This window comes from Ambystoma mexicanum, chromosome 9, assembly GCF_040938575.1.
Source record: "Ambystoma mexicanum isolate Mex_15411 chromosome 9, UKY_AmexF1_1, whole genome shotgun sequence".
NCBI lineage: Eukaryota > Metazoa > Chordata > Amphibia > Caudata > Ambystomatidae > Ambystoma > Ambystoma mexicanum.
Window position 1 is genome coordinate 1,366,262,920 of NC_090931.1, and position 72,089 is coordinate 1,366,335,008.

Sequence of the window (72,089 nt, forward strand, 5' to 3'; positions counted from 1 at the left end):
CACCGTAGACTTGTCCTACGAGGGCTTTGCAGCAGAGGGTCCAATCGTCGTTTCTTAAAAGTTTGGTTGCGTGGAACATAGTGTAATGTGCTATGTATCGACAGGCAAAGTCTCCTGCAGTCCTGTGTCACACTACACTGTGGCCTTGTCCTGCGAGGGCTTTGTCACAGAGTGTCCGATCTCGGTTCTTTGGATGCGTGGAACGTAGCACAATGTGCTATGTATTGATGGGCAGCTTGTGGTCCTGCGTCACATAACACTCAAGCCATGTTCTCTGACTACTTTGCCGCATAGGGTATGATGCTCGATTGTTAATAGTTTGGATGCGTCCTACGTAGTGCAGTGTGCTTCAGCGTCTCCTGCGTTCCTGTGTCTAACAAAACTGCGCCCTTGTCCTGTGATGGCTCTTAGAACAAGGTAGGAGATGTGTGCCTGGGTCAAAAATGAATATGTAAAGGTGTGTTACTGCTAGAACTGATATAACTTTAATATAGGATAGCTCAGTTGGACAACGTGCCTGCTGCAGGATCAGTGTCTCCCGCTGCACGTTCACTCAGTTTTAGGTTCAGAGATCTCAGGTTCACTAAACCTGGTTTCATCTAGAGGTCATTTTGCTGTGTCTTGAGGCAAAACGGAGGGTTTCTGCAGTAGTGAAATGTCAATTGCCTCCCAAGAATCGTAAAGATAGCTGAACATCATGGGCCTGTTAATATTGTAATTGCTTCTTTGGTAGTTACTTTGGTTCTACTTTTTTTAAAACATTTTTTAAGGGGTTTGTTTATGTGGGCTCCACACATTGATAAAACTGCTTTTGCTTATCTACAGTATGACTCTGGATTTGTTTGCCGAGAAGTATAAACAGCCCATCCAGTTGTTTTCCTTGGTTTTGCATTCTGGCACGAGTAGTTTTATTTATCCTCTATAAATACAGGACTACAATTCCCAGAAATCACAGCATAAGGCAATACTGCATAATCAACTCATCATGACACGTGTCAACTCTGTAGATGGGTCTGCAGCCTAAATGTGACTGCCCATGTGGACTAGAAGGGAGTCCCATCGAATTCACCAGTATAACCAGCACAACGTACAAGTTACTGCCCAAAGAGGATGCAGCAGGTAGGGTCCAGCCGGCAGGTGGCCCCAAGGGCCCTGAGCATTGCCTTTGTGAGACATGGCCCTTTCTGTATCATGCTAATTATAATTTTATTTAACATACAAATGCAGTATTTAGTAGGTCCTGGGCCGCATGCCCGGGGTCTGACAATCCACTTGGTTTCTTTCTACCCTTTAAGAGCAAATGTGCGCGTTTCTCAAGTGTGCTGCTTTTGTTTAATTTTGCAGAATGTGATGCATTTCACGTTGTGTAATGGTGAAATGTGTGTGGGGTCGAGTGCTTTGGTTTGTTGGCAGGGACTGTCGAGAAATTGGGCGTGTATGCATTGGGGGCCGGGGCAGTTTATTACGTAGATATGCCTTACCGGTTGAAAACATTTTATGCAAGAAGCTGCAGTCATCATTCTTTCCTATTCTTCACAATACAAAAAATAAATTGCTTGGCCAATGCTTGTTTCAACAGTCTTGCCATTCTGCCCAGTGATTGTCTGGTCTCGAGAAGTAGTTAGAAAATACTCAGAACATTGAAAGGTAATGGACTGCATGACCCTGTTGAAGAAGAAAGAATATGCCAAGGAAACGTCTTCAGTATCCCCCTGGGACACTATACTGTACACAAAGGTTTAATTCAGTGTTGAGCTACACCTACAATTCCTCATATTCTTGGAAGAGTCATTAACTTAAGTTCTTTGTTAAAATAAATGTAAAGGACAGTACCATTGTTTGCCGGGAGATTGCCTTGTTGTCAGTTCATAGAGCTTCTTAACCAGAGTTTAGTGGGAGCCATACGTCCTCCTGCATTCATATCTCTTGGCAGGAAGGGCCCAGAAACAATATGACTGAGTTGGTGCACTGCTAGCAGTGTCACAGCAGTCGGCTAGTGCCCCTCCATACGCCCAGATAAGCCTGTACCATGGCCATGACGGCTTGTACACTTCCACCTCTGTGGTTCAGTCGAGAGAATGAATGTTTCCTTGGCAGGGCTATCGACATACACGTTGACCCACGCATTACCAAACTGTAATGATGCAAAGGTAGAGCAGGGAACGTTTACATCTATGCTTATTTATAAAAACAACCCTCCCTGCAGATGCTGGCGGCCATCATCAACCCAACCGTCATCCTCCATAATCCACCATCTCCCAAACCACCATCCTCCATACTCCACCTCGTACACCATTCCTTAGTTACCACGGATCCCCAAGAGGCCATGGGGTTCCATGGTCACAGTAAATATTAAGCAAAGGCAGGAGCAAGCATGGTGTTACACGTGCCCTAATAATCACTCATATGGCTTGTTTAGTCACTGTATTTATGAGGAACTTCAACTGATACAATGCCATCACTACAGACACTTAGGGCCCGATTCACAGAAGCGTTTTATAATGGCACAATCCCATAGGAAAATGCTCTGTGAATCAGCAATTTAGCAATTTAAAAGATGTACACAAAACCTGCATGGCAGCAAAATCATTCAGTTGATACTTTTCAAAGGGATTCCAATGTTTCTATTAGTGGACATATTGCCTTTTATTTAAAAATAACTAGCATATACAAATGCCAGAACATAAAGCGTCATGCTTTTTATACACTGTCACTTGCATGTTTTGATGTTCCTACTCATAAAATAAATAAGTGCCCTTTCCATGCAAAATTGATTTTTGTAAAGGAATAACGCATGTTTATAAATAAATATAAACAACAATGTATGAAGCTGAAGGAGCAACTACTTTAAAAAAAATTTTTTTTTCAGGTGGCGCCCACATAACATTGTTAAAAACATTGCAATCTGAATATCGAAGATAGAGCACAGTAATCAATACCCAGACTGTACAAATACCCCACAACACTACAATAACGATGCATAAAACAACATTACTTACAGATCACAATAAATTGTCCAAAAAGTGTCATTGCAGAAGTCCAAACGTAGAGCTTTTTCAAACTGTATCAATGCTAAAACTGTTCATAAAAGGAGGATCCAACAACGTGAAGTCAAAAACTGGAAATATTGGGTTCAGTTGCTGAATTCCCAAAATGGCCACAATGATGAATCAAGCATGGGTTAATCCACTCGATCTCACACAACAAACATGAAAATACCATTTACATGCAACTGGTAATCTATCAATTGAAAATACATAGATGATTGTTAAACAAAACACAAACAGGAACCCTTTTGAAGCAAGGTCAATATTGTTCGTTGGCATGTTTAGTGTACATTAAACACTGTTGTTAGAATCCTTGAAACCACCAGAAATGCTAATAAAGTTAATTTAATTTATTTATTAATGTGTTATAGCTTAACATAAGCTTTGCACATTTCATAAATCAATACAGATTACAAAAAAATAGGTACTATTGCAGCTTAATTAAACATATGAAAACATTAAAATGAGAATAAGAATTGAGAAAACAAAAAAGAAATAAAAAGGAACATTTATAGGATGTGCTAAAGATAAAAAGATACAAATATACCTAATATATAAACGATGCACAGGCATTAATCTTTATTCACCTATGTTCAATTTCTTTCCATAGCAATTTCGCATTCTAAAGGTTCTAAAAGAAGGATTGCTGATGTAGGCACTTATCAATTCATAGATAAATATTACTTTATCGCTCCGACACTCATTCTCACACATGAGATTTTTTTCACCGGGGCACTGCTGCACCTATATAGCTATTCCTAGCAGGCTCTCTACAATCACACATACGTCGTACATTGCAATATGAAGTTTCATACCAATTGCGTAAGCCGCCCTTAGCCAGAAATCAAATAAATAGTCTAATAAAGTTAAGCATATACTGACAAACAATAAAAAGGCAGAAGAAATAATTATCAGATTCTATAGACCTCATCAAAATAAATGTACTCCTCATTTGCAGTCCAATATCTAGACGTAATTGAATTTAATGTAACAGGGGTTCCGTGTTCTTTGGCTGACAGTAATTACTTTGTGGTACTTTTTAATTACTTTAAATGTTGTCATCAGTTCATTTTGTTTCTTCCATTTGGGGGGTCCAGGCTATGTTCTCCCTTCGGCTTTGTTACTGACCCTACTCCAAATACCTCCCACCCCCTTTTAATCCTCTACCCCACAATTCCCTAAAACATTTGATGAAAATTCGAAGTAATTATTTTGTGGAAAACTAGCACAAAGTAATTACTGTTGGCAAACGAATAGTAAAAGGTACATCTCTGCAACAATGACAAGTTCAAGATATTGCAGTTGAAACATCTAAATGACAGCATCAAAGAACCAATGGCAGATGGTGCCAATGTCATGTTGCGATGTGGACCTGCAAAGTGTGGAAAAGGTGTGGGCATGGCCAAATCACTGCCATATAGGTATGTACCTGAGCATGCCACCTTCCCCTCTGCATAATCACATCATTAGCTTTTGGCTACACTATGTATCTCAGCCAGAAAGTCTGCCCAAACAGACAGATCAAGTCTGACAGTAAATTCAGTAATTTAAGTTTAATTTACACACTTTCATTTCCTTCCTCTTGCCTTATGTATTCCTTACTAATGCCCTATGCCATCTTTAACCTTCCACAGGTACTCTCCTGCCTACATTAACCAGAGACTTTGGTTCCTTTAAAAAAAGAGACAGCTTGCCAATGTATTGTGTTCAATAAGTGATGCATGTAAAATCGCCTTTAGTAGATGCAATTTTCTATACTTATGAAGTCATGTGTAGCAGATATAAACAATACAAACCACAGAAGGAATATTAGAGGAAGAGGATTCTGCATGGGGTATACCTGCATTGATGGAGAAACCCCCACAAATGTACCCATAGACTTGACATGAATGTACTGTATGGTTGATATAATCTAGACTTAAAAGCATGTTTTTCAAAGAAACAAGCTGGGGGGAGATATCTGTCTTCGGCTGGGGCCTCCCTCTGGAATAGCCTCCGCGCCACTCTAAAACTTGAGGAGAACCATCTGCGGTTCCGGAAGCACCTCAAGACCTTCCTCTTTGCATCTGCCTTTGCTCCCCCTCTGCCCTGCTGATCTGCTCTCTTGGCACTGTGCACCTGGCCACCCTCTGTCCCCCGGGCCCAGGTACCGGCTCACCCTGCCACCCTTCTGCACTGCCTCCCGGCCACCCCTCACACTGGGGACTAACCCCCACAGTCCCCCACACCCAATTTTTTTCTTTCATGCACTTATCAGACTTACCCAGTTCTGCTGCCGTAAACACAGCTCGCCCTACTTGCTGACCACACTACCCCTGTTGTTGCTTCATTATGTATTTATTTGTATTTATTATTATTTATCTGTTCTCCTCTGCTCTGCACTTTCCACTCTCCCCCTTCCATGCACTATTCCCCTTTCCCTTTCCCATGCTCTTGCACGTTCTCAATGTCACTGGGCCTAGTAAGATCGTTGTTTTGTTCTCCCCTATTTCCCCTCCCTTGGCTTGTCGTGCTCTGAATCACTTGTGTACGAGCGTTATACAAATAAAATATCATATCATATCATGTAATGGTTGAATTAAAGGGGACCAGCCAGATAGTTCAAACATTTATCACAGGATCCAAGCAGTACCACATCGACATTATATTGACTTCCATTAATAACTGGGATCTACTAAAATGGTTTTAAGCCTTTGACCACCCGAAAAGCGATCGCAAAACTTTGGGCTTGGAGATCAGATATAATGTATTGCCCTGGAAAATAGTGAGAAGCAGCCAATGAATGTAAATATTGCCATTAATGCCAACGCATGGGAAACAATACAATTAACTGCCCTAAAGGCTAAAAGAAATTATCCCTAATAGATATCCACATGTTATGAGCAATCTGGAGGCTCTTTTAAGTGTGGAAAATATAACGAATGGTGCAATCATGTGATAATGTAATGGCACAATCATTAATATCTTCCCCCATGTCACAAAACCACGAGGTATGGTTAAAACTACTGCTATTCACCAGCCCGGGAGGGGTTTGACCTGGAATGCAAAATGGCTTAAAAGGGCTAATATATAGCATTAAGAACAGAGAGATCATCAGCAATTGAGCAATCCTTGCTGCCAGAAAAACATATGAAACCACAATTGTCAATAAAAAGAAGTTGTTTACAACAGAGAAGGGGCCTACTTTATTAGAAGCCATGCATAGTAAAGATTCTGAAAAATTCTGGAAATTGGCCATTGATGGTGACACGAATAGCAGAAATCCTGCATAACTGCATTGCAGCGAGTAAATGGCCTAGGAATGTTCAAGATGTATACAGATAACTTGTTTCTAATTCGAATGTGAAGAGCCTGGAATACAATATAACCAAATCCAAATAAAAGAATGAACTGTGGAGCTAATTAGGAACGCAATTTTTGACAGAAGAGTAGTAAGGCCACAGGTGCTGATAAAATGCTGGTGGGTCGCTTCAAAACAGGACCAGAAATGTGGACGCACATCTTTTTTCGTGAATCTAATGCCATCATAGTTGAGGCAGTATTGCCTGAATTCTGTATTAAGGCTTAAAAACTGACGCTTTATAAAAAACATAAAATGGCTCGCCCAACTATCACCCAATTTCACTACTTGACGCCCAAGTATTCACAAGGATCATTGCCGATAGGCTATGTGCATGGTCTGACGAAAATAATATATTAACCATTTACAAGCTGGTTTTCGAAAGGGCCTAGGCACAATAAACCAGGCATTTTTTTAACTTTTTATTGCAATACAAAAATATGCGTTTCTTAGGAGGGTCAATTTGTATGCAGTCTTTATAGATCTAAAAACTGTGTTTGATGGGGTACAAAGGGGTAAACTATGGGAAACCCTAAAAGATTCAGCAATACTCGATTATTTACATGGGGCTATCAAACATCTGTATATTAACTATGAAGCAGTTATACGCTGGGGGTTTAGGGGAGAATTTAGGCAACCTATTAAGAACGAAAAGGGACAGTGGCAAGGTTGTATGTTGGCCCTCACACTTTTTTGTATTTTTTTAAAAAACTTTATTTATACATTTAATTTATACATTGACAACAAAATGTAATACAATAACATAATGTTCAAAGAATACTTATGCAATCCCATCATATTAACTTTATCCATAAAGAACAATCAAGAATTGAAATTAAAATGAGAGAGAAAGGAAGAAAAGAAGAAAAAAATAAAATAAAAAAATAAAAATAAAATAAAAATAAATATATTAAAAACATTTTTTATTGTTAAACCTCTCCTAGACTACAATAGATAACTAAGCATAGAGATCATTAAATGCTCCCCAAATCCTCTCATATTTGTCAAGTTGCTCCTTTGCTTTAAAGGACACAAGCACAAACCTTGCAACCAATCCTCAGTATTCGGAGAAGCATCACTTTTCCAAAATGTTTTAATTTGCTTTTTAGCCAGGAGAAGGGCTCTATATAACCAGAACATTTTGCTGTTAGACAATCCAATACCCAATGGAATCAAACCTAGCACAACAAGAAGAGGCTCTCTAGGTATAGGAAAGCCCAAGACTAATTCCATCCTCTGGAAAACACTTCCCAAAATGTCTGTATTTTTCGACATAACCACAACATATGGAGCATGCTACCCACCTCTCTATTACAGTTCCAACAGGTGTTTACAGCACTCAACTTGCAAGATTTCTCATCGGTGACCAGTATAGGTAGTGAATAATTCTTTGTTGTGTATACCTCAAATCCAAATCCACCTTATACTTAACAGGACCCACACACACACGATTCCATTCAAAATCTGATAATGAATTATTCAAATCAGAGTCCCAATTTGCCCTACCGCATTGTGGAACCACCTGGGACGCAGAAGGTGTAATAAGCTTATACAAGGTAGACGCAGTACAGACTTAGAAAGAAGGAAAATCGCCGGTGGTGCATGTATAGCAGCATTCAACGGCGAAAACAATAAACCAAAAACCTCCTTCAAAGCATTATAGCGACAAATCTCAGTTGCTTTGAGCTTATATTTAAAGCGTAGAAACTCAAAGTCAACCATATTCTGACCATTAAAGACCTGCCCAATTCTCCAAATACCTGCATTTTGCCACATGACCCATGATATAACCTTATTATTCTGCTTAACAGCCTGATTTTTCCATAGACACAAATCTTCACACAATAAAAACTTTTCACCCCGGATCTCATTACCTTTATGCCATTCCTTCACAACATGTTTTATCAAAGGTGGAGTGGTATCAATTGGTAATCTTTTATCCATGAACAAAAGCATGTCTAGTTGCATGGGAGAGATAGATTCCTTTTCAATTTTAATCCAACCCATGCCATTAATCTCTGCATCTGCCAACCAATGATGCAGTGCATGCAAAGTGAAAGCCGAATGATAACGCCTTATATCAGGAAAACTAAACCCACCCAGATGTACTGGTTTATGTAAAATATCTTTCGGAATTTGCGCCCTATTTCCTTCACCCCATAGAAACCTGCTCATAGACTTATTAATACCCATTAACACACTATTTGAAGGAGGCAGGGGAAGCATGCTAAAAACATACAATAATTTCGGAAGACGTGACATTTTAACTACACTAACTTTACCCCATAGAGTCAGTTTCAACTTCTCTAATTTGCAACAAAGCTTACCTATTTCTGTAATCTTCAAGTGAATATTGTACGCAAGTAAAGTCTCAATATTCCTATTTACATTAATTCCCAAATATTTAAGACCCAAATCAGCCCACATCTCCCGAGCAATATCAAACAACCCCCTATGACATGCCACAGAAATTGGATAAATCAAAGTTTTGGCAACATTAACTTTGTAATTAGAAAATCTACCAAATTCCTGCAATGTCAGTAGGAGCTCAGGGTAAGACGGTTCAAGGTTTGAGACCAGAACTAGGAAATCATCTGCATATAAAAGGACTTTTGATACATATTCTCCAAAAGGAATAACCATTATATTAGGGTTATTTCTAAGCATAATGGCGAGGGGCTCAATAAACAAATAAAAAAATAGTGGGGACAAAGGGCATCCCTGCCTAGTACCTTTCTGAATTCGGAAACAATCAGATCGACTGCTATTAACAGTTACAAACACTTTAGCACCTCCATATAGGGTTCTGAACAGCCTAATGAAAAGTGGTCCACAATTAATTTCAAGCAGAACCTGGCGTGAAAAAAAAAACTACTCACCCTATCAAACGCTTTCTCTGCATCTAAACTAATTGCTGCATATGCATCAGCTGAATGTCTCTTGAGATAAATAACATCAAAGAGCTCGCGCAAGTTATCACTACTATTCCTTCCACACACAAAACCTGTTTGGTTTCTATGAACAAGCTTTGGTAGTAAACCATTCAATCTTCTTGCAAACATTTTAGCCAAAATTTTAACATCCACATTTAAGAGTGATATAGGCCGATAGTTCCCACATAATGATGGATTTTTCCCTGGTTTTGGTATGACCGTTATTAATGCCATCTGCATTGATTCAGCAATTGCTTCATTTTCTAGCATTTCTGTATATAACTTTACAAAAAAAGGCAATAATATATGACTAAAGGTCTTATAAAATTCTATGGGAAAACCATCTAGGCCAGGACATTTACCATTTGCCAAAACATTGATGGAATCTTGAACTTCCTCTATAGTTAAAGGCGCATCCAGGCCTAATCTTTCTTGCCCGGTAAGCCCCGGCATATCTACTGTACTCAAGAAATCATTAATTTCCGTTTCAGAGACTGTTATATCATGCATATACAACGAGGCATAACATTGCTTAAATACCTCACAAATTTCCACATTCTTTCTCCTCTTCATTCCTCTTTCATTCATAATAAAAAGCACCTGCTTATTATTCTCTCTCTGCTGTATGCGGCTTGCTAACAAAGCCCCAGATTTTTCACCCCTCTCCCAGAAAGCTTGCCTAGAACAGAAAATGTGCATTTCTGCCTTAAGATGAAGCTCACACTCTAAGGCACGTTTTGCTCGAGTCATGGCCAACATGTTCTCATCACTGGGACAGCCACAATAACGCACCTCACACTCTTTATAATCATCCTCTAGTTCAACCATAAACCGTTCCCGTTGACTTTTAAGATAAGACGCAAAGCTTATAATTATACCTCGCAATGTTGCCTTCAATGCATCCCAGACCGTTCTTAAAGAGTCCACTGATCGCAAATTATCCTGCAAAAACCGCGATATTTCTGTTTCTAGGTGTTTCACAAACTCACAGTTTTATATAATCAACATGATCATACAAGAACAGACAGATGCACTGGGCCTGGACTTCGATAAAATCCCATTACTTATGTTTGCCGATGATGCCATTCAGATTTCAACAACCCTCAGGAGGAAGCTTATGAAAAAACTGACTCGCTGATTCATGGAATTATTTGCGCCAAAAAACAGGGATTTCTGCGCCATTCTGCCTGCAAATCCGTCTGACTAATGGGGATTTGTGGGCAGAATGGTGCACAAATCCCTGATTTTTGGCGCAAATAATTCCATGAATCATCCCTGAATCTTTTCAGTGGTCGCTGTAAATTGATTAACAAAAACAAAATCCATGATCTTCCACCAACAATGTACGAAGGTTTGTATGCTAGCGATCAGCCTGAAGGGTGACTGCTGTAACAAGTTACAAGATGTGACTACCTGGGTCTAAAGTTCACCACTAACTGTAAATGGACTGAACAGGTAGAGAAATCTAGTTTGTTAGAACGCGCTAGTTTGGCAATAGCAAGATTAATGCATTATTGTTAAGATGGATTTCTGAACTCTGACCTGGAGAGGCAGAGGTTCAGAAGGCCAACCTAGTTTCTTGGAACAGGGTAACCTCTGGACAAGCCAGACCAATCAGGGTAGCGATGGTGGCGGTCAAGACTAAGTCTCAAGAGGGGTGAGGGTGACTGAAAGCCCGCAATGAGCACACAAAGCAAGGACACTTACAAATTACTCCAGACAGGTGTTATATTAAAAATATAAACACATTTATTACAAGGCCTTTGTAACATCGACCATAGCAAAGAATCACAATAATACTAAGGTTAACCAACACATCACAATCAATACAATACAAGACCGAGGGGTCTAAGGAGTTAGGAGCACGTTATATGTAGACCACCTAGAAGGGGAGGAAAAACAGGCAGTGCAAGTAATCATTAGACTCTGTTCGACATCCGAAATGCACCTAACTAGGAGGAGGTCTGAGCCCTACGAAGAGAGGAGCCTTATGCTCAAAAGTACCTGCACACACTGGTGCCAATGGACAAAAGAGGGCCTTGAATGATATCAGACATTTCAGGAAGGTGAATGAAGCGATGCAGAACAAGTCCCCACTACTCAAGCAAGGCCTCCACTTGTGGGCAGAGGCAGGGTGAGAGTGGGGGATAGAGTCACTATTTCGCAATAGCGGTAGAAAAGATACGGGCTCCTGCGCGAGGGGCCACCGGTTGGGGTATGGACTACTCACCATTCCCGACGCAGGCAGACCCAGACTTCTCCAGTTCAGTTCACGTTGTTGGCAGGTTTAGCTGCGATGATCAGGAAGACTCGACACCGTGTAGATTCTGTGTTGCAGGATGCAGGGTCGAGGGTGACCCAAATGCAGCAGACGTGCACAGGTTGTTACCACAGCAGGGCAACACGGCAACCGCGTTTACTCTGGTCCGGGAGCACTCGTCTCACTTCAGATCTGGGAATGCCAAGTGTACGAAATTCAGTGTGAGGGTGCTGTGGACGCAGAGCAAGCAGTAAACCAAGTTTTGAGGGCTTCCCCAAAACAGCGGCGGTGACAGAGCAAAGCGTCCTACGTAAGCTGGTCAGCCCACTGGTTGGCCCACGGACACTTCCGAAGAGCCTTACTTGCAGGGTTTGATGAAGGTGCCGGGAATAGTTGATCCCACTATTCCAATGGGTCGAAGCGCCTTCGCAGACCTTTTAGGGCGATCAGATGCAGAGGGGTCTCACAGGACGGTAGTAGTTCAGGGTGCCAAACCTTCAGCGGGTCACCAGCGGTTCCTCGACTCAGCTTCTTGTTGCAGGATACTTGGCTCCTTATCCCTTGTTCAGTGTGAACTCAGGAGATCGACATGCTAGTGGTTTCTTCAGCCTCCTCTTATCCAAAGTTCCCTTCGTGCCAAAACGGAGAGGACCCAATGGGAGATCTGCTCACAAACACTCACACCATACGTGGACCTATCACGGACCAAGGTGGTCCCAGGCATTCAGGACACTCCAGACTCTCTGGCACCCAGGATGTGTATTGGGAACAGACATCCCAGCCCACATCCTGGAGGCACACAAAAGGCATGTAGAAACCCGCAAAAGCTTTGGGGTTTTGCGGGAAAGTGCATGACCAAATAAGGACGACCTCGGTCGGCTCGACCTGGGGGAAGGTGAAGGGGCAAGACGGTCAGAGGACAGGACAAAGACCCTCGTGGTATGGCCATTTTGGGAGCCAGACCACCTATTTGTGCCTAACGCGGTAAGCATGGATAACATGGCAAAAAAGGGTTCAGAACACAAGAGAAACGATAGCTGCCACTGGTCCCGTCCGTGACAAACTTGCACAGTTCATAATAAGTCCAGCAAGAGTTTCTAGGGCCTTTGGAATGACTAGAGACCCAAGAGCGCGGTAATGTAAGTTATGGTGCACTCTTGTTTCATGTTGCACAAATGCTGCAACATGATGAAAGGACTAAGGGAAACAAAGTCTCCCAGTACTGACTTTCTTAAGGGCATGTCAGTTTCCCCATAAGAATTGAGCGAAAGCCCAGAGGAGTGCGGCGGAAGGCTTCGATCCTCTGGCAAAGTCTAGATCAGGGTGTAAAACAACAGCAAAAAGTTTGGGGGTTGCCACATGGAGGGAAAATTACATACAATTATGAAATCTTTCCTAAAACTCGCCCCTCCCAGACTAAGGACAGGGGGAACTAATCCACCCCTGGATGAGTTTCTTGTTCAGGTCGGTTAAACATTCTGGACAACCCCTCAGCATTGCTATGTTGGACACCTGGCCTATGCTCAATAGTGAAGTCAAAGCCTTGTAGACTTATGGACCACCAAAGCAACTTTGGATTCTCTCCCTTCATGTTCATCAGCCACTTTAAGGGCTTATGGTCAGTTTGCACAGTGGAGTGGGTCCCATAGAGGTAGGGCCTCAGCTTCCGTAGGGCCCAAACAACAGAGAAACATTCTTTCTCTACTGTGGACCATCTGAGCTCTCGGTCCTTAAGCTGGCGACTAATGAAACCAATAGGGTGTTCCTTACCCTTCTCATCTACTTGTGATAGTACAGCTCCTACCCCAGTGTCAGAGGCATCTGTCTGCACAATAAAAGGTCTTTAGGTGTTTGGTAATCAGGGGCCCTGAGGACAGGGGCCTGGCACAAGGAGTCTATTAAGCCATTGAAGGCCTTCTCACACTCTTCAGTCCAGGTTACCTTCTTGGGTTTCTCCGGAGTGGTGAGAGCAGTCAGATGGGCAGCTATGGTGCCATAGTCTGCCATGAAATTTCTGTAATACCCTGTGAGTCCGAAGAAGGCTCTCATTTGGGTCTGTGTAGTGGGGGTAGGCCAGTCTTGTACTACTTGCATGTCACTGGGTAGAGGCTGTATCCTCCCTCCACCTACTTCATGTCCAAGGTAAACCACTGAGCCTTGTCCAATCTGGCATTTACTGGCCTTCATGGTCAAGTGGGCTTTCTGAAGAGCCTGTAACACAATCCCAATGTGTTTCACATGGTCTTCCCAGGTGGCACTGAGAACTGCTATATCATCCAGATGTGCAAGACAGAATTCATCCAACCCATTCAACACATGATTCACAAGCCTCTGGAAAGTGGCAGGTGCATTCTTCAACCCAAAAGGCATTACCCTGAACTGGTAAAGACCTTCTGGAGTTGAGAACACTGTCTTCTCCTTGGCATATTCTGTGAGGGCTATTTGCCAATAGCCTGCAGTGAGGTCAAACGTGCTGAGGTACTTGGAGGCACCCAAGGTATCCACCAGCTCATCTGTTCGAGGCAAGGGGTGTGCATCTGTCTTTGTGAAAGCATTCAGAGCCCTGTAATCCATGCAGAACCTCAATTCGGAAGTACCTGCTTTTGGAACCAAAACCACAGGGCTGCACCAAGGACTACTAGAGGGTTCAATTACCCCAAGATCTAACATTTTGTTGACCTCCGTCTTAATGTAAGACTGTACTTTGTCTGACATCCTGTATCCCCTACTTTTGGTAGGTACACTGTCTACTGTATCTATGTTATATTTGCACCAAGGTGTCAAACCAGGGGACTGTGAAAACAGGGGGCAAATTGCCTAAGCAAACTTTTCAACTCAGCCTGCTTATCATAAGTCAGGGGAGGAGCCACTCAGACACCCTCAAAAGAGCTATCTGGAGGACTGCTTTGAAACAGGTCAGGGAGAGTTTCAGACTCCTCTTCCTCAACATCTGAAGCCAATAGCAGTGCTGCGATTTCAACTCTTGGGGTGAAAGCCTTCAGCCTATTTATGTGGAACACTTTTGGAGCCTGTCCAGGCCTTCAAGGTCCACTAGATAGTTGACCTTACCCAGGGGCTCCACCACTGTGTAAGGGCCTTACAATTTATCCTGTAAAGCTCTAGGCCTTTTGGTGTGAAGTTGATGAGGGAAGGTTTCTGGTCATACCAATGTTTCACCAGGGCTTGTCCTGCCTTCAACTTATCACTAGCAAGACCCATCAGGAGTACCATCCTTTTTCTGATCCCTAACACATAGTCTACTACGTTGGTAGTAATAGGGGGAGTGGGCATCTCCCATCCCTCCTTGACTATGGCTAAGGGTCCCTGCACAGGGTGACCAAACAGAAGTTCGAAGGGGCTGAAGCCAACACCCTTCTGTGGTACCTCTCTGTAGGCAAACAGTAAGCATGGTAAAAGAAGATCCCATTTTCTTCTTTGAGGTTCTTCCAGAGCCCCAATCATACTTTTTAACGTTCTGTTAAACCGTTTCACCAGACCATTAGTCTGGGGGTGGTATGCAGAGGAGAACTTGTAGGTGACCCCACATTCTTTCCACATAGCCTGCATATTCTTCGACATAAAGTAGCTGTATCTGTCAGACACAACTTCTTTAGGGAAGCCAACCCTAGTAAAGATGCTGAGTAAAGCTTTTGCGACTGACTTGGCAGTCACAGTTTTCAATGGGATGGCCTCAGGATATCTGGTGGCATGGTCGACCAATACCAGGATAAACCTATTGGCTGAGGATGTTCAGGGGTCAAGGGGACCAACAATGTCGATCCCTACCCTCTCGAATGGTACTCCAACAACTGTGAGTGGTACCAATGGAGCTTGGATTGTTGAACTACTCTTACCAGATAACTGGCAGGAGGCATAACTCCTGCAGTGACTTTGGACTGTAGAAGTGCATGGATAACCTTTGCTTGGTCCTCTTAATACCAAGGTGACCTGCAAGGGGCACTTCATGCGCCAGCTGCAGGAGGAAGGGTCTTACAGCAAGGGGAACCACCAACCTTCTATGGTCTCCTTGTGTAGACTCTGTGACTCACTATACAGGAGTCCACCTTCACAATTCATCCAATGCTTCCCAGGAGATTCACCCTCAAGCTGGGAGCTGGCCTGTCTCCTTAGGCCTTCCAGAGATGGGCACTCACGTTGGCCTTTACTGAATTCTTTCCTGTCAGGAACACCTTCTACTAACAAATTGTTTAGTTCGGGATGGTCATTGGGGTCAAATACTTCAGGCATCACCACCTCCTTGTCAGGTTTGGGTGATTGACCAACTACCTCCACCGCAGTGGTAGGCGAGTTAGGGGGAATATTCTCTTTCCCTCTTCTTGGTTTCTTGACTCCTTTAGCCTTGGGTTTCTCCTTTGGCTGGGGCAGGGCATTGGTCTTGGCCAATGCTGCCCTCGTTTGAAACCTTGTGCAGGGTCTGTCAGCAGTATCTCCCACAAGCCCTAAAGCTCTGAGATCATTGCCCAACAAGACCTTTCCTGGGACACTTCTCTGAATGCTCACTGGAATCCTGACTGCTGTACCATTGATAGTAAGATTTACAGGTATTCCTGGGAACATGAGAGGTGGGCCGTCAGCCAACTTAGTGGGCATCAGAGTAGCTCTGGCAACTTCCTCTGAGTCTACTAAGGTAGAATCCACTACAGTTCGACTGCACCCACTATCCCTAAGAGTTGGAGTATCTACTCCATTGATCAGCACACTGTATTTAAAGTAGTGCTTGGTGTTATTTGGAATCCTAGCATAAGCCTATGTGACTTTAGGTTCCCAGGAACCCGGGGAAACTAAAATTACCTCAGCTTCTATCCCACTGGGGAATGAGTCTGAGGAGAAGGATGCTCCGGTAATCTCTTCTTCCTCGTAGGAGGAGAAGGCCAGATTAGCAGAGTGGACCCCCAAGGTTTTGACCTTACATCTGGGATCCCCCTTCATGTGGTCAGTTGCTCCACAAGCAAAACAAGATCCATTGGGTTTGTTTACATAGGGAGGCTTATTATAACCAGAGTTCTGTTTTGGAGGCTGACCTCCACTACCCTGTGAGTTCTCTTGTGTCTTACCCTTATTTTTCTTTTTGAGGCCCTTTTGGGAAGAAGATTTATCAGTTTGCCCACCCTCCTTATCCTTGGACTTTTTCCCTTCCTCCTGCTTACCAGGATGAGTCTTATCCTTATGGGACACTCAATGTGAAACCCATAAATCTGCTGCAATGGCAAGCTTCTTAGGATCTATCTCCTTTGAATCGGCCAAATGCTGCTTATGCTCAGGGGAAGAAGATGCAAAAATGTGTTCCAGCATGACAAGACTTATCATACCTTCAAAGGTAGAAACTTTATAACCTTCGACCCAGCCAGTCAAGTTTTTTAAGGATTCAGTTACATAAGATAGCCAAGTACCACCTTATTTTTTTCCTATACTCTCTAAATCTTTTTAAGTATTGGGCAGGAGTCTTTCCAAACTTTAAAAGGAGATTCTGCTTCAACATTGCAAAATCTGCTCTCTCAGCCTTCAACATTTCCATAATGGCACTGCAGCCAGAATGGGGTAGTCTGCTAAGTAACCAGGCAATTTATCAGCATTGTCAACTTGTTGAACTTCACATGCATACTCAAATGTATTCAGCCAGTCCATAATGTCATTCTTTTCCTCATACACACTGAGCATATCTTTTGGAAACCTTGGATGAGAGGAGGGCCCAGACCCATGTCCCGGACCCTTGGATCAATTGGCAACTTGAAGCTTGGCCAGTTCCAACTGGTGATCCCTGTCTTTCTGTTTTTCTGCCTGTTCGATATTTAGTTTGGCCATGTTGAATACAAGCTCCTTCTGCCTAAACAGCAGCTCTTGCTTCTTGAATTCAAGTATGGCCTCCCCATCAGCACTGGCAGAGGAAACATTGGACATTTCATCCTCCATGTCCTCATGGTCACTGTGGACCAGTACAGTGGCAGAACTGTCAGTTCTACCAGTGAGAGCAGCCCCACCTCCTTCTGCACTGTAAACCGAGCTTCTAGCCACGCCATGATTCTTTGGATCATTTCCATTTTGGTGCCTTGAGAGCAGACACCTTTCTCAACACATATCTTTTTCAATGTTTCGGATTTAGAAGCATTTAAAGATAACAAGGTACTTGTTTCCATACTGATAGATAGGACTATGGCCTTTAAAAAGTTATACTACAACAATTCACTATGTGTCCTGGTAGGAATAATTTGAAATGCCTTCGCTCGGGCGCAACACTGGATACCTTCAGTTGTATCCCACCGCTGTACACCAATTTGTTAAGAAGGATTTCTGAACTCTGACCTGGAGGGGCAGAGGTTCAGAAGGCTAACCTAGTTTCTTGGAACAGGGTAACCTCTGGACAAGCCAGACCAATCAGGGTAGCAATGGCAGCGGTCAAGACTAAGTCTCAAGAGGGGTGAGGGTGACTGAAAGCCTGCAATGAGCACACAAAGCAAGGACACTTACAAATTACTCCAGACAGGTGTTATATTAAAATTATAAACACATTTATTACAAGGTCTTTGTAACATCGACCATAGCAAAGAATCACAATAATACTAAAGTAAACCAACACATCACAATCAATACAATATATACACAAGACCGAGGGGTCTAAGGAGTTAGGAGCACATAATATGTAGACAACCGAGATGGGGAGGAAAAACAGGCAGTGCAAGTAATCATTAGACCCAGTTCGTCATCTGAAATACACCTAACTAGGAGGAAGTCCGAGCCCTACGAAGAGAGGAGCATTATGCTCAAAAGTACCTGCACACGCTGGTGCCAATGGACAAAAGAGGGCCTCTTCAAGGATATCAGGCAGTTCAGGAAGGTGAATGAAGCGATGCAGAACAAGTCCCCACTACTCAAGCAAGGCCTCCACTTGTGGGCAGAGGCAGGGTGAGAGTGTGGGATAGAGTCGCTATTTCGCAACAGCGGTAAAAAAGAAACGGGCTCCTGCGCGAGGGGCCACTGGTTGGGGTATGGACTACTCACCGGTCCCCGACGCAGGCAGACCCAGATTACTCCAGTTCACTTCACGTTGCTGGCAGGTTCAGCTGAGATGATCACGACGTCTCGACACCGTGTAGATTCTGTGTTGCAGGATGCAGGGTTGAGGGTGTCCCAAATGCAGCAAACATGCACAGGTTGTTACCACAGCAGGGCAACATGGCAACCGCGTTTACTCTGGTCCGGGCGCACTCGTCTCACTTCAGACCTGGGAATGCCAAGTGTACAAAATTCGGTGTGAGGGTGCAGTGGACGTAGAGCAAGCAGTAATCCAAGTTTCGAAGGCTTCCCCAAAACGGCGGCGGTGACAGAGCAAAGAGTCCTGCGTAAGCTGGTCATCCCGCTGGTTGGCCCAGTGACACTTCCGAAGAGCCTTACTTGCAGGGTTTGATGGTGGTGCCGGGGATAGTTGATCCCACCATTCAAATGGGTCGAAGCGCCTTCGCAGACCTTCTAGGACGATCAGATGCAGAGGGGTCTCGCAGGACGACAGCAGTTCAGGGTGGCAAACCTTCAGCGGGTCACCAGCGGTTCCTCGACTCAGCTTCTTGTCGCAGGATACTTGGCTCCTTATCCCTTGTTCGGTGTGAACTCAGGAGATCGACATGCTAGTGGTGTTTTCAGCCTCCTCTTATCCAAAGTTCCCTTTGCGCCAAAACGGAGAGGACCCAATGGGAGATCTGCTCACAAACACTCACACCATATGTGGACCTATCACGGACCACGGTGGTCCCAGGCATTCAGGACACTCCAGACTCTCTGGCACCCAGGATGTGTATTGGGAACAGACATCCCAGCCCACATCCTGGAGGCACACACAAGGCATGTAGAAACCCGCAAAAGCTTTGGGGTTTTGCGGGAAAGTGTATGACCAAATAAGGGAGGCTTAATTGGGGGTTAATTGGAGGGTTAATAATTGCAGGGTTTGATGGTGGTGCTGGGAATAGTTGATCCTACTATTCAAATGGGTTGAAGCGCCTTCGCAGACCTTCTAGGACGATTAGATGCAGAGGGGTCTCGCAGGACGACAGCAGTTCAGGGTGGCAAACCTTCAGCGGGTCACCAGCGGTTCCTCGACTCAGCTTCTTGTTGCAGGATACTGGGCTCCTTATCCCTTGTTCGGTGTGAACTCAGGAGATCGACATGCTAGTGGTGTTTTCAGCCTCCTCTTATCCAAAGTTCCCTTCGTGCCAAAACGGAGAGGACCCAATGGGAGATCTGCTCACAAACACTCACACCATACGTGGACCTATCACGGACCACGGTGGTCCCAGGCATTCAGGACACTCCAGCCTCTCTGGCAGCCAGAATGCGTATTGGGAACAGACATCCCAGCCCACATCCTGGAGGCACACACAAGGCATGCAGAAGCCCGCAAAAGCTTTGGGGTTTCGCAGGAAAGTGTATGACCAAATAAGGACGGCGCCGGGTCGGCTCGACCTGGGGGAAAGTCAAGCGGCAAGACGGTCAGCGGACAGGACTAAGAACCTCGTGGTATGGCCTTTTTGGGAGCCAGGCCACCTATTTGTGCCAAACGCAGTAAGCGCGGATAACGATAGCTGCCACCAGTCCCGTCCGTGACACACTTGCACAGTTCAGAATAAGTCCAGCGAGAGTTTCTAGGGCCTTTGGAATGACTAGAGACCCAAGAGCGCGGTAATGTAAGTTACGGTGCAATCTTGTTTCATGTTGCACAAAAGCTGCAACATGAGGAAAGGACTAAGGGAAACGAAGTCTCCCAGTACAGACTGTCTTAAGGGCATGTCAGTTTCCCCATAAGAATTGAGCCAAAGCCCAGAGGAGTGCAGCAGAAGGCTACGATCCTCTGGCAAAGTCTAGATCAGGGTGTAAAACAACAGCAAAAAGTTTGGGGGTTGCCACATGGAGGGAAAATTACATACAATTATGAAATCTTTCCTAACAATTATCATGGTCATGGAGCTATTGCACTGCCCTGAGTTGTGATCTTCAAATAACACGTAACATTGAACTATTAACGAAAATCATTTTTTGAAAAGAATTCTGAAATTATGCAAAAACACCCAAAATAACCCAGTAAACAAGTAAATCTTAGAACAATTGCTGAAGAGATCGAGATTGAACAAGTGCTGTGCTGGGTATGTGAGTGGGCATATCCGAACCATTACAAGTACAGAGAGGTGTACCAAGATGTATTGATAGATCAGGTTAGTTCATCCTTTGCAGGGCGTATGCGTATACAAAATAAGATGAATTATCTAAATCTCTTGCATTTACGACATAAATCAGAGGGCATCAACTGCAGAACAAAAGGCGAGGTGAAAAGAGCATATAATGATTGATTGATTGATATTTTATTAATATTGCGCGTATACACAGTTGTTTCAGAGCGCGACAAGGCGAGGGAGTGTAACAGGGGAGAACAAAAATCAGCAATCTTACTAGGGCCAGTGACAATGTGAATGTGCAAGTGCATGGAAGAGGGAAAAAGGGGAAAAGTGCATGGAAGGGGCGAGAGGTGGAAAGTGCACATGATATAGGTCAATTGGGAGTCATGGCGACCTCAACCCCCTATGCCGTGACTATGGAGCCTGTAAGAGGGACCATGACTATAAGGGATATTTTGACCTTGTTTAGCCACCTGAGGCCTGCACACTTTATTTAACATTTAGACAACCCTCGTTCTGGCATATTCTAATCACTCTTGGAGTGCTTTCAATAGTAACAGCTGCACTAGTTGTGGTGGTGAAACAGAAATTGTACCTTTTCCTTCATTAGTGCCAGCAAATGTCAAAGCGAGCACAGCGACGGGCATCCATTTCACAAAATGGATGCCCCCATGTGCTATCTTTGAGCTTGAACTGCTCAAAATTGTACATAGGGACTTTGAGAAAACAAAAATGCCAATCGTTTTTTTTTTAATATTGCCTATCCATTTTTTAAATAAATTTTTTTGGGCGAACCATTCCTTGAAAGGATGTGTATCATGAACTCTTCCTGAGGAGCCAGCATATAGGTATGGTCAATGATGTATTATTATACAGTAGGTCAACGGAAGACTTGAAAACTGCTTACGCAGTCACAAAATATATTTATAGAGCATGGTTGTGTAGGGACAAAATGGTGGCTCTGAATATGTGAATGCTTAACACATGTGTAACATGGTGAATTGTAGCAACCGTTTGACGATGCCATGTATGTTGTGTAAATTGCATTTAAATGTTATGTTTTATTGTATGTATATGACAACATGTCGAATAAAGTTGTTGTTAAGAAAATAAAAAATAAAAAGATAACCAATTCATTAATTACACAGATATGAATCAAGCATAAAAACACAATCCAAACACTCCTGCTAAATGTTGGGTACCACTATTTTGAACAGGAGCAATGTTTTCAGAAGAACGTTGTCTGTGTGCGTGTGCGCGCGCGGGCCCGCGCTCCTCCATACACAGCCAAGACTCTCGGTTGAGCTCCAAACATCCGCAATAATAGGAGCCTGCAGGGGCGTCAGGATCTGACAGCTTCAGCGAGTTCCTCACTAAACCCAGCCTCTGTTTCCACGGATAAGGAAATGATGATTCGGTGAGCAGCTTCCTGTCGAGGGAAAATGCTGCCTTTAATCCCGTGGGGCTTGCAACGCAGAAGGCGAATGGGAGGGTGCAGCCGTGAGATATTGCAAATTGAAACACAGTGACGGTTGCCAGCCAGCCACCTAAGCTGTCTGAGAGCGCAGGAGATTCACTGTTCTGCTTCTGCCATTACTGAGGCTCGCTCTGACATTACACCGGGACGGCTGGCACCGCTGGAAATGAAGAGCACACCCTATGATTTGGCAAAAGAAATAAAAAAAATAATAATAGCAAGACATTTATTTCTTGTCTGTATTTTTGAAAGGCACCATTTCTTTTTTAGACAGAGGTTAAATGTCCCAATTGCAGGGTGTCATAATTAATGTCATTTCTGCGAATCCAACTCGTCCTCATCTACTTCCCAAGTGAAGGATGCCTGCATGCATCCCCCAAACACCAATAAGTATCCCCTGACAATTTAGGTTGTGTTATTTTATTTGCATAGTCTCCTGAGACCCCCCCACCCCTTCCTTTCGCTCTGCAAATCCTGCTTTGCCTGTAGCTGTGTAAGCCTCCAAGTCACGCGCCTCGTTCTGAACTCTACGAGGGATAGAGAAGGTGCAGATGAATGTGACGAAGAAAATGTGGACTCAGAGTAATGAAGATTACCTCCTTTACTCGAGCTGTTACCCTGCTAAGTGAAAGTATACTAACACAATTGCAAATGTACAGCTGCTCTTAGACAGCAATGGAACCAAACTCATTGAATTGCTTAATACGTGTACAATTTATTTACACAGAAACAGAGATCTCAGTATCAACGCATAGGTACTACCAACTCATACTGCATGTTACAGAAGCCCTTCATCAAAGGATAAAGCACAGCCTCCTATTCCTACAGAGATGGAGTGAACTTAAAGTGTCTGCAGAAACCTAGGTGACTACCCTGCACTCATCTGGCGAGGGGAAACCTCTGGCCTCTGCCCAAGAGGACGGCACCCACTTAGTGCCTGTACTAGTGGAAGTAAAGGAACATGAGCCCTTGCGTAAGGTTCTGTTATGGTGGCTCTCACCCATTGCCTCAAAGAGGAAGGGGAAATCCACACACCCTGGCCAGCTGCCATGAATGTCACCAATAGTGAATCCAATCTCCCAAAAAATAAATGACTCTTTCTAGCAGAGCCCCATGCACATCCAATGCTTGCACATGTGTACGCTCTTTTGACAAAGGACTGGGGAACAAAGGTTCTAGGCACGTTTCCTGGTTGATATGGAAAACTGACAATATTTAACTTCTAATAGGGCAGTGAGGAAAACAGGGAATGGATATCGCCAAGACAACATGCCATGGGCATGGTGATCAGGAACATGACTTTCCCAGAAAGACATTTCATTTGAGTTTCCCCCAGAGTTTCAAATAACTAGTGGAAGATCCCAGGGCGTAAGCTGTGTTCTTACCAAAGCTGTGTCAGATGGGGAGAATACAGGTGGACAGCTGAGATGTCCCTCACAGTTCCCAAAACACTACAAGGCCACCCATGGTTCCTGTAAAAGGATCAACCCATCAGGGGTGCCAGGATACAGGATTGCTCACCATTCATGCAAAAATACAATGATTTTCACAACACACGTGAAAGATTTTCCAGTGTCTTAAATAAGAAAAATGTTGATGGATGCCATGAACTCTGAATAACTACCAGCAACTCCCTTGGAAAGTCATTCTGCTGTAGCCCTTCTAGATCAACCTCCAGACCAGTAGACACATTTGCATGAGAGACTCTCCGTCTAGTTGAGGAAAGCCCTGAGGGCAGCCTCCAGTGGGAGGATCAATTCTGATGCTTGGTCCGGCTTCCTCACTAAAAGCAACCAGTTCACTTGTTCCCAAAAGTGAACCACTAGGACCAACTGTGCCACCTCCTTCCGTACCCACGTTAACACTCTCTGGAACAGAGAGGCACAGGGCAAGACCATTGGCATGGTATACAGGACTTTTGCATGAGTATCCCAATCGCTTAAGCAACATCATGGTATGTGTTCTGAGGAGGTTCACACAATGCAGGCATTACAAATCAAAGTGTTTAGGATAAAAGGTATGTTTTTGTCCCGTTTTCTGGTGACATAAACTAAACAAAGCGGTGGTAGTTCATACACACATTCTTTGCTGGGTGAAAGAGTTAGTAGGTGACTTAAGTGACTTATTACATTTTCTTAAGAGAAATACATGACGTCTCGTGAAGGTGTACATTAAAAGAACAAATCCGCAAAGCTCGAGTTGCAACATTGCGAGTAGGAGTTGATCGCCATTTTGCAACTCGAGCTCTTCGGTTTTTATTGTTTTGCTCACCGCCTCCCTTTTAATGCATGCGTGGGACACCCATGCAACCCCTGAATAAGAAAATACCAAACTAGGTGTGTGGGGGATACCCCGCAACCTCCACGGACCTAGTGTAGTATTTTCGGATGCAGTAAAAGCAGATTCAGCATTATACATACTCTATTTTGAGGCAATGACATATATATCAATTGAGTCCTATAACTGGCAAGAAAAGAAAAAAAAAATAATGACGTGGTATATTCTCATTGCTGAAGGACGCAAGAACATCTATCGCGTGGTGGCTGTGCCTAAGACAAATGCTGCAGAAAATACGAGGATCAGAATAGGAATAGGGATAGGATCAGAAGAAATAACTGAGGGTGCCTGCTCCCTGGTTGTTGACCTTTGAATGTGCACTGTAATTAGTGACAGGAGATTAGCCTCATCTCAATTGTCTAACTCCATTGCCAACTTGCTCAGAGATGCCAAACACATCATTTTGCCCCAGTTCACACAGTGACCCTGCAGTCTGTCTGAACCATCACACCGTGTCCCTGTAAGGATGACTGGAATCCCTGCAGTGCCAAAAGACTCCAGACAACTTTTTGCAATTCGAACATCTGCAGACCTCTTTGAGCTTCCACTTGCCATGTTACACCTGATTGTTCGAGGTTGCTCGCTGGACCTTTGCAATGGCATCTGTTAATGCCACTTGGGTCTGTGGTGGGGATACCAGGATATACCTGCTAAAATGCTCGCTGTTCAACCACCAAATTAGAGCCTTTTTGACTCGTGATGGGAGGGGTTGCGATGCTTCAAGATAATCCGTTGATGGGTCCAGTACCTGACATGGTGACTGATGACTGGTCTGAGGAGCAGGCAAGCCCATGAGGCCACAACAATGGAAGCTGCAATGTTTCCCTAGGTCCTTCGCCAGGTTTGTATTGTTGTATTTGGGTGTTTGAGCAAGTTGTGGAGTTGGAGATAAAACCTGGACATTTTTTCTCTGGCATACAGATAATTTCCTTGTCTGTCCTGCAACTGAGACCCTGTAAACTGCAAGTCCTGTGATGGGACCAGGGAAGACTTCTTCAGCCATACAGTCCAGCTGGACCTCACATTTCTGCAGAATGCCTACAACCTTCTGAACATTGGCATCCTCTTCTATGGTAGTTTCTGCCTTGATCATCCAGTCATCCAAATACAGATGCCAGAGAACCCCACTTGTTGGAAGAATCTTTGTAAACATTGTGCAGTGCAATTTAGAAAGAAAGGCAGAACTCAGGACTCAAAGACCGTCCCCAGAATTAAAAAGCATTGGAAGGGAGGATGCATCAGCCATCTCACATGTGAAGATGTGCATTCAGTAACAAAAAATAGACACTCCAGTCCCCTGCACTCTATCAATGGCTAAAATTGAAAAAATGTTAAGTCAAGTACACTGTTGTTTTCCTAGTGTTATGATATATACTCTCTCATAGAGTAACATAAAGTAATGTCCAGTCTTAATTGTCTTCATCCAGAAGATGTATTCTTAAAAACAGTAGGATCCAGCTCAATGCATTTTTGGTCTTAGTCGTCCCTTCTTCAGGATCAGATTTCAACATATATCTGTAAGGTTAACAAAAAGATGGAATACTATCAGTGATAAGGTCTCAAGGATGTTTATAAAAAGTGGTAGGGAGTAGGCAGGGGTCATTTACCTTATGGTGTCTATGGGACCCCTACGGTACTCACAATAAAGACTTTACAAGAAAACCTCCCCAAATGATTACTCCAAATTAGAGTCTGAAAGTTCCAAAAAGAATCCAGTGAAACAAAAGAAGAATGTTTAAACTATGTTTCGTTCTTAAACACTAATCAATTAGAAAGGTGTGGGAATCCAGATTTTACGTGATTTCAGCAAACATATGCACAACCACCTCTTTATGGATATAGCAACGTCAAGTTTAGCTTCTCTGCTCTCTTTCCCACAGGATCTAGATGATGCCAAAGAGTAGGTTGAGGAGGAAGATGAACGTGAGGAGGAAGTATATAGGCTGTTAGAATTCCACTCTCTCTTGCCCATTTTAGCCAGGCTATGCAGTATCTCATATGCCTGCATGTAGGTGACCTCATCATCGCTGGATTTATCAGAACTGTGTCTGCCCCCAAGTTCTCTTTTCTCCATGATTAAATGAAGCTGTGAACAGAAAGGCAAATACACACTATCACCCAACAGCTCAACTAGGACATATATAGTAACCCCCTTGCATGCAATGACAGCTCTGTGGGAAGGAGTCCCAGCCCTCCCTTGAGCTTGCTAAGTGGAGTTTTCACAGGTCACACCCAGTACCCTGGCTAGAGAGACCCGGCCTCATTTTCGTAGCAGTCTGCCATGATGGCCATATCCCTCAGCCCTGCTACTTAAGAGCCAGCTTTGCTGCTTTCACTTTCAAGATGTGATCATTCCTCCACACTAGCAGATCAGAGAATGCAGACAAATAAAACCGGTCAAGCGGGGCTCATGGGGATGTTTTGATGATCAGTATCGAGGGGAAATGAAGGTGGCAGGGGCAGGAGGTTTTCCAAACAAATACATTATTCAGGGGATACTCGCCAGAGTGGTGGTGTATGCCTCACCTGGTTCGGAAGGTGACAAGGAAGAGGGATGGGGTAATAAAATATGTTTATTTATTTTATCCATCGTCAGAATCTCTAGTTGAGCAACTAGTTCATGCAAAAAATAGTTGAGCCATCCAACAGGGACAAACATTAACATTTCAGCTTAGTCTTTAATAATTTAAAAAAATAGGGTGAGTTGTCAAGCAGAGGACAGATATAGCTGCATCGCTCCATAGCTCTATGTCCCGTGGCTGTGTCGCTCCGGCAGACCCACTGATGGGGACTCCTGGTGTTGGCACTGAAGCAAAATTGGGGCACAGCAGGACAAATGTGGAAACCCCACAGGCAGCAACGGGGTCTCCAGCAGACGAGATGCAGCAAAGCACTGCCGTGACTGAATTCAAGATGGTGGATCAAGCGGCACAGTAGCTGAGGAGGCCTGGCAGGGGAACCTAGGGGATGACTATAAACCTGGGCTCCAGGGTCCTGATCACCAGTGCGACATTCGAGCGAGAAGGGAGCGGCCCACCACAGTGGGCCCAGAGGGCCGATTAACCGAGCGGTGCCTGTTTGGCCTGGTGCTTACCCCCGCTGGCTGCACATGACTGTTACACCTGAAAGGGAAGAGAGGAGCTGTGCATGGGGACAATCAGATCAACAGGGGGTAATGATGAAGTCTGCGACTGGATGCCAACAGGGGCAAGAGTTCCCTGGCCTCCCTGGGAATGTGCCCGGCTTGAAATTAAGAGAAAAGGTACAAAGAGGGAGTGGAGGCGGCCATAGAGCATAGTGGATGACCAGCTGAGGCCTTTTTTTTTTTTTAATTAAAAGTTGTTTTTAGTTTATACAAGTTATCAAAAAATAAAATGTCAAACTTTTACAACATAGATATCAGAATTGTACCGTTTAACACGATTTATTTTTAAACCATACATATAAAAGAAAATGTTCTCTTCATGTTTTCGTGGTTTGAAATAGGCATATTTACAAAATACCATCATAAATTTAACAGGATTAACAAATATTCTTTAAATCCCATAAACTGCCAGCATATCATACAGTAATCCCCATTTGACTATTGACAAGAATTATAATGTATACCAAGGGAAGTGCATCAATGTTCTCATCACCTTCCCTATCTCTTTTTGAACTTCATCATATTTTTATCATATTTCAATGTACTTCATCTCATATTTCTACATACACAATAAAAATGATGATTTTATACTTTTCTATCCTTTTGACATACTTAAATCCTTTGGTGTTCATTAGAATTTTTTTGTGTTAATTTTTGTTCAATACAGGATAGAAAGCGAGCTAAAGCCACACTACAAGATACAGTATTTCGAGCTAAGCACCTTTCCCAAAAACAAGTCTGGTTATTTCAGATGCCTGTGGATAAAACATTGCAAGTAGCTTTCATCTTTTGTTCTCAAAGCTCGGGCAATAAAGCAATAAGTGTTTTAATGTTTCCTGTTGCGTAATATTTTCACAAAAATGACATTTCCCACTACCGGAAAGCCCAGAACCATGTTGCCAACTATAAATGCGTTCCAGAGTTTTAAACTGGTTTAGTTTAAAACACATATAAATTGCTCTTATGTTATTAGAAGGACATAGAATTTGTCTGGTCGACCAATTTGTTTCGACCAAATGTCTGGTAACCACTGCTACATATATTGGTCCACTGGTATACATTCTATATTTAGTAGAGATATGGGCTATAATGATGACATTTAGTGAAGTCCCCATAGATTTACGAAATCCAGTTTGATATTTTGAGAAGATGTCGTGTTCCTGGATGTAATCTTGTATATGTTTTAATAATAATATCACAAACACCTTTGCAAACATCCATTAATGTTATAGGCTGATAGCTGTCCGGATTATTAGTGTCCCCCTTTTTTTTAAATGGGGATAATTCTAGCATTAAGCCATGATTTTGGTATCTTATTTGTAGCTAAGATGTATTCGAATTTTGTTTGCAAAATTGCAGCCCAGAAGAAAGGGTGATCCTTTAGTATACAAGCAGGAAGCCCATCCGGTCCGGCAGCTCTCAAAGGTTTAAGAACCTTGATTGCTCGAACAATCTCATCCAAGGAAAAGGACATCTTATCATTACAACACCATTCACGGATACCTGATTGAATTTTTGTGAAGAGTTCTGGAATCTTGAATTTATTACCAATATAGGCTTCCCGTGAGAAACATCTATCATTTAGTAACGACCAAATCGTACGGTTATCTCTTTTAATTATTAAACCTAACATCCTTTGATTTCCCTCCAAATTATGGCTGTAACGAGCAGATTTCAACATGAGCCTAAGGGGCCGATTCATGGAACAAACGTGCGCCGAAAATCTTTGCGCAAGCAGGCGCAAGTAGGCGCAAGCGCAAAAAAACAGGCGCACGCGCACGTGTGCGATTCATGGAAGTCCCTGCGTGTGTTTTCCTCTGGATGTGCGCCAAACCCGTGCATGGCGCACACGTCACTGCAACATCCTGAAAGGCGTGCGCGACGCGCACAGTGAAAGCGCACAACCTCGGCGCATGCACCAGAAAGTGAGCGTAACACGGGGCATAACGCGCGGAATGGGGAACAACTCGCGAAAATAAGGGCGTAACTGGGGATGTACTGCAGGGAAGCAGACGGAACGCCCACACGCACTCGAACCACACGTATTCATGGAATCGAATAGGGCAAATCCACGCACAGCCAAAGACACGCACAAGCCGAAACACGTCCGCCACACGAAGGTAGGCGGTAGCGTCCCTGCGCATTACAAAAGTGACAACATACAGCAATTGGGCCTGCCTTCGGGGGGTGTGTGGGAAGTTACACACGCGATTGAGCGGGGTACGTGTATTTCGGGGTTGCGCGGGAAGTTACATACGCGATTGAGCGGGGTACGTGTATTTCGGGGGTGCGCAGGAAGTTACACACGCGATTGAGCGGGGTACGTGTATTTCGGGGTTGCGCGGGAAGTCACACACGCGATTGAGCGGGTACGTGTATTTCGGGGTTGCACGGGAAGTTACACACGCGATTGAGCGGGGTACGTGCATATCAGGGGTGCGCGGAAAGTATCACACGCGATTCCATCAGGGTACGTGTATTACAGGGGTGCGCGGGGAGCACCACATGTGAATTACACGTGTGGGCCCTCCCAGGTGTTACCTCTACACCCTCCACAGCCCCTGCAGGTGGCTCACACCACAGGGGCCTACCCTGCACATGTCCTGCAGGCACCCCATCCACCATGGCCATGCCCCCCAGCCAACCCACATGTCAACTTGCACTACTGCCCACCAACGCATGTCCCCCTGCACCCCCAGCCACCAGGGGCACCCTCCACCAGGCCTCCACCCATGTCTCCCACCACCCCCACCCACCAGCACTGTGGGGCATCCTCCACCAGGCCCCCACCCATGTCTCCCACCACCCCCACCCTCAGCAGTGCAGGAGCACCCCCACCAGGCCCCCACCCAAGTCCAACTCATGTCCCCACCACCCCCAGCCCCCAGCACGGTTGGGCAGCAGCCACAAGGTCCCCACCCATGTCTCCCACCACCCCCACCTCCCAGCACTGTGGGGCACCCTCCACCAGGCTACCACCCATGTCTCCCACCACCCCCACCCTCCAGCAGTGCAGGGGCACCCTCCAGCAGCCCCCACCCATGTCCAACTCATGTCCACACCACCCCCACCCCCCAGCACTGTGGGGCACCTGCCAGCAGGCCCCCACCCATGTCCAACTCATGTTCCCCACCACCCCCACCCCCCAGCACTGTGGGGCACCTGCCAGCAGGCCCCCACCCATGTCTCCCACCACCCCCACCCCCCAGCAGTGCAGGGGCACCCTCCACCAGGCCCCCACCCATGTCCAACTCATGTCTCCCACCACCCCCACCCCCCAGCACTGTGGGGCACCTGCCAGCAGGCCCCCACCCATGTCCAACTCATGTTCCCCACCACCCCCACCCCCCAGCACTGTGGGGCACCTGCCAGCAGGCCCCCACCCATGTCTCCCACCACCCCCACCCCCCAGCACTGTGGGGCACCTGCCAGCAGGCCCCCACCCATGTCCAACTCATGTTCCCCACCACCCCCACCCCCCAGCACTGTGGGGCACCTGCCAGCAGGCCCCCACCCATGTCCAACTCATTTTCCCCACCCCCTCACCCCCTAGCACTGTGGGGCACCTGCCAGCAGGCCCCCACCCATGTCTCCCACCACCCCCACCCCCCAGCAATGTGGGGGACCTGCCAGCAGGCCCCCACCCATGTCCAACTCATGTTCCCCACCACCCCACCCCCCAGCACTGTGACGCACCTGCCAGCAGGCCCCCACCCATGTCCAACTCATGTTCCCCACCACCCCCCAGCACTGTGGGGCACCTGCCAGCAGGCCCCCACCCATGTCTCCCACCACCCCCACCCCCCAGCAGTGCAGGGGCACCCTCCACCGGTGCCCCCACCCATGTCCAACTCATGTCTCCCACCACCCCCACCCCCCAGCACTGTGGGGCACCTGCCAGCAGGCCCCCACCCATGTCCAACTCATGTTCCCCACCACCCCCAACCTCCAGCACTGTGGGGCACCTGCCAGCAGGCCCCCACCCATGTTCAACTCATGTTCCCCACCACCCCCACCCCCCAGCACTGTGGGGCACCTGCCAGCAGGCCCCCACCCATGTCTCCCACCACCCCCACCCCCCAGCAGTGCAGGGGCACCCTCCACCAGGCCCCCACCCATGTCCAACTCATGTCTCCCACCACCCCCACCCCCCCAGCACTGTGGGGCACCTGCCAGCAGGCCCCCACCCATGTCCAACTCATGTTCCCCACCACCCCCACCCCCCAGCACTGTGGGGCACCTGCCAGCAGGCCCCCACCCATGTCTGCCACCACCCCCACCCCCCAGCACTGTGGGGCACCTGCCAGCAGGCCCCCACCCATGTCCAACTCATGTTCCCCACCACCCCCACCCCCCAGCACTGTGGGGCACCTGCCAGCAGGCCCCCACCCATGTCCAACTCATTTTCCCCACCCCCTCACCCCCCAGCACTGTGGGGCACCTGCCAGCAGGCCCCCACCCATGTCTCCCACCACCCCCACCCCCCAGCACTGTGGGGAACCTGCCAGCAGGCCCCCACCCATGTCCAACTCATGTTCCCCACCACCCCACCCCCCAGCACTGTGGGGCACCTGCCAGCAGGCCCCCACCCATGTCCAACTCATGTTCCCCACCACCCCCCAGCACTGTGGGGCACCTGCCAGCAGGCCCCCACCCATGTCTCCCACCACCCCCACCCCCCAGCAGTGCAGGGGCACCCTCCACCGGGCCCCCACCCATGTCCAACTCATGTCTCCCACCACCCCCACCCCCCAGCACTGTGGGGCACCTGCCAGCAGGCCCCCACCCATGTCCAACTCATGTTCCCCACCATCCCCAGCCTCCAGCACTGTGGGGCACCTGCCAGCAGGCCCCCACCCATGTCCAACTCATGTTCCCCACCACCCCCACCCCCCAGCACTGTGGGGCACCTGCCAGCAGGCTGCCACCATGTCTCCCACCACCCCCACCCCCCAGCACTGTGGGGCCCTGCCAGCAGGCCCCCACTGTTAGGACAGTTTTTCTGAAGTCCAGTTAAGGGCCTAGTAAAACCATTCAACTGAGGCAGTACAAGACTCCACTCTTAGTATAAGACTGTACCACCTGAGTACATGGTAGCGTAGGCAGAGCAGCCAGGCTTATCTTAGGAGGGAGAGAGGGCAGTAGATACAGTACAAGTGAAAATTGTAATACAAATGATCCAAAGAAACACTGAAACACTATGTATTATAAAAATAAAGGATTTATTTAAATACAAGTAGGCCCAGATAAATCTAGGGGTTAAGTAAATACTGAAACATTATATGAAATCACAATATAAAACACAACACTATACTTGAAAGTACACAGACCCAAGTATAGACCTTATTTGGAACACCTAACAGTAGTTCTAGGGAAGTCAAAACCTTGTTATACACATTTAGTATAGGCCAAGCCTATTCTTTGGGAGTAAAAGACCAATGGTTACTTTTTGTAATACAAGGACAGTAGGCCCTTCCAGTTGTACAGTGACTCTTGGAACAAATCACATAAACAATCAACTGGACAATATACTTTTGGTGAATAGTGAAACACTTATTCTAGGTGCAGTAAAAACCTATAACTACTTTTGTCATAACACACAGTTATACCAGGTGAGTGATACCTATGGATGTAATGTACAATTACAGATGCTTTGGAAATCAGGGAACCCCAGATTGAGGTAAGCAATAACTCTTGTAACTTGTTTTGGATGGCACACAGCTAACACAAGGTAAGTACAACCCACTTACTTTAACTTCACAATGAAGGGGAAAGTAAAACCCAATGTCACACTTTACTGAATAGATATTCTAGGTAGGCAACAACCTAATGTAGACTTATTAAAGACAGGCTAGCAGCAAGTCAGGGGAAGCAAGACCCAGTTGGGGGACACTCATACAGTTATCCTAACAGGACTAACCTGGTGATACCAACAGTTGGAGGACACTCATACAATTACCCTTCAGGAATAATCTGGTGAAACCAACACATTACTTTTGTAAAGAGGCACAACCTAATCACAGGAGAGTAAAATACCTTCACATCTACTTTCTTTTAGACTGGCAAAACAGTGGCTAAGGAAGGAAAGATGTTAACCATACTTTTAAGAATAGTGCATCACACATCCAAGATCAGTAAGAACTTTTGTAACTGTTCACTCTTAGAATTACAGTTACCAACCAACTCTTTACAAGTAAGTAAAAACACTTGATTTCTTTTCTAGGCAGAAGTCCCAATCCCTTCAAAGTCTTTCCCTTATTCTTGAAGCATGAGTGTTCTCAGTGGCAGAAGGGGGGTCACTAGGACTAGTGACCAACAGGCAGTGTTAGAATAAGTTCTTTAGTAGCAAAGGCCAGAGTTTCCTTAGGAAAACTGGGCAAACAAGTGAGTACTTCACTTCTAGGGTTAGAAGAGGGTCCAGGGGCTTCTCAGAAGACACCCCAGCAGGATTCTAGCAGTGGGACTGGGTGTACTGGACGAGGGACCTCCCAATCACAGAAAACACCCCAGGACTACACAGAAATCCCAACAGGCTTAAGGTAAGTATATACCCAAGCCAACACAGTACCTCAGCAATGAAGAAGAGATTGCAGCAGGAGAACTTCAGGGACTGCAGCCAAATACCCGGTCACTGGATTCCTTGTCCTGGAGACTGAACACAAGACCTCAGAAGGGACTCTGCAGCAGGGATCGATGAAGAAGGCTCTAGGCAGGATTTCTCTCGTGGCTGAATGCGGTTCTGCGGGTTTGGCGCCTTTTCAAGGAGCACAGAAGAAGACCAGGGCTGTCAGAAGATGTGGTGAGGCCCGGGGCAAAACATTTGGTGAGGCCCCCTTACAATTTTTTGCACTCGGCCAGCGGCGGCATATCCGCACACAGGAGACTTGAGAAATCTACCCTTGAGTTTGTGTGCAGGATCCCAAATATGGTTTATTACTACTTTCTCTACTGAAGAAAGGTTCATGCCAGACTAACTTTTTTATTATATGAATAAATATATATAAGATGGCTTGAGCTCTCCACTGCGCCACCTCCAATTCTCTGAGGGTCAATCACTTTTCCAAGCAAAGAGTTGAGGGCAGATCTCTTTCTTCGGCTGGGGCCTCCCTCTGGAAACAGCTCCCTGCCTCGCTGAAACTTGAGGAGAACCATCTCCGGTTCCGGAAGCACCTCAAGACTTGTCTCTTTGCTTCCGCCTTCCCTCTTCCTCTCCGTTGCTGATCACCTGCCTGATCCATGCACTGGTCACCTGGTCAAGCTCTGAATTCGGGCCCAGGTCCCTGCCTGTCCTGTTGCAATCCCGCACTGCCTCTTGGCTCCCCTGCACTTGTGGTCTGTATCTGTAACCCTACAGTCCCTGCTCTTGCTCTTATTCTCCACCCGTTGGCTGCAGTTATGAGTACTCACACTTGCCACCAGTTGGCTGCACTCTTATTTCTCCTTTGTCCCTGCACTTCTGCATCCTACCCCACCCTCGGCACTTCTTCCCTCCCCCATTCCCTGCTCTTGCACGATCTGAATGACACAAGGCCTAGTAAGATCTGTGTTTTGTCCTACTCTTTTGTTTCTCCCTCCTTGCCTTGTCGCGCCTAGAAACACTTGCGTACAGGCACGTTATAAATGCCATATCATATCATTAAGGAGCACATCATACACAGTGACAAATGATGTAAAGTGGAGGCTGGTACATTTCTGAACTTAAGAGGCTTAAATGTTTGTTCCAATTAGTCAAGATCAACAGAGCACAGTGAGGGAGCCGAAACCAAACAAGGGTGGCTTGGGAGAGGGGGGGGTTCTCACTCCCAAGAAAATGTTTGAAACATTGGGTTAAAAGTATGCATTTTACAGCACTTTCTTTGCAAAATTGGGTAGAAATCCACGCGGTTTGCAATTGGTTTTGTATGGAAGCACATGGAAATTCCCAATAGTTGCAAATCACAAATTGTGCATAGGAACATTTTCCAATACATTTCATGCCGCCTTTCCACGCGAGATATGCTAGTATAAACATATATTCATGCTGGCTGTTCTAATAATGTTGATGCAAGCTGCATCAATATTTGCCATTATTACCATATACGGATTCCCAACCAGTAAAAATGCCATGCCACAGAAAGTATATCCAGGCTGACTGTGTACCATAAGTGTTATTACTGGCTAGATTGGCCTACATTCAAAGTGGGCCAATTTAGCCAGGTAGTATGTTTGCTTTAACCTTGATGCATAGTCCTGTGCATCAAGGGTAAAGCAAAAAGAGCACTGGCAATGGTAACAGTTTGGGCATTCGTGTAGGCATGGGAAAGGCACTTCTGTATTGGTATTAGCTGGCCATTGATAGTGCCAGTGCAAAATGGTTTGAGTACCTGAGCAGCTAATAGCAGTGCCTCGTAAATGCCTAATACTTATACACAAACCAAAACTGTTGGCATTGCCAATGCTTATTTTTAAAAGAATTTCAGCGAAAGACCGGCAGGGTGTTTTTAAATTGAGTGGCTAAAGGCAGACCTGATTAAGACATTTTTATTACACCAGTTACGTGTTTACAACTCCAATGAAGTCATGAACTCTCAGAGGACTCCTTTGAGGAACACTTGCAGGCACATTGAGGGCTAGGTTTGATGGCAAGGCATGTTTAAAACTAGCTCAGTATTCCAGTGAGGAGGTGTTTTGGGTGGGGAGGGCAGGAACTGGGTGAGAATTGCCATAGGGATTAGCATGGCCATGAGAAGTCACTTAACTGATAGCACCTGCATTCCTATCCATACATTTTTAGGTAATTGAAATCATGATGTGGGGTTAGCACTTGCATGCTAGGGGAGTGATTAGAAGGGAAGTGGTGACATGAGACATCTCATTCTCACAGCAGTCCTTAAGTGTGATGTTTCAGAAATGAAGGCAAGAGGTAGCTGCTTGTAACATTGAAGCTTCACCAGAATAGTCTCATTTGAAAAGTGGAAAGATTTTAGGTGCCCCCACACAAGGAAATTTGCCCCTTCCTCACAGCTACTGACATTAGCACATCTCCCAACATTTGAAGTATTAGTCCCCTTTGCCCCCTGACATTTTAGCCTAGGTGCACCTCTGATGCCATGAACCCACCCCTTAATGAAGTGGCCCCCAGGGTGGCTACATTTAGGGGTGGTGCTGAACACACACTCACAAAAAACACTTTCACCCATGCATTCAACCACCAGTTGCACAACTCCATACATGCATGTATACATAAAACCAAACACAGCATTGACACAAACATCAACATGCACGCATGCATTCATACATACACATATACATACTAATTTAATTTAAATACACATATACACTTTTAATTTAAAATAGAAAACACTTACCTTACCTCCATGCACCCTTAAAAAGCATCCATGCAGCCGACACGTAGACATGCTGCCTGACAAGAGAGAACTCCTCTCCCATCAGTCAGCGTGGTCACGCAGAGCAATGTGAACACACTGACTGACAAGAGAGAACTCCTCTCCCATCAGGCAGAGTGGTCACGCTGAGCAACATGAACACACTGACTGACAAGAGAGAACTCCTCTCCCATCAGTCAGCGTGGTCTCGCTGAGCAACGTGAACACACTGATTGACAAGCGAGGAGTCCTCTCTAATCAACACGAACACACTGAGTGACAGGAGAACTCCTCTCCTGTCAGTCAGCGTGGCCATGCTGAGCAACGTGAACACACTGACTGACAAGAGAGAACTCCTCTCCAATCAGTTAGCATGATCATGCTAACATGAACACACTGACTGACAGGAGAGGAGTCCTCTCCCATCAGTCAGTGTGGTCACACTGACAACATGAACACACTGACCTACAAGAGAGAACTCCTCTCCCATCAGTCAGCGTGGTCACACTGACAACATGAACACACTGACTGACAAGAGAGAACTCCTCTCCTGTCAGTCAGCGTGGTCATGTTGAGCAACGTGAACACACTGACTGACAAGAGAGAACTCCTCTCCAATCCATCAGCGTGGTCACGCTGAGCAACGTGAACACACTGACTGACAAGAGAGAACTCCTCTCCCATCAATCAGCGTGGTCACACTGACAACATGAACACACTGACTGACAGGAGTGGAGTCCTCTCCTGTCAGTCAGCGTGGTTATGCTGAGCAACGTGAACACACTGACTGACAAGAGAGAGCTCCTCTCCCATCAGTCAGCGTGGTCACACTGATAACATGAACACACTGACTGACAAGAGAGAACTCCTCTCCTGTCAGTCAGCATGGTCATGTTGAGCAACGTGAACACACTGACTGACGATAGAGAACTCCTAACTCATCAATCAGTGTGGTCACACTGACAACATGAACACACTGACTGACAAGAGAGAACTCCTCTTCTGTCAGTCAGCGTGGTCATGCTGAGCAACGTGAACACACTGACTGACAAGAGAGAACTCCTCTCCTGTCAGTCAGCATGATCACGCTGACATGAACACACTGACTGACAAGAGAGAACTCCTCTCCCATCAGTCAGCGTGGTCACACTGACAACATGAACACACTGACCTACAAGAGAGAACTCCTCTCCCATCAGTCAGCATGGTCACACTGACAACATGAACACATTGACTGACAAGAGAGAACTCCTCTCCTGTCAGTCAGCGTGGTCATGTTGAGCAACGTGAACACACTGACTGACAAGAGAGAACTCCTCTCCAATCCGTCAGCGTGGTCACGCTGAGCAACGTGAACACACTGACTGACAAGAGAGAACTCCTCTCCCATCAATCAGCGTGGTCACAGTGACAACATGAACACACTGACTGACAGGAGTGGAGTCCTCTCCTGTCAGTCAGCGTGGTTATGCTGAGCAACGTGAACACACTGACTGACAAGAGAGAACTCCTCTCCCATCAGTCAGCGTGGTCACACTGATAACATGAACACACTGACTGACAAGAGAGAACTCCTCTCCTGTCAGTCAGCATGGTCATGTTGAGCAACGTGAACACACTGACTGACGATAGAGAACTCCTAACTCATCAGTCAGTGTGGTCACACTGACAACATGAACACACTGACTGACAAGAGAGAACTCCTCTTCTGTCAGTCAGCGTGGTCATGCTGAGCAACGTGAACACACTGACTGACAAGAGAGAACTCCTCTCCTGTCAGTCAGCATGATCACGCTGACATGAACACACTGACTGACAGGAGAGGAGTCCTCTCCCATCAGTCAGTGTGGTCACACTGACAACATGAACACACTGACTGACAAGAGAGAACTCCTCTCTCATCAGTCAGCGTGGTCACACTGACAACATGAACACACTGACTGACAGGAGAGGAGTCCTCTCTTGTCATTCAGCATGTCCACGTTTTCAGCTGAATGACGGGAGGCAGCAGAGCTCACTTCTGAGCCCTGCTGTCTCCCATTATTTTGCTGTTTGTTGCGGAGCCAAACGGCTTCACAAGAAACAGCAAAATCATTGCAGGGGCAGCACAGTCCCCCGTGTGAATAAAGGACACGGGAGACTGTGCTGCCTTCCACTTAGGAGGGGGCCGCGAGGCCCCCATCAAGCGCGAGGCCCGGGGCAGTTTGCCCCCCCTGACCCCCCCTCGTGACGGCCCTGAAGAAGACAGAAAATCGCGGTGGAATTCTCGTCGTTTAAAAGGTCCAGCACTCTTGTGAGGGGACTTTTTGGACTCGATTCGTGTCTCTGGAGATAGACCAAGATGCCCACGAAGTTTCAGCGAGATTCAGAATTCGGAAGACCATACACCGCACAGTGGCAGGAGGTCCCAGGGTATTGGGGTATTGCAAGAACGCAAGTTCACAGCAACCCGTGGGATGGCTCAAAATGCAGGTCGTCTTGAGTCTAGTGGGTCTCATCAGGCTCTGGGTTCGGGTCGTCGTTTTCGGAGACCCCAGGTCGATCAGAAGGAAGGGCTGCAGCAGGCTCCGGTTACAAAGCAGGCTCTCCAGCCGCTGGAAATCATTCCCGCCGCTTTTCCTTCGTCATCCTCTTCGGTTTTCGGTTCCACTGGTCGACATGACCTCAGCTTCCAGGTTTCCAGTATTTATCAGGAACTGCAACATAACCTCTGCATTCTCTCCCCGCATTTTACAAGAAAGGGGCGTTTGGCTGTCCAATCAGGACAGCCAACCCCCCACTGGGATTTGGCCCAGTTGAAGGAAGACCTAAGACAAAGGAGGGGGAAGTTTGGGACCCCTCCCCCACTTCCTGTGCTTACAGACTGACTGGAGCCTGGGCGGGGTGTCCAGGGGACTCCCGCCAAAGACAAAACTCAAACAAAGGATTTTCCCACCCTGGATGTCAGCGGAAGGAACAAGAAATGACAAGAAACACTAAAATGGCAGAAAAAGAAGACAGGGGCCATTTTGGTAAAAATGAGCACCCTTAGGTGCCTTTACTGCAGCTGTGATTACAGCATGCGGTAAAGGTGCACCAAATTAGTAAAAGGTATCACTGCCACCAGCCATTAAAGGTAACCTTGTCACTGTAACAGAATTGTTACAGTTTAAATGTGAAAGGGGATACATTGTATCTCCCCAGCACTCCACATAAGGTGGGGTGTGCTGGTTTCACAGAAGTTAATGTAAAAGGAATCCAAAGATCCTTTCTACCCTTGGGAACTGTAGTTCACTCAAGGTTAGCACAAGAAAGTTAAATGGGGAGCCCCTAGGGCAACCCAGCAACAACAGGCACTTATTGCCAATAGTTGTTAGACATGATAACTTTAAAAAGACACTATGGAGAGTCTTAAAAATGACACCCATAAAAAGAGTAAAAGACAGGTGAGTGTGGAAAAAAGTTCCCACTCACTGAGGTATTAATGGAAAATATCTCACTAGAAAAGCAAAAAGTTCTGGAGTTGAACCAGGCAAGGAAGATTTACCAGCTCTGTGGACATCTTACCTAACACTCGTCCCCCCCAGACTAAGGAACAGGGGAAGCTAATCCTCACCTGGATAGATCTCTTGTTTCTAGTCGGTTAAACTGTTTGCTGAGTCAACTAGCAATCTTTTTGTAACCCTTGCTGTGATACTTTTTCTCATATTAGTTATCATTTGCAAACTATATGACCTACAAGTAGTGTTGGGCACTTTACTCTTGTCTAAGGTATAGGGGATCTGATGAAACAGTCCCTCAGAAGTTGTGACAACCTCTGAACCTACAATAGGCTTTTTAAAGGGGTTCTTATAAAGAAATCCCTTAGACCTAGAGGGGTCTCCATGATTCCTCACCACCTCTCTCACATGAGCAGGTTGGGTCTCAGGTATCCTAGTTGGAGGGGTTGTGGCAAAGCATTTTACATCCTTCCACTTCCTCTTAGATCTGTTTTTACCTTGGTTAGGGTTTTCCCTTCTAACTCTAGGATTTACAAGGGGGTCTTCAGCAGAAGAGCCCACAATGTCAAGGGGTTTAGCCTTAGACATATCTTTTCTGGATTTCCACCAGCTTTGAGGTTTACCAGTCCTCAAAGGCCTAGTTAGGTTTCCATCTTGTCTATCCACCCCTTCCTCAGAAGCAGTGTGGGTCAAAGACTGTAGAATTGGAACTGAAATGCTAGAGCATGGTTTGCGTTCCCATTTCCCTAATAGTCTAGATTTTGATTTGCCTTTGTTAGAGGTTGTGTTAGGGAGAATTCTCTGTTTAGGCTGAATTTCCTAACCTAGTGAGTCCCCCAGCAGCTTTGCTGGATTTCTGGAGTTTGTTTTTTCCCATCCTGCCAAGAGTGTGACCCTTTTTCTCACTCTTGGACATGTATGCGTGTAATTCCTTTGAATGTCAATGTGTTCGATGGGCTATGGGGTCTTTTACTCCATAGGGTCTCATATGTTTTTCTATGTGTGTCACACTGCACCTTACGTGTCGTGACACGGGGGCGCCCTAGCAGGTTCCCCCACCATAGACTCCATACCCGGGGACTGACTACTGTCTCCCCGGGCATGTAAAGTCACCATTGGCTTTACTAGACCTAAATTTGCTAACAGAACTAGTACCAACCATCTTATTGTGGACGTACTGGTAGGAGTAATTCGATTACTCCTGGATCTGTTACTCGAGGGGGCACTGTCCCGTCCCCACTCGTCGAGTTTTGGCTGGTGGCAGTGGAAACTACTTGTTATGTTCGACCCCGAGCATAACCCTATGGGATTTATCCCATTGTTGAAGATTGATACTTTTCTTGTTAATCTCCAACGTACCACCGATCTACCTATCTTAAATAGGTTTATCGAGTGGTATTTTCTGCCAGAACTCGGTTTGTAAAATGGCGTCTGTGTTCGTCTCTGTGACTCCTAAACCAAAGGTTGAGCCCTTTGTTCCACTTTTGGCGGGCCTCTGGACAGAGACCCTCCAAAGTGGTGCCATTCTGTCTGGGTTACCTCAGGGGTGTGGGAGGGGGTTTAGACACCTTGGACCGAGTTGCCTTGCCAACTCAGGTCGCACTCTGGAGTGATTGGCCCAGGTGGTGAGCCTTCCCGCTCACCACTTAGCATGTGTTGATTGACAGCTAGGCTGAATGAATGGGGGGCGTCTGCATAAAAGCAGGGCTTTTGGGACTGGATCTTCAGAAGTCGCCACAGGACCTAAAGAATCCGACGAGGGTAACGCTGAGTCGACCTGCACGCCGACACCTCCGGTGGAGCCCTGCAGAATCGCCTCACAATCTCCCGACGACAGAGGAGATCTCCCTGCCGGAGAGTCTCTTCCCCTGGCTGGTGGGAACAACCAGTCGTCTTCCTCTTTGTGCTTTTTGTTCGCCCAGGACGCAGTGGTCGAATTGCCCGTGCAGAGCACCCGGCAACCGGATAGCCACTACCCCTGTACTGCGACCGAAAGGTGGTGCCTTGTGACGGAGCACTCCGCGGCTGGTTTCTTCCCTGGTGGTGCACCGGACATCTTTCCTTCGACGACGAGATCATCTCCACTCTTGGCCAAGACCATCGTGCATCCACCACCAGGAACAACTGCCCCCGTCGGAGCTGCCCTCCACAACAAGGTACCGTAACCGCCTGGCTCCCCTTTTCGATCGGTTCGAGTGAGGTATCTGATTCCTCTCCGTTCCGTTGGGTTGCCTCAAAGCTATACTCACTCTTTATTCTGATCTGGTTCCGCCTGTCGCTAACATTGTGCTATAAAGACTTGAGCGCGTCTTCACTAGAGACTTTCCAGGACATCGTGCCTTGCCTCTCACCGAGTGGGCCTGGCCGCTGAACTTTTACGATCTAATTGTGATTATTGCATTCCTGCCTTGCATTTTTCCCGCTTCCGAACGAATCGTATTGAACTTCATTATCTGCCTATCTCTTTTCTCCCTTCCATACGAGTATATTCGAGTGTCATCTAGGTTGGGGTATACACCTCTGTCTGCAAATAAGTGGTGCCGTAAAAACCTAGAATTGTCGATATTGTATGCCAGGAGATCGAGCTTTATTCCATTTCGCAGAGTAATTGCATTTTGATTTGTTTGCCGTGATTTGCCTTAGTATTTTTCGTAGACGTTCTGTTATAAATAAATAACTTACTATCTTTATACTAAGTCTTGTTGCGTGCTTACTTGTTTTGCTGTGAAGAATTGCCCTATCTTGTATACTCCCTATACTGACCAACTTTTCTTGAGAGAAGTCTGACTGCTCAGCCACAGCTACCAATTGAATCTGTGTGGTACAGACTGCTACCAAGTGGGTTCATCGCAACACCTGTAGTCCTAAATCTTTTGCAGTGGTCCCAGAGGGAACTGCACAGGTTTCCGCCTAACACTGGTGTACAGCGGTGGGATTAGTATCGAGTATACAGTTTAGAGTGCTTTTCGACGCTGTAGGACAACTAACCACAAAACTTTACGAAAGCAACTTTCAAAAAACATGTCTACGATGGAAATTTACAGCCAAGAGTCTTTGTCGGATAAAAATACTGAGAGTCTGCGAGCTCTCTGTAGACAAGAGAATCTTCCTGTAAAAGGCAAGAAGTTAGAATTGATAGAGAGATTGCTGGCGAACCAAAGTCTGGGTACTGGTTCAGAGGAACCAAACTCTCCAGCAACTGTAGATAACAGTAATGGTGTTGATCTAAATCGTAATTCTGATGATAGCGATGAAGAGGCTGACGAGGGCGGCGAGGCTAACGAAAATGTCTCCCCCGCTCCTCTATCTGCCTTACCAACTGTGCCTACGGGGCCCATACCAGGTCCCACAAGTAACCCTGCTTATTTTGAACTTGAAAAAATGAAGCTCGAATTAGAATATAAACGGTTTTTGGCTCAATCCGAACGAAACCAAGAGCTCGAGTTCAGACGGATGAATGCCCAGGCTGAGCAGAAACAGGCTGAGTTGAGACTCAGAGAAATAGAGCTTAATCATGAGTTAGAAATGAAAAAGTTGTCTATGGAAAATGCTTCTCTCTCCTCTGGTTCCTCTAGGAGCTCCAGTCCCAAAAGACCCCGGATGCCGAAGGAATTAGTGGGTATGTACGAACCGAGATTGGATGTGTTGGATTGGTTGAAACTGTTTGAATACAATCATGGGCTCCAGGACATCACCGGGAACGCGCTGCTTCCCTGGTTGTTCTCTAGGCTTCCTCCTGTTGCGACTGATGTGGTAATGGAGTTGGGGGAGGTGGATAAGACGGATTACGAAAGTGTGAAACTAGCTTTGATAGCTAGATTCGGGAAGACCCCTTCCCAGTATCGTAAGAGGTTTAGAACCCTCAAAAAGCATGATGGTACCCCTTGGGCTACCTGGGTGAGTGAAGGGTTGAAAAACTTAGAGGGATGGATTAAGGGTTACAAAGTTAACACTTACGAGGGTATGCGAAATCTTTTTATGTTGGAGTCGATTTATGATGCCTGTTCTCCTGAGCTCAGACAGCACTTGGCTGATTCGAAGGAATTAGATTCCAGGGCTCTAGCTAAGGCTGCTGACTTGTGGGTTGCCAACAGGGCTACTCACAAGGATTCTGGGGCAACTCAGAAGAAGGACGAGGGAAGACAGCCTAAAAAAGACTCAAAGGAGAATTCGACTAACTCACATTCCAAAGAGGGCCCCAAACTAAACCAGAAGGGTAAGCCACTGGGAAAACCACAGCAGAATAGTGTGTCTTCTGGTGCCAAACCGGAAGGAGGTCAGAACAAGCCACCATTCCAGAAAGCATTCGGTAAATGCTTTGTTTGTGGCGCGACTGATCACGTGAAAGGAGATCCCAGATGTAAGGTTAAACCTTCAGGGGTCCAACTTGTCTCCTTAGCCTTCGCTCCAGAGGAGGAAGTCCAAATGGCAAGTGGAAACTTTCTACTGCTGGCTGACGAACCCATTGGAGTCTCAGCCAGCGTTTCTTTAGTATCTCTGGGGTTGTGGGAACAACAGAATTTAGATGTCTATAATTCTATCCCCGATAATACTAAAGAGTATTATAAGGACAGTGTCCAGGTGAATGGTCAGGAGACGCCTGCCATTAGGGACACTGGGGCCAGCATAACTGTGGTGGATAAATCGTTTTTTCAGGCTGAGGATGTTGCTAAGGCACCCAAATGCCTCACCAAGTTAGCTGGAGGGCCTGTGCAGATGCTTCCCCAATTACCAGTTCTCATCCAGTGTAACGACATGACTGTAAAGATACCTGTCAGCATACAGAGTGAGGTACCAGGACGCGTACTGTTGGGTAACGATTTGAAGACTCTCGGAGTTGTATCGCATACTCCCAGACCTCCTAGTAAAAGGTTACAGGAGCTAACCAGACCTGCAAGAGAGAGGACCATGCGCGGAACTCTCGAGGAGATGATGAAGAAAGAGATCACTCCTGCTCCATTGGAAATGGCGGCCGCTGTCTCTAAGAACACAGAAGCAAAGGGGAAACCTAAGACTTCTAAACCGAAACCAGCAGCCCGCATTCCAATGCAGCCGACACGGACTTCCCCGCGGTTGTCCAACGTCACACCCGTAACTCCACCTCCAGCTGAGGCTGAGAGGGAGGTACAACCCTGTGTGGTGGAATTAGACTCTGAAGAAGAGCTAATAGAAGGCCAAGAACTCATTGGAGATCTGGATCCTGTTGACCATCCTGAGCTGCAGTCGTTACTGGCAGAAGGTGGACCCAGCAGGGCAGACTTCAGTAAGGGACAGAGAAAATGTCCAACTCTGGAAGGTCTTCGCCATCAGGCAGAAGCTCAGGCTGAAGGGCAAGAGCCTGGGAAACATAGGTTGCACTGGGAAGATGGCCTCTTCTATAGTGAACCGACCGAGTCTGCACCTGGAGACTACAAACGCCTTGTAGTACCCCAAGCAAACAGACCACAGTTCTTGCAGTTAGCCCACGAGATTCCTTTGGCTGGTCACTTGAGTTTCAAGAAGACTAAGGAAAGGCTCTCACTCTACTTCTATTGGCCAAAGATGGGGGCCGACGTAGAAAAACACTGCAGAAGCTGCCATACCTGCCAGACCTCTGGTAAGGTTGGGTCCAAGAATGTGGCACCGTTAGTGCCTCTTCCCGTTGTGGGAGTCCCATTTGAGAGAGTAGGGATTGATATCGTTGGTCCCCTTGATCCTCCAACCTCCTCAGGCAACAGGTTTATACTTGTTGTAGTAGACCATGCTACTAGGTATCCTGAGGCAATTCCTATGAGGACTGTTACAGCTCCGGCTGTGGCTAAGGCCCTCCTTGGTATTTTTACTAGGGTCGGATTTCCTAAGGAAGTAATCTCTGACAGGGGGTCAAATTTTATGTCCCACTACATGAAAGCCATGTGGAAAACCTGCGGAGTAACTTACAAGTTCTCAACGGCTTACCACCCACAAACCAATGGGTTGGTAGAACGGTTCAACCGAACCATGAAGAGCATGATAGGTGCTCTAGAGAAACCCCTTAAGCGTAAGTGGGACCTTCTATTGCCATGCCTTCTTTTTGCTTATAGAGAAGTCCCTCAGGAGGGAGTGGGTTACTCTCCCTTCGAACTGCTCTATGGTCATCCCGTCAGAGGTCCATTGGCCCTGATTAAGGAGGGGTTGGAGAGTGCTCCTTCCCCCAAGCCAGTCAGAGTGACTGACTACGTGATAGGTCTCCGGAGGAGAATGTCGCACCTGATGACAGAAGCAAGCGATAACTTGAAAGCTGGACAAGCATTGGTCAAGCACTGGCACGATCAAAAGGCTAACATGGTTGAGTTCGCTCAAGACCAGCTCGTTCTTGTTATGATCCCCACAAGGCAGAGGGCCTTGCAAGATAAATGGATGGGACCCTACCGAGTAGTGGGTAAGCTCGGTGAGGTTAACTATCTGGTGGACTTGGGCAACCCCAAGGAGGCTCCGACAGTCTTTCACACCAACCGACTCAAAACGTATGTCTCACGACCTGATGTAGGAGCGTTGCTTCTCGCATCATCCGAGGAAGAAGAAGAGAGTGAAGCTCTTCCGGATCTCCTCAGAGGCTTACCTTTAGATGAAAACATTGAAGGAGTAAATCTCTCCTCCAATCTGACACCCGAGCAACAAGAAGAGTGCAAGTCTATGTTGAATCAGTTTGCCTCCCTGTTCTCGCTCTCACCAGGCTTGACCCCTTGGGGCCAGCACGAGATACTCACTGGTGACTGTCTGCCTGTCAAAAGCAGAGGATACCGCATGTCAGAAAACGTAAGAACCCACATCAAAGGTGAGGTCAGCAAGATGCTTGATCTCGGGGTAATAGAGCCCTCTACTAGTCCATGGTCTAGCCCAGTTGTGTTAGTACCAAAGGCCGGGTCTAAAGAACTTAGATTCTGCGTGGATTACCGAGCTCTTAACGCAGTCACCACGACTGATGCCCACCCTTTGCCAAGGACAGATGAGTTGGTGGATAAGCTTGGCGCCGCCAAGTTCCTCAGCACATTTGACTTGACGTCATGCTATTGGCAAATAGCCCTGACCAACCATGCCAAGGAGAAAACTGCATTTTCTACCCCCGTTGGTTTATACCAGTTTACGGTAATGCCTTTCGGACTAAAAAATGCACCTGCTACGTTTCAACGGATGGTAAACCAGGTTCTGAATGGGATGGAGGACTTCTGCATGGCATACTTGGATGACATAGCAGTGTTCAGCAATTCCTGGGAAGAACATGTGACCCACCTGAGAGATGTTTTGCAGGCTCTCGGACGAGCCAATCTGACCATAAAGGCGAGTAAATGCCAAATTGGACAGAGTAAGGTAGTCTACCTTGGACATGAGGTAGGCGGTGGAGAGATAAGGCCTTTGCTCAGTAAGATTGAAGCTGTGCAAAATTGGACAACACCGACTACTCAAACTCAGGTGAGAGCCTTCCTAGGCCTCACCGGGTATTACAGGAATTTCATAGAGAACTATGGGACCATAGCTTCTCCACTGAATGTCATCTCCTCGCCCAAATTCCCTAAAAAGGTTAAATGGAACGAGGAGTGCAATCAGGCTTTTGAAAACCTGAAAAAGGCTCTTTGCCAAGCCCCAGTACTCAGAGCTCCTGATTACCGCCAACACTTCATTGTGCAGACAGACGCTTCCAATGTAGGGATAGGTGCCGTACTCAGTCAACTGGATGGGAAAGGTAGGGAGCACCCCATTTGCTACATCAGCCGCAAGCTGAAGGATCCTGAAACAAGGTGGGCAACAATCGAAAGAGAGTGCTTTGCTATCGTGTGGGCTCTGAAGAAGTTTAGGCCGTACTTGTATGGTTCTACTTTTGTTATTCAGACTGACCACCAACCCTTGAGATGGTTAATGCAAATGAAAGGGGAAAACCCAAAACTACTGAGATGGTCGATCTGCCTACAAGGGTTTGATTTCACCATTGAGCACAGGTCAGGATGTCACCACCAAAATGCTGATGGTCTCTCTAGGATGTATGTCATCGACTAGAGGTATGAGATTCATCCAGGAGTGGATTAAATCCTCCTGTCCCTTAGTCTGGGGGGTGGGGCGAGTGTTAGGGAGAATTCTCTGTTTAGGCTGAATTTCCTAACCTAGTGAGTCCCCCAGCAGCTTTGCTGGATTTCTGGAGTTTGTTTTTTCCCATCCTGCCAAGAGTGTGACCCTTTTTCTCACTCTTGGACATGTATGCGTGTAATTCCTTTGAATGTCAATGTGTTCGATGGGCTATGGGGTCTTTTACTCCATAGGGTCTCATATGTTTTTCTATGTGTGTCACACTGCACCTTACGTGTCGTGACACGGGGGCGCCCTAGCAGGTTCCCCCACCATAGACTCCATACCCGGGGACTGACTACTGTCTCCCCGGGCATGTAAAGTCACCATTGGCTTTACTAGACCTAAATTTGCTAACAGAACTAGTACCAACCATCTTATTGTGGACGTACTGGTAGGAGTAATTCGATTACTCCTGGATCTGTTACTCGAGGGGGCACTGTCCCGTCCCCCCTCGTCGAGTTTTGGCTGGTGGCAGTGGAAACTACTTGTTATGTTCGACCCCGAGCATAACCCTATGGGATTTATCCCATTGTTGAAGATTGATAATCTCCAACGTACCACCGATCTACCTATCTTAAATAAGTTTATCGAGTGGTATTTTCTGCCAGAACTCGGTTTGTAAAATGGCGTCTGTGTTCGTCTCTGTGACTCCTAAACCAAAGGTTGAGCCCTTTGTTCCACTTTTGGCGGGCTTCTGGACAGAGACCCTCCAAAGTGGTGCCATTCTGTCTGGGTTACCTCAGGGGTGTGGGAGGGGGTTTAGACACCCTGGACCGAGTTGCCTTGCCAACTCAGGTCGCACTCTGGAGTGATCGGCCCAGGTGGTGAGCCTTCCCGCTCACCACTTAGCATGTGTTGATTGACAGCTAGGCTGAATGAATGGGGGGCGTCTGCATAAAAGCAGGGCTTTTGGGACTGGATCTTCAGAAGTCGCCACAGGACCTATAGAATCCGACGAGGGTAACGCTGAGTCGACCTGCACGCCGACACCTCCGGTGGAGCCCTGCAGAATCGCCTCACAATCTCCCGACGACAGAGGAGATCTCCCTGCCGGAGAGTCTCTTCCCCTGGCTGGTGGGAACAACCAGTCGTCTTCCTCTTTGTGCTTTTTGTTCGCCCAGGACGCAGTGGTCGAATTGCCCGTGCAGAGCACCCGGCAACCGGATAGCCACTACCCCTGTACCGCGACCGAAAGGTGGTGCCTTGTGACGGAGCACTCCGCGGCTGGTTTCTTCCCTGGTGGTGCACCGGACATCTTTCCTTCGACGACGAGATCATCTCCACTCTTGACCAAGACCATCGTGCATCCACCACCAGGAACAACTGCCCCCGTCGGAGCTGCCCTCCACAACAAGGTACCGTAACCGCCTGGCTCCCCTTTTCGATCGGTTCGAGTAAGGTATCTGATTCCTCTCCGTTCCGTTGGGTTGCCTCAAAGCTATACTCACTCTTTATTCTGATCTGGTTCCGCCTGTCGCTAACATTGTGCTATAAAGACTTGAGCGCGTCTTCACTAGAGACTTTCCAGGACATCGTGCCTTGCCTCTCACCGAGTGGGCCTGGCCGCTGAACTTTTACGATCTAATTGTGATTATTGCATTCCTGCCTTGCATTTTTCCCGCTTCCGAACGAATCGTATTGAACTTCATTATCTGCCTATCTCTTTTCTCCCTTCCATACGAGTATATTCGAGTGTCATCTAGGTTGGGGTATACACCTCTGTCTGCAAATAAGTGGTGCCGTAAAAACCTAGAATTGTCGATATTGTATGCCAGGAGATCGAGCTTTATTCCATTTCGCAGAGTAATTGCATTTTGATTTGTTTGCCGTGATTTGCCTTAGTATTTTTCGTAGACGTTCTGTTATAAATAAATAACTTACTATCTTTATACTAAGTCTTGTTGCGTGCTTACTTGTTTTGCTGTGAAGAATTGCCCTATCTTGTATACTCCCTATACTGACCAACTTTTCTTGAGAGAAGTCTGACTGCTCAGCCACAGCTACCAATTGAATCTGTGTGGTACAGACTGCTACCAAGTGGGTTAATCGCAACACCTGTAGTCCTAAATCTTTTGCAGTGGTCCCAGAGGGAACTGCACAGGTTTCCGCCTAACAGGTTGCCCTTCTAACATTAGGACTTTCAGTAGGATTCGCTATAGAGGATCCTACAGGTTTAGAGGGGTCTCTTGAAACAGAGACCCTAGCCTTGTCAGAACACCTATCCATCTCTCCTGTAGGAGTAGTTGGAGTCACAGGCTTTTTATTAGAAGGCCTAGTAAGAAAGCTAGTCTTAGGTTTCTTATAACTATTTTTGGTTTTCAGTTTTTCAGGCATAGAAGTTACATTCTGGGCACTCTGAACTAAAGGAGAAAACTCAATTCCTACCTTGGGGTCAAGGAAACTCCTTGCCCTCTTAGGGTTGTTAAAAACACCTAAGCTTTGTACATCCATCTGGATCACCTCCACTGTAAGTGGGTTTTCAGGTGTATCCATGTTTAGAGTTTTTGGAACCACTTCCACTGTAAGTGGGTTGTCAAATGTTTCAGCCACTACAGGTTTAACTGAAGGGGTCTTTATTCTAAAGGACATACACCACACAGGGTGTGTGACATGAACACTAAGGTTCTTGTCAGGTTCAACAAAGTTTTTAGACAGTGTTAGAGATTGGACAGGAATATATAAGTTTCTATCCACAGGGTGAACCACTTCCACTCTAGGTGGGTTTTCAAGAGGTTCTATAAACTCAGTGTTAACTGAAGGTGGGGTCACAACAGTGACCTGGTTAATGGTATTACACCATAAGGGTACTAGGACAGAAGTTTTTAAGTTTCTGGGAACTAGTTGAACCACTTCCACTACATGTGGTTTTTCAAGAGGCTCTATCACCTTAGCAGCAGCTAAAGGTGGGGTCACAGGAGTGACCTCTAGCTTTGTGGGCCTAGGGGCTTTGTCCCTATTTGAAGTTATGGGTTCACCCAAGTGCCCTTCAGAGTGGCAGTTAATGCCTTTTATCTCTAATGAGGGGTCTCCTAAGGGGACCTCTCTTACTTCAAGTTTAAGAGCCTCAGCCTTTTTAAAAGGGGGCTCAGCTGAGTCTAAGACCACAGCTTTTCTGCTATACTCAGTATTGACAGATTTCCTAAGAGATGAGGAGACAGCACTTTTTGACCTACATCTATGCTCAGAGTCCCTTAAGGAGTATAGATATGTAGAAGCTTTTTTCTTATATCTATCTATGAGAGCTGTTTTTACCCTATCCCAGTTACCTATTTCTACTTCAGGTAAATCCAAGAGCACATGGTAGTCCCTCTTGGGAAGTCTAAAAAGAACCCAGGGTATTCTATCACTCTCACACAGACCAAACCTTTTACAAGTGAGGTCAAAAGTTTTCAGCCATACAACAATGTCACACTTCAGATCATACTGACTCACCAATTCTGGAAACCTGGAAGCTGCAGACATAGAAGAACTGGAAAAAGAAGAGGGGTGCAGAAAATGGTCTTCTACAGACCTGTTATACTTTTTCTCATATTCCCACATCTTCATATTGTTTTCCCACAGGAATGTTCTTATATTCAGTGCCTCAGATATCTCAGAGCACATCGTAGGCAGTAAGGTAGAGGCAGGAGAAGGAGAGGGGGGTGAACTAACATCCTCCTCATCAGAACCCTCATATTCCTCCTCTGAGGAGTTTGGACAGCTGTCTGAACCCTCATCATCCTCACTCCCAGCAATATTGTAAGAAGTGGACACAGGTTCACTGAAACCAGGCATATGGTCCCCTAACCTTTGCAATAATTCAAGCTTACTTCCTTCACAATTGAGGCCCTTCTCTATACACATTATGACCAAATGTTCTATTGCATCATAAGAGGAGTCCTCAGGCCTAAAGCAGGCCATGGTGTTGGTTCTTGTGTTAAATACAATAAGTACACTTTACCTTGGCTAAACCAAACCTACTGGATGGTTTCCTTTGGACACAAAGTATATCAATAATCAATGTAATGCAATCCACCTTGATCCCAGCGCATGCCAACAGTGTTAGGACAGTTTTTCTGAAGTCCAGTTAAGGGCCTAGTAAAACCATTCAACTGAGGCAGTACAAGACTCCATTCTTAGTATAAGACTGTACCACCTGAGTACATGGTAGCGTAGGCAGAGCAGCCAGGCTTATCTTAGGAGGGAGAGAGGGCAGTAGATACAGTACAAGTGAAAATTGTAATACAAATGATCCAAAGAAACACTGAAACACTATGTATTATAAAAATAAAGGATTTATTTAAATACAAGTAGGCCCAGATAAATCTAGGGGTTAAGTAAATACTGAAACATTATATGAAATCACAATATAAAACACAACACTATACTTGAAAGTACACAGACCCAAGTATAGACCTTATTTGGAACACCTAACAGTAGTTCTAGGGAAGTCAAAACCTTGTTATACACATTTAGTATAGGCCAAGCCTATTCTTTGGGAGTAAAAGACCAATGGTTACTTTTTGTAATACAAGGACAGTAGGCCCTTCCAGTTGTACAGTGACTCTTGGAACAAATCACATAAACAGTGAACTGGACAATATACTTTTGGTGAATAGTGAAACACTTATTCTAGGTGCAGTAAAAACCTATAACTACTTTTGTCATAACACACAGTTATACCAGGTGAGTGATACCTATGGATGTAATGTACAATTACAGATGCTTTGGAAATCAGGGAACCCCAGATTGAGGTAAGCAATAACTCTTGTAACTTGTTTTGGATGGCACACAGCTAACACAAGGTAAGTACAACCCACTTACTTTAACTTCACAATGAAGGGGAAAGTAAAACCCAATGTCACACTTTACTGAATGGATATTCTAGGTAGGCAACAACCTAATGTAGACTTATTAAAGACAGGCTAGCAGCAAGTCAGGGGAAGCAAGACCCAGTTGGGGGACACTCATACAGTTATCCTAACAGGACTAACCTGGTGATACCAACAGTTGGAGGACACTCATACAATTACCCTTCAGGAATAATCTGGTGAAACCAACACATTACTTTTGTAAAGAGGCACAACCTAATCACAGGAGAGTAAAATACCTTCACATCTACTTTCTTTTAGACTGGCAAAACAGTGGCTAAGGAAGGAAAGATGTTAACCATACTTTTAAGAATAGTGCATCACACATCCAAGATCAGTAAGAACTTTTGTAACTGTTCACTCTTAGAATTACAGTTACCAACCAACTCTTTACAAGTAAGTAAAAACACTTGATTTCTTTTCTAGGCAGAAGTCCCAATCCCTTCAAAGTCTTTCCCTTATTCTTGAAGCATGAGTGTTCTCAGTGGCAGAAGGGGGGTCACTAGGACTAGTGACCAACAGGCAGTGTTAGAATAAGTTCTTTAGTAGCAAAATCCAGAGTTTCCTTAGGAAAACTGGGCAAACAAGTGAGTACTTTACTTCTAGGGTTAGAAGAGGGTCCAGGGGCTTCTCAGAAGACACCCCAGCAGGATTCTAGCAGTGGGACTGGGTGTACTGGACGAGGGACCTCCCAATCACAGAAAACACCCCAGGACTACACAGAAATCCCAACAGGCTTAAGGTAAGTATATACCCAAGCCAACACAGTACCTCAGCAATGAAGAAGAGATTGCAGCAGGAGAACTTCAGGGACTGCAGCCAAATACCCGGTCACTGGATTCCTTGTCCTGGAGACTGAACACAAGACCTCAGAAGGGACTCTGCAGCAGGGATCGATGAAGAAGGCTCTAGGCAAGATTTCTCTCACGGCTGAATGAGGTTCTGCGGGTTTGGCGCCTTTTCAAGGAGCACAGAAGAAGACAGAAATTTGCGGTTGAATTCTCGTCGTTTAAAAGGTCCAGCACTCTTGTGAGGGGAATTTTTGGACTCGATTCGTGTTTCTGGAGATAGACCAAGATGCCCACGAAGTTTCAGCGAGATTCGGAATTCGGAAGACCATGCACCGCACAGTGGCAGGAGGTCCCAGGGTATTGGGGTATTGCAAGAACGCAAGGTCACAGCAACCCGTGGGATGGCTCAAAATGCAGGTCGTCTTGAGTCTAGTGGGTCTCACCAGGCTCTGGGTTCGGGTCGTCGTTTTCGGAGACCCCAGGTCGATCGGAAGGAAGGGCTGCAGCAGGCTCCGGTTACAAAGCAGGCTCTCCGGCCGCTGGAAATCATTCCCGCCGCTTTTCCTTCGTCATCTTCTTCGGTTTTCGGTTCCACTGGTCGACATGACCTCAGCTTCCAGGTTTCCAGTATTTATCAGGAACTGCAACACAACCTCTGCATTCTCTCCCCGCATTTTACAAGAAAGGGGCGTTTGGCTGTCCAATCAGGACAGCCAACCCCCCACTGGGATTTGGCCCAGTTGAAGGAAGACCTAAGACAAAGGAGGGGGAAGTTTGGGACCCCTCCCCCACTTCCTGTGCTTACAGACTGACTGGAGCCTGGGCGGGGTGTCCAGGGGACTCCCGCCAAAGACAAAACTCAAACAAAGGATTTTCCCGCCCTGGATATCAGGGGAAGGAACAAGAAACGACAAGAAACACTAAAATGGCAGAAAAAGAAGACAGGGGCCATTTTGGTAAAAATGAGCACCCTTAGGTGCCTTTACTGCAGCTGTGATTACAGCATGCGGTAAAGGTGCACCAAATTAGTAAAAGGTATCACTGCCACCAGCCATTAAAGGTAAGCTTGTCACTGTAACAGAATTGTTACAGTTTAAATGTGAAAGGGGATACATTGTATCTCCCCAGCACTCCACATAAGGTGGGGTGTGCTGGTTTCACAGAAGTAAATGTAAAAGGGATCCAAAGATCCTTTCTACCCTTGGGAACTGTAGTTCACTCAAGGTTAGCACAAGAAAGTTAGATGGGGAGCCCCTAGGGCAACCCAGCAACAACAGGCACTTATTGCCAATAGTTGTTAGACATGATAACTTTAAAAAGACACTATGGAGAGTCTTAAAAATGACACCCATAAAAAGAGTAAAAGACAGGTGAGTGTGGAAAAAGGTTCCCACTCACTGAGGTATTAATGGAAAATATCTCACTAGAAAAGCAAAAAGTTCTGGAGTTGAACCAGGCAAGGAAGATTTACCAGCTCTGTGGAAATCTTACCTAACACCCACCCATGTCCAATTCATGTTCCCCACCACCCCCACCCCCCAGCACTATGGGGCACCTGCCAGCAGGCCCCCACCCATGTCCACCTCATGTTCCCCACCACCCCCACCCCCCAGCACTGTGGGGCACCTGCCAGCAGGCCCCCACCCATGTCTCCCACCACCCCCACCCCCCAGCACTGTGGGGCACCTGCCAGCAGGCCCCCACCCATGTCCAACTCATGTTCCCCACCACCCCCACCCCCCAGCACTGTGGGGCACCTGCCAGCAGGCCCCCACCCATGTCCAACTCATGTTCCCCACCCCCCAGCACTGTGGGGCACCTGCCAGCAGGCCCCCACCCATGTCTCCCACCACCCCCACCCCCCAGCAGTGCAGGGGCACCCTCCACCAGGCCCCCACCCATGTCCAACTCATGTCTCCCACCACCCCCACCCCCAGCACTGTGGGGCACCTGCCAGCAGGCCCCCACCCATGTCCAACTCATGTTCCCCACCACCCCCACCCCCCAGCACTGTGGGGAACCTGCCAGCAGGCCCCCACCCATGTCCAACTCATGTTCCCCACCACCCCCACCCCCCAGCACTGTGGGGCACCTGCCAGCAGGCCCCCACCCATGTCCAACTCATGTTCCCCACCACCCCCACCCCCCAGCACTGTGGGGCACCTGCCAGCAGGCCCCAACCCATGTCCAACTCATGTTCCCCACCACCCCCACCCCCGAGCACTGTGGGGCACTTGCCAGCAGGCCCCCACCCATGTCTTCCATCACCCCCACCCCCCAGCACTGTGGGGCACCTGCCAGCAGGCCCCCACCCATGTCCAACTCATGTTCCCCACCACCCCCACCCCCCAGCACTGTGGGGCACCTGCCAGCAGGCCCCCACCCATGTCCAACTCATGTTCCCCACCCCCCCACCCCCCAGCACTGTGGGGCACCTGCCAGCAGGCCCCCACCCATGTCTCCCACCACCCCCACCCCCCAGCACTGTGGGGCCCTGCCAGCAGGCCCCCACCCATGTCCAACTCATGTTCCCCACCACCCCCACCCCTCAGCACTGTGGGGCACCTGCCAGCAGGCCCCCACCCATGTCCACCTCATGTTCCCCACCACCCCCACCCCCCAGCACTGTGGGGCACCTGCCAGCAGGCCCCCACCCATGTCTCCCACCACCCCCACCCCCCAGCACTGTGGGGCACCTGCCAGCAGGCCCCCACCCATGTAAAACTCATGTTCCCCACCACCCCCACCCCCCAGCACTGTGGGGCACCTGCCAGCAGGCCCCCACCCATGTCCAACTCATGTTCCCCACCCCCCCAGCACTGTGGGGCACCTGCCAGCAGGCCCCCACCCATGTCTCCCACCACCCCCACCCCCCAGCAGTGCAGGGGCACCCTCCACCAGGCCCCCACCCATGTCCAACTCATGTCTCCCACCACCCCCACCCCCCAGCACTGTGGGGCACCTGCCAGCAGGCCCCCACCCATGTCCAACTCATGTTCCCCACCACCCCCACCCCCCAGCACTGTGGGGAACCTGCCAGCAGGCCCCCACCCATGTCTCCCACCACCCCATCCCCCCAGCACTGTGGGGCACCTGCCAGCAGGCACCCACCCATGTCCAACTCATGTTCCCCACCACCCCCACCCCCCAGCACTGTGGGGCACCTGCCAGCAGGCCCCCACCCATGTCCAACTCATGTTCCCCACCACCCCCACCCCCCAGCACTGTGGGGCACCTGCCAGCAGGCCCCCACCCATGTCTCCCACCACCCCCACCCCCCAGCACTGTGGGGCACCTGCCAGCAGGCCCCCACCCATGTCCAACTCATGTTCCCCACCACCCCCACCCCCCAGCACTGTGGGGCACCTGCCAGCATGCCCCCACCCATGTCCAACTCATGTTCCCCACCACCCCCACCCCCCAGCACTGTGGGGCACCTGCCAGCAGGCCCCCACCCATGTCTCCCACCACCCCCACCCCCCAGCACTGTGGGGCACCTGCCAGCATGCCCCCACCCATGTCCAACTCATGTTCCCCACCACCCCCACCCCCCAGCACTGTGGGGCACCTGCCAGCAGGCCCCAACTCATGTTCCCCAGCCAACATGTCATCACAATCTAGATCCCTGGTCCCTATGGTCAGCCTCCAAATGCAAAAGAGCCACCTGAGTATTGCATCCACCCACTCTGAAATGGCAATTACATGACAGAACACCAATTCCAAGTTTCGAAACAAACACATGTCCCTCACATACACCCAATGGGTGTCAGTGAATCTCAAAACCCATATCATGATATGCATGAAACCAATGAGATGATACTACACATTGAAGTTCGATAAAAAAATATGTATTAAAGGAAACATAAATAGATTCAAAAATAAAGAAACAGAAATGGGAACGTACAGAAATGAAAAGAAGCATGTCCGTGAAAAAAAGCAAAAGCAAAAATCATAATCCAAAGTAATGGTGTCCAAAGTCACTGTCCACAAAAGAAAATCCAATGGGAAATAATAATTGAAAGCCATTGCTCCATGGGTAAATTGTGAAAGTGAAATAAAATCCAACAGTGAACTATGTACAGACGAACAAGCCAGGGTCCATTGTCCCAACCAAAGAAATGAAAACTATCTAACAACACTAACTAATAAAATAAACTATATACAAAAATGTGGCCAATGTCCAAAAGGTCCAAAAAAAATCAAAAAACAAAGGAAACCTAACACTAACTACATAACTATTTACATGGGCAGCGGGCTAGTCCAACGGCTCACTGGATGTTGTCTTGGGCCAGGGCATCATCGAACTCCTGTTCAATGGCATGGAGGCGGGCATGTTCCCTGGCCCCGAGGTCTCGCAGGGATAAAGCAGTGTCCAGCTCCAACTCCCTGCGAAGACCCTCGAGGCACTCAGCGCGCCTCAGCGCCCTCCGCATGGAGTTCTCCGCCCTGACCATTATGAGCCGTTCCTCCTCTGCCCGCTGCCGCTCCGCACTTATCTGCTGGCCCAACCGCTTCCACACGGAAGCCACTCCCATTCCAGGGTTCTCCTGCCCTCCGGCCGATGCCTGCACCCCTGATGTTGATGGCCCCGAGCCATGATGCCTCCCACGTCGAGCCTGCCGCTGCCTCCGACGCAACTGCCTGTGCCAGCACGACGGCATCCAGGCTGATGGAATCCACCGACGCCGTCGTGAATGTGCCCTGCCCTATGATGCCGTCACATCCTCCATCTGCTGGGGTCCAGTTGTTGGTGTGTCCACCCCTGCTGGACCTCCGACTCCCGACTGTGGCAGGGATGGGATCCCCACCGAGCCGGCTGCATTGGTCGGGGCAGGTCCACAGGGGGCCCTGGTGGCATCTGGGCCGGAAGACGGCATGGAGAACGACTGGTGCATAGTCTCCACAGAGGAGGAGAGGGTCGCCAGATTGGCCGACACATGTAGGAAACCCCCAACCATGGCCGATCCCAACTGGGCCACGTCGGCACGGTGCTCTCCGTGATCACACGTGGATTTCCACCAATCGCGTGTGAAAGTTCCCGCGCACCCCAGAACACACGTACCCAGGCTAATCGCATGTGAACTTCCCGCGCACCCCGAAACACACATACCCAGGCCAATCGCGTGTACGCTCACTTCCCTCCGATCACACGCGATGACACTCGGATGTGCAGTTTTACCACGTGTGCTCTGTCATCACATGTAATGAGGGAAACACCCACGCGGGTCACGTCACAGATGCGCTCACGCGCTTAGGGCCTTTGGTCGAATGAAATCGCATATGCGTGCTGACGTGCATACGCGCTAAGGGCCTTTCCTCAAATTACACGCAGACGTGCAGGATTTTCACGTGCCAATTCACTCCGTATCAAGCTGGCCACGCTTAAGCACACGGAAGAACACGCTCCTGCCCAGAAGGCCAAATTACTGCCCCCCAGAGTCCCGAGCAGGCTCCCACCTGCCATCTGCTGCTGCCTGACTGCCTGCTGCCCACGTGCCCTGCCATTTGCTGCCTGCACATCAGCCAGGGGTGCTGTTGCTGTGACCACCCCTGCTGGAACCGAAGACTCCCGACTGGGATTCCATCGCTCCACAGCCCAGCCCCAGGACCCAGTTGCCCACCCACTCCTGCCTCTGGGGTTGTCATGTCGGGGCAAACACCATCTGAGACCACTGACAACCCCCGGCCAGAGAGGCAGAGGGGCACCAGCTTCAGTGCCACCGAAGTTGGTGACCTGGTGGAGCAAGTCCTGGGGCAGTATGATGCCCTCTTCGGAAGTTCCCACGCCGACTAGGAAGGACGGACTCGGATCTGGACTGACATTGTGACTGCCATCAACGCGGAGGGGGTGGCAGTCCGCGACTTCCAACATGTCAAGAAGCGCTGGGAGGACTTCAGGTCCAGGACCCTGAACAAGGCCCGGCGCCTCTTGAAGGCAGCGGATGCCAAGGGGCGCCGGGGCCACTTGTCGGAAGATCAGATGAGGGTCCTGGAACGCATATCCCCAGCGCTCCACGTCCAGGTCCTTGAGAGGCAGACCCGTCTGGAGTCGAGCGGTAAGTGTACATGCATCTTGATTGTGAGCTGTGCGTGTGGTGATGTTTCAGTAGTGTGCAGGTTGCACATCTGTTTGTATGGGGTCGAGTATGGGTGGGGGTGTACAGGGCCGTGGGGCTAACACATTCGAGGGCTGGAATGTGTGAGACATGGATGGTGCTTGTGTGTGTAGGCTTGCATGCCAAATGCAGTTGTGTGGGCACACATGTTTGGATGAATGTGTATGTAAGTAGACATGTCCGTGATGTCACGCATGTATGTTGTTTTCAGCTGCATGTATCAGCACTGTGTACATGTGCATTTGTGTGTATTTGACAAGGGTGCAACAGTGATGCAACATGGATGCATGTGACAGCCGGATGTGGAAGCCTGATTGGCAGATGTGACATGGATGCCCATCTGAACACTGCAACACTTGCCAGAGGTGTACACATGCATGCAAGTGTGGTGGTGTGTGTACATGTGTGGTGCACTTCCTGTGTTGCATGTGATGTCTGGCTCAGCTTTGCCTGCTCATGCTGTTGTATGGGTATGGATGGCGCTGGCAGTTGCGATATGGCTGTGGTATGGCTCATGTGTGAAAGTTGAAATACATGTGTGTTGGGGATTGTGATGGCATGTCTGAGGTTTGCCAATGCCACTCATGTACAACTGTCATGTGTGTGTCCATTGTACAGTGCCCTGATGCCTGTGTTTATTTCTCCCTGTCTGCAGCGTCAATTGATGAAGAGGGCGGAGAAGGTGCTGTGGAGCACAGCGGCGGGGACACCACCGCCAGCTGGAGACGCAAGGCCCGGCTCCCCTCCCATGTTGTCATCTCGTCGGGGAGTGAGGAGTCCGGTGCCGCGTCCCAGGCCGCAGCTGCCGGGGGGAGGTCCAAGAGGCGGAGGTTGGAGTTGGACTCCTCGGCAGCAGAAGGGGCAGCTGGGACCCCACAGGGCCCAACGGGGGAAGATGGCGCAGAGTCATCCAGGTTGGTGGGGGGTTTGGTGGAGGAGGAGGCCGTGCAAGCAACAGAGACGGGGTCTGCAGGTGGGGATCCCACTGGTGCTAGTGGTGCAGTGCCGGACCAGGGACAGGAGGCAGCACAGGCCGCCGCAGAGTTGCCTGTGTGCAATCCTGTCCCTGATCCTGTCCCTGCATCATCTTGCACCAGCAGGGATGCCTACGTCCAGACCCGTTTTCAGGCAGGGGATGAGAAAATGACAACTGGCCTTCCTCGGCCTGTGGACGTGGCTATCCGGGTCCGACTTGAGCCTGTCCTGACTGGTGTGGCGTTGCATCAACGGGCCATGTGAGGTGACCTGCAGTCTTTTCATGAGGAGACTGCACGTCATCTCGAATGGCTCGTTGACCACGTCAGCCTGCTGGGACAGGTCACCCAGTCTGGATTCCTCCGTTTGCTGGGGCTTGCTACGACCCCCTCCTCAACTGAACCCCCTACGCGCCAGTCGTCCTCCGTGCCATCTTCCCACCCATCAGTCACCTGGGTGCCCTGTGGAGCTGCCTCTGACGGTGCGGGCAGGCTGGTGGAGGAGGCATCCCTGCCACAGTCGGGAGTCGGACGTCCAGCAGGGGTGGCCACATCAACGACTGCACCCCAGCCGGCGGAGGATGTGCAGGCAGCAGGAGGCAGTGCACGGGCAGAGGCCCAGCAGCAATGTGGTGGGAGCCATGAAGGCTCAGGGCCTTCAACATCGGAGGGGCAGGCATCGGCCGGAGGGCAGGAGGACCCAGGACAGAGAGTGTCTTCCGTGTGGCAGCGGTTGGGCCACGCCATAGATGCGGAGCGGCAGCGGGCGGAAGAGGCACGGCTCACAATGGTCAGGGCGGAGAACTCCATGCGGAGGGCCCTGAGGCGGGCCGAGTGCCTCGAGGCAATCCGCAGGGGTTTGGAGGTGGACACGTCGACGGCCCTGCAGACCCTCGGGGCCATGGAGGAGGACCGCCTCTGGGACATTGAGCAGGAGTTCGATGATGCCCTGGCCCGGGACATCCAAAAGTGAGCCGTCAAACTAGCCCGCTGCCCTTGTACATAGTTATGTAGGTAGTGTTAGGTTTCCTTTTTTTGGGGATTTATTTTGGACCTTTTGGACATTGGCCACATTTTTGTATATAGTTTATTTTATTAGTTAGTGTAGTTAGATAGGTTTCATTTCTTTTGTTGGGATAATGGACCCTGGCTTGTTCGTGTGTACATAGTTCACTGTTGGATTGAATTTTTCTTTCACAATTTGACCTTGGAGCAATGGCTTTCAATTATTATTTCCCATTGGATTCTCTTTTGTGGACAGTGACTTTGGACAACATTACTTTGGATTATGATTTTTGGTTTTGCTTTTTTTCACGGACATGCTTCTTTTCATTTTTGAACATTCCCATTTCTGTTTCTTTATTTTTGATTCTATTTATGTTTCCTTTCATACATATTTTTTTATTGAACTTCAATGTGTAGTATCTCATTGGTTTCATGCATATCATGATATGGGTTTTGAGATTCACTGACACCCATTGGGTGTATGTGAGGGAAATGTGTTTGTTTCGGAACTTGCAATTGGTGTTCTGTCATGTAATTGCCAATTATGAGTGGGTGGATGCAATACTCGGGTGGGTGTTTTGCATTTGGAGGCTGACCATAGGGACCAGGGATCTAGATTGTGATGACATGTTGGCTGGGGAACATGAGTTGGACATGGGTGGGGGCCTGGTGGAGGGTGACCCTGCACTGCTGGGGGGTGGGGGTGGTGGGAGACATGGGTGGGGGCCCGGTGGAGGGTGACCCTGCACTGCTGGGGGGTGGGAGTGGTGGGAGACATGGGTGGGGGCCTGGTGGAAGGTGCCCCTGCACTGCTGGGGGGTGGGGGTGGTGGGAGACATGAGTTGGACATGGGTGGGGGCCTGTTGGAGGGTGCCCCTGCACTGCTGGGGGGTGGGGGTTGTGGGAGACATGGGTGGGGGCCTGGTGGAGGATGCCCCTGCACTGCTGGAGGGTGGGGGTGGTGGGAGACATGAGTTGAACATGGGTGGGGGCCTGCTAGCAGGTGCCCCACAGTGCTGGGGGGTGGGGGTGGTGGGGACATGAGTTGGACATGGGTGGGGGCCTGCTGGCAGGTGCCCCACAGTGCTGGGGGGTGGGGGTGGTGGGGACATGAGTTGGACATGGGTGGGGGCCTGGTGGAGGGTGCCCCTGCACTGCTGGGGGGTAAGGGTGGTGGGGACATGAGTTGGACATGGATGTGGGCCTGGTGGAGGGTTCCCCTGCACTGCTGGGGGGTGGGGGTGGTGGGAGACATGGGTGGGGGCCTGGTGGAGGGTGCCCCTGCACTGCTGGGGGTGGGGGTGGTGGGAGACATGAGTTGGACATGGGTGGGGGCCTGTTGGAGGGTGCCCCTGCACTGCTGGGGGGTGGGGGTGGTGTGAGACATGGGTGGGGGCCTGTTGGAGGGTGCCCCTGCACAGCTGGGGGGTGGGGGTGGTGGGGAACATGAGTTGGACATGGGTGGGGGCCTGCTGGCAGGTGCCCCACAGTGCTGGGGGGTGGGGGTGGTGGGGACATGAGTTGGACATGGGTGGGGGCCTGGTGGAGGGTGCCCCTGCACTGCTGGGGGGTGGGGTTGGTGGGAGACATGGGTGGGGGCCTGGTGGAGGGTGCCCCTGCACTGCTGGGGGGTTGGGGTGGTGGGAGACATGAGTTGGACATGGGTGGGGAACTGTTGGAGGGTGCCCCTGCACTGCTGGGGGCTTGGGGTGGTGGGAGACATGGGTGGGGGCCTGGTGGAGGGTGCCCCTGCACTGCTGGGGGGTGGGGGTGGTGGGAGACATGAGTTGGACATGGGTGGGGGCCTGCTGGCAGGTACCCCACAGTGCTGGGGGGTGGGGGTGGTGGGGACATGAGTTGGACATGGGTGGGGGCCTGGTGGAGGGTGCCCCTGCACTGCTGGGGGGTGAGGTTGGTGGGAGACATGGGTGGGGGCCTGGTGGAGGGTGCCCCTGCACTGCTGGGGGGTTGGGGTGGTGGGAGACATGAGTTGGACATGGGTGGGGAACTGTTGGAGGGTGCCCCTGCACTGCTGGGGGCTTGGGGTGGTGGGAGACAAGGGTGGGGGCCTGGTGGAGGGTGCCCCTGCACTGCTGGGGGGTGGGGGTGGTGGGAGACATGAGTTGGACATGGGTGGGGGCCTGTTGGAGGGTGCCCCTGCACTGCTGGGGGGTGGGGGTGGTGGGAGACATGGGTGGGGGCCTGGTGGAGGGTGCCCCTGCACTGCTGGAGGGTGGGGGTGGTGGGGACATGAGTTGGACATGGGTGGGGGCCTGCTGGCAGGTGCCCCACATGCTGGGGGGTGGGGGTGGTGGGGACATGAGTTGGACATGGGTGGGGGCCTGGTGGAGGGTGCCCCTGCACTGCTGGGGGGTGGGGGTGGTGGGGACATGAGTTGGACATGGATGTGGGCCTGGTGGAGGGTTCCCCTGCACTGCTGGGGGGTGGGGGTGGTGGGAGACATGGGTGGGGGCCTGGTGGAGGGTGCCCCTGCACTGCTGGGGGTGGGGGTGGTGGGAGACATGAGTTGGACATGGGTGGGGGCCTGTTGGAAGGTGCCCCTGCACTGCTGGGGGGTGGGGGTGGTGTGAGACATGGGTGGGGGCCTGTTGGAGGGTGCCCCTGCACAGCTGGGTGGTGGGGGTGGTGGGGAACATCAGTTGGACATGGGTGGGGGCCTGCTGGCAGGTGCCCCACAGTGCTGGGGGGTGGGGGTGGTGGGGAAATGAGTTGGACATGGGTGGGGGCCTGCTGGCAGGTGCCCCACAGTGCTGGGGGTGGGGGTGGTGGGGACATGAGATGGACATGGGTTGGGGCCTGGTGGAGGGTGCCCCTGCACTGCTGGGGGGTGGGGGTAGTGGGAGACATGGGTGGGGGCCTGATGGAGGGTGCCCCTGCACTGCTGGGGGGTTGGGGTGGTGGGAGACATGAGTTGGACATGGGTGGGGGACTGTTGGAGGGTGCCCCTGCACTGCTGGGGCCTGGGGGTGGTGGGAGACATGGGTGGGGGCCTGGTGGAGGGTGCCCCTGCACTGCTGGGGGGTGGGGGTGGTGGGAGACATGAGTTCGACATGGGTGGGGGCCAGGTGGAGGGTGCCCCTGCACTGCTGGGGGGTGGGGGTGGTGGGAGGCATGGGTGGGGGCCTGGTGGAGGGTGCCCCTGCACGGGTGGGGGTGGTGGGAGACACGGGTGGGGGCCTGGTGTAGGGTGCCCCTGCACTGCTGGGGGTGGGGGTGGTGGGAGACATGGGTGGGGGCCTGGTGGAGGTTGCCCCTGCACTGCTGGGGGGTTGGGGTGGTGGGAGACATGAGTTGGACATGGGTGGGGGCCTGTTGGAGGGTGCCCCTGCACTGCTGGGGGGTGGGGGTTGTGGGAGACATGGGTGGGGGCCTGGTGGAGGGTGCCCCTGCACTGCTGGGGTGTGGGGGTGGTGGGATACATGGGTGGGGGCCTGGTGGAGGGTGCCCCTTCACTGCTGGGGGGTGGGGGTGGTGGGAGTCATGGGTGGGGGCCTGGTGGAGGGTGCCCTTGCACTGCTGGGGGGTGGGGGGGACGGAGACATGGGTGGGGGCCTGGTGGAGGTTGCCCCTGCACTGCTGGGGGGTGGGGGTGGTGGGAGACATGGGTCGGGGCCTGGTGGAGGGTGCCCCTGCACTGCTGGGTGGTGGGGGTGGTGGGAGACATGAGTTGGACATGGGTGGGAGCCTGGTGGAGGGTGCCCCTGCACTGCTGGGGGGTGGGGGTGGTGGGAGACATGGGTGGGGGACTGGTGTAGGGTGCCCCTGCACTGCTGGGGGGTGGGGGTGGTGGGAGACATGGGTGGGGGCCTGGTGGAGGGTGCCCCTGCACTGCTGGGGGGTGGGGGTGGTGCGAGACATGGGTGGGGGCCTGGTGGAGGGTGCCCCTGCACTGCTGGGGGGTGGGGATGGTGGGGAGCATGAGTTGGACATGGGTGGGGGCCTGCTGGCAGGTGCCCCACAGTGCTGGGGGGTGGGGGTGGTGGGGAACATGAGTTGGACATGGGCGGGGGCCTGCTGGCAGGTGCCCCACAGTGCTGGGGGATGGGGGTGGTGGGGAACATGAGTTGGACATGGGTGGGGGCCTGGTGGAGGGTGCCCCTGCACTGTTGGAGGGTGGAGGGTGTAGAGGGAACACCTGGGAGGACCCACACGTGCAATTCACATGTGGTGCTCCCCGCGCACCCCTGTAATACACGTACCCTGATGGAATCGCGTGTGATACTTTCCACGCACCCTGATATGCACGTACCCTGCTGATATCGCGTGTGAAACTTCCCGTGCACCCCGAAATACACGTAGCCAGGACATTCGCGTGTGGAACTTCCCACGCACCCCTGATATACATGTACCCTGCTGACTTTGCGTGTGAAACTTCCCACGCACCCCAAGATACACATAGCTAGGAGATTCGCGTGTGTAACTTCCCGCACACCCCTGATATACATGTACCCTGCTGACTTTGCTTGTGAAACTTCCCACGCACCCCAAGATACACGTAGCCTGGAGATTCGCGTGTGTAACTTCCCGCGCACCCCGAAATACACGTAGCCAGGAGATTCGCGTGTGGAGCTTCCCGCCCACCCCGAAATACACGTAGCCAGGACATTCGCGTGTGGAACTTCCCGCGCACCCCGAAATACACGTAGCCAGGACATTTGCGTGTGGAACTTCCCACGCACCCCTGGAATACACGTACCCTGCTGATATTGTGTGTGAAACTTCCCGCGCACCCCGAAATACACGTAGCCAGGACATTCGCGTGTGGAACTTCCCACGCACCCCTGGAATACACATACCCTGCTGATATTGTGTGTGAAACTTCCCGCGCACCCCGAAATACACGTAGACAGGACATTCGCGTGTGAAAATTCCCGCGCACCCCTGATGTACACGTACCCTGATGGAATCGCGTGTGGAACTTCCCGCGGAACCCTGAAATACACGTACCCTGCTGAAATCGCGTGTGGAACTTCCCGCACACCCCTGAAATACACGTATCCTGAATGAATCGCGTGTGAAACTTCCCACGCACCCCTGAAATGCACGTACCCAGCTGAAATGACGTGAGGTACTTCCCGTGCACCCCAGTGATACACGTAGCCCGCTTGCCGTGCTGGTACAGGGTTAGCGCAGCCCTTTCCGCTGGGTTGGGGATTTTGATGGCTTTTCCCTGCGCGAGAGGCGTTCTTGGGGGCGTAACTGGCGCTGCTGCAGGGTCGCTGCGCCACTGTGCGCCACGGCTGGTTTTGGTAGCTGGAATCCATGAATACGCTGTGCGCGGAAATGGGTTTTGGCGCACGCGGCTGGCGCAGGGATTCGCACGCGCACACTGTGCGCCAGCCGCGTGCGCCACTTGTGCGCTGAATTCTATGAATGACCCCCTAAATTTCAAGTAGATCTGAATTTCATTTGCTAATACTCGTCTGCATAATAATTTAATCGCTTCAAAGCTCTCAAAGCGCGATTCCTTTCTCGTTTGATATGAGAAGTTTTTGAATTAAACGTGGATATGATTAGATTATTTTGAGGTAATGCATTTTAAAAAATTTTAAGAATGTGTTTCCTTATTATCATCCAATTCCAAACCTCCCTCTCATTAGCATCTGGCCCATTTTTACTATGGTTGCATACTCGATACACATCCCTATGAACTAAGTAGGTCAACTCCCTGCATAATCTTGGATGCCATCTGATGGAGATATACATTCGGTCAACTTCTATAAGTTTTAGTGTAGAATTAACCTCAAGCAGTTCAATACTATGTCATAGGGTCATCTGTGTTGGGGCATGATCACTAAAGGGGGTCTCAAGGATCAAAAACTTATTAATGTTTTCCAATAAAGTCACTGATGCAAAGAACTAATCAATATAGGAGGCAACATTACCTTTAGTCCATGTTCCAGTGTACCTGCCGTCTTTATATTCTATACATTTGATATTCCATTTGTTAAAATAGGAATTCCATTTACAACCTCTGGCCCTGGTTTTTGTTTGTTTGCGATATTTGTCTTTATCCGCCTTTTGGTCCAAACAGACCAAATTAAAATCACCCCCTATAATAAATACATTGTCTGGGTTATTTAACATTGGATCTTCAAAAATCAGATCCAATTGGTCCAAAATCAGATCAGTTGTAGATTCAGCAGGATTAAAATAAACATTTATCAAAATATACGAGAAAGACGAAGATCTGTCAGGCTTGTATTCGACATCAGGAGACCGGTTGTGGCACCAACAATGTGGGACTCGTGCCAATGGGCATTACTTATTAAAATAACAAGGCCACCCACAGGACGGCCAACTTGTCCCTGAACCGCAGGAACACAAAAACTACAGTAACCCTCTACCACCACATTAGTGATACACATGGGGCCTCATTAAATGGTAGGCGCTAAGGGATTACCGGCTCCCTTAGCGCCCTACTATGAGGTCCCTCAGCGGGTCCCGTCTTTAACGTCTGGTCTGACCAGGTGTTAAGGACAGAACCCGCTAAGGGACTTCAGAGCTAATAACGGTACCACAAATTGCGGTACCGTTATTAGCTCCTTCCTCATTCCCATTGAGCCCTATGGGGGCTCAAATGGGAATGGGGAATGATATTTGGCATGGGGACTTGCCGGGTCCTCCAGGCTCGGAATTACCTGGTAAATCCCCATACCGCCTACCCGGACCCGGTATACGGTATGGGAGTAGCCATGCCGCTATGGTTACCTCCTACCGTGTAATGAGGCCCATGGTCTCCTGTAGTAGAATAATTGAGATAGGTCTCACATTCACACTATCAGCCAGCCATCCTTTGAAGTTTTTAATACCACAACAATTCCTCGATATCAGAGAACACTCATCTAGCTAAGGTTGCTTATTTTTTGATTGATGATCTAATATCGTGGTCATCAATGGAGCCAACCATGTAATATTAGATGCAGCCCCACCAAGGGAAGATATCTGATTAATACATTCCACAGTCTGCGCCGGCATCACTTGGTTAGTCTCATCAGTTGAGGAGCTCACCTCAGTTTGATGTAGCTGTTCATCTACAAACTGATCCGCCTCCTCAAGAGATCTAAAAAGTTCTAGAGTCAGACCCTGTATCTCAAAATCCTCCCTAGGGTCCCACAGCAGTTTTAATATGATGACTGATTGTGGAGTACATATCATACCTAAGTTATTATGATTGGCGAGTCTTATCCAATCAATGTCATCTGAGTGCAATATTCTAAGCCCTGGGCTGCCTTTAAATACGTTGAACAAAAGGCTTGATTCATCTCTGTTGTCCATTTAACTTGGGTCACTATGCCAGCCCAAGAAGTATCTCACATCTCTAGAGAAGAAGCAATCTTCTTTAACTAGGTCCGAATCTCTTCTTTGCACATGTATGTCATCATTTCTAGGTAAATGGTCATTATATTTCTTTCTGACGTTCTCTTGGTCAGCTATTGATTCATTTCTCATTGAGTCAGATTTTGTCTTGGCAACCAAAGGGAGCGATGATAGTAATTCTACAGGGTGTAGCAATGTTACCACTTTTACATCGTTATCCTTCTTCCCAACAGGGTAATGATCCATGTCGTTATTAATTCTTATGTCCTCGGCTTGCATAGTTAATGGAGGGGGTAACAGTTCAATGTTGCCTTGTTAGAGATTTTGGATGCTGCACCCGTAATCTTATTTGCAGTCATTGGATAGAAAGCAGACAATCGCCCCTGTTTCTGCGTTCAAACTATTTCATCCTCTCCATGACCAGAGCATGCAGATTCGGTCACCTTCAAGATTCTATTTTAATTTCTTTGTATGTCAGGCTGTTTTGGAGTGGGTAAATTAAGAACTTCTTTGGATTCTTCATTTAATTGTATCAGGTCAATTACTAAATCACTATCTGAGACGTCACCATTTTTAAGATGTTGTTTAGTTACATATTTTTTTGAAATATTTCTCTCTTTACTTTTTTGTTTTTTATCAGTGCAACTTAAAGTGCTCTCCTTTACTTGTTTTTTTTGTTGTTGTTTTTTTTTTCTTTTTTTCAATACTTTAGCATGTGCAGGCTTCATTTTTCATGAACAACAAATGGTGTCTATCTCGTGTGATTTAATAATTTCCTTTTGCATATCTATTCCCTCAACCCCACAAGCCCCCCTTAGTTGTTGTTTTTCATAATTAGCAACCAAGTCGTGTTGACTTTCCAGTTCATTGTCTAAGATTTTTACTAGGGGTGAAGAACTATTAGGGTGTGAACCTGAACTTCCCAACACAGAATTATCCCTTTCATGAAGTGCATTCCCTGTTTCAGTGCTCACCTTTGTCATGTAGTGTACAGATCTAAGACCTGTGAGAATATCATCCAATTTCAATGCATCCGACTGAACTATCTCAATAATGGGAATAATTCCAATGGGTAGAAAAGGAGCTGGAAAGTTTACCCCTTCTGTTATCGCAGATACATAGGATCTAGACTCAACCATTTCTTTATCTATTACATCTGTTTGTGTACCTTTGTTATAGCCTTCATATTTATCAGGGAAAATCCTTTTAAAGAGACCTGCATCTATTAGATTCCATTTTTCTGCTTGCCCAGTAGTGAAGGCCAACATAAAGCCCTATAACTTATGTATTTTTTCAGACATTCCTATCATCATGTCCTTTATGGAGTTTAAATGTACATGAGTCAATTAATGGCCTTTATCCAATAAGTTCAGCAATGATGTCACTACTGGGAACTTCATATGTGCCTCATTTTCCTCGCCTTGCAGGAACAAATTGTCATTTAGCAATTCAACTGTTTTTTTTAAATATGCTTTCGACATTAAGATCACTTACTTCAAAATCAGAATAATCAGAATCATGACCTTTTATATGATTTATTATTCCGCGGCCTGTCCCGGAGACAAGCTCGTAGGGGAGCTTGTTGATTGACGCAAGTGTCTTTTTTCAGGATTTATATTATGAGTTAAACCCAGCTCAGTGCATGTCGCCCCATGTGGGTTGTATAACGAAATCCTCTCCAGATGGTAAAAACACCACTGGTGAGGATGGCGCAAGCGAAATTCTACAGCGTTTTGCCCATTCATTAACCAATGTCGGGGCTAGTATGGAAACATCAGTCATGCTAGCTAGCCTCTCCATTTCTCTTGTATGAGTTTGTACCCTCTCCTCCCCCTCACACAGGCCAATAAATTCTTTAGTAGGATCTCATTTTTGGTTTGTATATATAGTTGAATGCAATGATGTTGTTGTGAGTTGTACAGCCGTAGTATGTAAAATCCTCACATCATCGTGTTCAGTTGCCAAAGATTGTTGGCGATACAGAATCGTGTCGGCTTGAAGTATACATTCCCCATAGGCAGAGACATGCAAAGTAGATCCAACATATTCTTTACTTGAGTCATGCAGTTGGAAGGGGGCCGTTGCATTTAACCCAGTATGATGAATGGGCACTGTCAGGCTTTTACTGCTACGCAAACTCCCCACCATTCTGAGTGAAAAGTATTCACCAATATAAACACGTAACACACTGACTACCAAAATAAATAGCAGATCAAACGTTACGTGTACGTTCTTTGAATGGAATAACCGTAAATCAACACTAGACCAAGACAAGGAGCTATGCACTCTCAGGCAAACACCCGCGCAATGATCATTAGATCAAGGTGTTGGACTCATTAACCAATCTGGATACTGTAAACAAAACCGC